Source organism: Colletotrichum chrysophilum (genome assembly GCF_026319265.1).
Source record: "Colletotrichum chrysophilum strain AFK26 chromosome Unknown scaffold_89, whole genome shotgun sequence".
Classification (NCBI taxonomy): domain Eukaryota; kingdom Fungi; phylum Ascomycota; class Sordariomycetes; order Glomerellales; family Glomerellaceae; genus Colletotrichum; species Colletotrichum chrysophilum.
The window spans coordinates 2,365-69,820 of NW_026517376.1; the positions used below are offsets into that span (position 1 = coordinate 2,365).

Consider the following 67,456-nt stretch of genomic DNA (forward strand, 5'->3'; position numbering starts at 1 on the left):
AATTACTTAATTACTATAGACTACTAAACTATCAACCTATCCTCTCTCTTATATATTACTTATACTGCTAATATTATCTCTATTACTACTTTACTATCTACTATAATAGCTTCTTTAGAAGTAAGTTATTACTATTATTGTCTTCTTATTTAATTAGGCTAGCTAATACCTTCATAGTAGCTATACTATTATTAGTCATACTCTCTCTATTCAGTATAAGCTATACTTATTAATCCTTAGAGGCCTACCTCTACCTTAGTATTATAGAGGGCCTATTTAAAGAAGGGCTACTCTATAAAGTGCACAAGTACTTTACCTACTTCTACTACTAAGTTTATATACTTACTATTAATTAAGTTATATGTTATAAGGTCTTCTATAGGGGTATTAATAAGAGCTCTCTTAAGCGTTATTCCAACTATATGCTCTCTATATATCTTAGATTATATAAGGAAAAAGTAAGTTTTATTAATTTAATTAATATTAAACTCTATAGTAAGCTTTTATACGTTATTTATATTAATAAGTATACTAAGCTTAAAGTATCTATATATAGGGTTAGGTACTAATATTATAAAGGTTTTTTATAAGTTATAAGAATAAGTTATTAATATAAGTTTAAAGGTGAAGAAGAAGAAGAGAGATAGGCGTAAAGCTTTATATATAGTAGTAGAGCTTTTTATACTTCTAGTTATAAAAACCTCTTATAATAACCTCTTTAGTTAAGAAGTTATCTCTATTTAGTAGTATTACTAAGCTATAAGAGCCTTAGTAACCTCTTTAGCCTTAATATAATTAGCCTTACTATATATAATGCTACTACTACTAGCTTTATGCTATATAGCTAGCGTTATTACTATTCTGCTAGTCTATTTAGCTAGGGCGTGCATTTAACTTTATATAAGGGTTTACCTACTAGTAGGAATATATAAGGTTTTTATACTGTTTTCCTTAATTAGTAGAGGGTATAAGTTAAAGTGCTTATATAGTGTTTCTAGAATTATGCCTATATATAAGGTGAATTTTGCTATAGTCTTTTTATAGAGGGGCTGTATTATAACTATATACTTAATAATACTTATTGTAATTTTTATCCTAAGAAGATAAAATCTTAATTAATAACTAATTCTCCTTATTAATAAGTTTATTAGCTTTATTATTTTAATAAACTTATTAAGTATTTTTAGTTTTGTAATATATTTATAACTACTTTATAATAGTTAAATAATTTATGTACCTAGAGCTTATTATTATATAAATATAATATTATAATATAAAAATTCAAAACTTAAGAAAAAGAAAAAAACTCATAAAAAAGTAAAAATAGAAAAAATACAAAGAGAATAAATTAGTATATAAGTAATAGAAAAGATCTTATAAGTAATAATAAAGTAATATTTCTAAAATATAAAAGTTAAGATATGTAAAGAAATAGAAATTCTATAAAAGAACTTATAGAAAATTATATTTTTATTTATATGAAGAGAATATTTACTTAGTTATAGCTAGTACTATTACTATTTTATTAGTCTATTTAGCTAAAGTATATATTTAACTTTATAATATTTAAAAGGTTTACTTATTAGTAAGAATATATTAGGTTTCTATACTATTTTTCTTCATTAGTAAAGAGTATAGGTTAAAATACTTATATAGTATTTCTAGAATTATACCTATATATAGAGTGAATTTTACTATAGTCTTTTTATAGGGGGGTTGCATTATAACTATAAACTTAAGAGCTAAGGTAATAAAAAGTATATATAAAACTTAAGAGAAAAGTTAAAAAGTTAGAAAAAGTTTATAGTAGTTAAACTAAATTAAAACTATAAAGTTACTATTAAAGCAATATTAAAAGTAATAGAATTATCCAATAGATAGTATATATAACTATATATATAGGTAAAAATGGAGCTAAAGAATTATATAACTTATAAGTTATTAGCTAAAAAGGTAAATAAGAAGTTATTATAATATAAGTTTTAAGTTAAACTTATAGTAAGCAGTTAGAAGCTATTAATAGCTAGTTATATTAATATTTTTTTTTTTATTAAACTAAATATAAGTTAAGATGCTATTATTAAGGTTAAAGTATAGTAAAGATAATATAGTATAAGCTATAATAGATACTTATATAAGTTAGCTAAACTATTAATATTAAATAAAGAGTTATTTATATTTAATATAAATATTAAGCTATGAAAGCTTAAAAATTTCTTAAGCTTTATAATTATTAAATTTATTATATCTATCTTAATATGTTGTATAGCTTTTTATTATATAGCTAACATTATTATTATTTTATTTATTTATTTAACTAAGGTATAATTTAACGTTATATAAGAGTTTCTTTATTAAGAATAAATAATAAAGTATTTATATTAAATTCTATAATCTATTAAATATATAAGTAAATATCTTTAAATAATAGTATCTATTATATAAAAGCTATATTATAAATATTAATATAATATTAAAGCTTATAAAAGCTACTATATAAAGCTAACTATAGCTATACTAATTAGTTATATTACGTATAGTTTACCTCTATACACCCCCTTTAGCGTCTATAGGGTCTAGTAATTTATCATATAAATCTAGCACGATCTAGGTTCCACGCCGGATAAGTATTTCCCTTCCCATCTACACCCAGGTCTAGTTTTAATTAGTCGGCTCTGATCGCCCACTGCCTGATGATATCCGTTGAGCATATATGAGTTCGAGACGCTGCAATGTTAAAATTGTCTACAGATTTGAAATGACGTTTCTTTGTTAGCTCTTATGGGCACCATCTCCGTTTTCGCACAATCCCGGTTGAATTGAGATAATCCCCTTCTCATAGCATACATCAGCGATTGAATAGTGCTTGAACGTTATTCTGCAATCCACACTATGGAAATCCTCCCAGGACTGACTTGGGCCTCCTGTACTGCCATCTCCATCGTAAGCAGTCATCTATCTCACGTTGTCGCCGACCCCTGATGTTGGCAGGTCATTTTGTATACTGCTTGGGCATGCATATACAATGTCTTCATCCACCCTCTTGCTAGATATCCCGGGCCCTTGTTGGCGAGAATCTCACCAGTAGGTAGTCTCAAACACAGTCTTGACACTTCAGATTGATCCGGATATAGGTATACAGCATCTGGGGCCTTTTCCGAGGACGGTGGCCATTTGATGTCCACCAGCTGCATCTGAAATATGGTCAGTTACCTGCATGATCATGGGAATCAGTCTTGACAATTGATAGGCCCAATCGTCCGAATTATGCCAAATGAGCTTTCCTTCACGGAGCCACAAGCATGGAAGGACATATATGGCCACCGCCAAGGGCACTCCCAATTCCATAAAGACCGTACGTCAAGTTGAGGCACCACATTCGTCCAGAACCTAGGAAATTGGAGAACTAACATTCGGTAGCTATCCAGTGAGATACCTGACGTTGACATATGCTGGAAAGGCTGACACCCGACGCGTGCGCTAATCAATTCCACAGCGTCGGATCCGTGCAGGACATACCGGGATCTACAACATTGACCATGGCTGATGATGCAAACCATACCCGCCAAAGGCGAGCGCTCTCGCACGCCTTTAGCCAGAAGGCATTACTGGAGCAAGAGAGCATCATCCGCGGCTATGTAAATCTCTTCGTTGATAAGCTGAGACCGTTCTCTGACAGCCACACGGCGATCAATATTTGCGACTGGTTCAGTGGGTTTTCATCGATTGATTCCATGGAAAAATCCGTCTAATCACCTGCGTTCAAGACTTCACAACGTTCGATATCATAGGTGACATGGCTTTCGGCGAACCGTTCGGGTGTCTCAAAGACGGTGTCTTCCATTCATGGGTATCCCTCATCACACAGACCATCAAGGCTGGGGCGTACGAGCAGGCTACGAGGCGAATGTTCAAGACCGGAAGTCTTCTGCAGAAGGTGCTTGTTAATCTCATTCCAAGTGATCTCAGAGAGAAAAGGTTCCGCCACTTGGAGCTGAGCAGAGAAAAGTGCCTCAAGTAAGGAATTTCCCAGACACCTGCCACTATAACTGCTGACAATAATGGCAGGCGAATTGACGAGGGCCTCCGGAGAGAGCACCGAGATTTTCTATATTACATTCTCCGCCAGAACGAAAAGGGCGGAGTCAGCCAGGACGAGATCATCCTCAACAGCGCCCTGTTCATAGTTGCTGGTTCCGAGACCACAGCTTCTCTTCTCTCGGGCCTGACGATGTGGCTTATGCGCACCCCACACGTGTATAAGAGACTCACGGAAGAGATACGATCCAGTTTTGCATCTGCCGAAGACATGAAGTTCCTGGATCTTCAGAAACTTCCTTACATGAATGCGTGTATTGACGAGGCGTTGCGCATCTTTCCACCTGTGCCGACGGGTCTCACGCGTACTGTGCCGGAGCACGGCGACACCGTTGCCAACCAGTTCCTTCCTGGCGGAACTACGGTATCTGTATACAGCTGGGCAGCGACTCACTCGCCCTACAACTTCTCCCGCCCCAATGACTTCGTTCCGGAGAGATGGATAGAGTCTGCTTTTGCTAGTGAGAACAAGGAATCCAGTCAGCCATTTTCTCTCGGCCCACGAGGATGCATAGGCAGACATCTGAGCTACCTGGAGCTCAGGCTGATACTCGCGAACTTGCTGTGGCACTACGATATCCAGCGTGCGCCTGTTCCCTTGGGAGAAGAAGACATGTGGGACGCAGATGGGGATTTAAAACATGTGAAGGCTTTCAACACATGGAATAAGCCCCCTCTTATGTGCACACTGACCCTTGCACAGAGGTAGTATAGCGTAACATATTCAATTGGAAGCCCACCGGTACCTATCGCGCAAACTCATAGTCTCCCAGCGCGCCCTCCCCGTTTCTGGTTTGACGCAGCACTGCGCTCATAGAGCAGTCGGGAGTATTCTAATGGATCACTACGAGTGTCTCTGATAGACTGCCATGTCATCCATGGTCAAACGCGTTGGAGCGATGGAACACCACCGTTAGATGTGTGCTGCCGGAACCTTGATATCTTCGCACGGATTATCTCCCCGGAATAGGAGGCCTTTGCCTCCCTCGCAAGCATAGTTTCGACGCCAAGGTTCCCGGACTACTCTCACCGGAAGATTCGTAGAAACGCATGTGATAGCGATGGGCCCAAGTACATGCAATGCTACAGTTCTGAGAGTCAAACTCACCGCACAATCCGGTGTGTTTGGGTGGTCACCCCGCTTCAAACCACAGTGATGTCCCTGGATCATGAGATACCTGCAATGACGAAGCTCGCTTTCTGGCAGGGAATATGGAGATAGAAACGAGCGAGATGGGAGAAGTTCATCGACATGAACCCAAGCCTGCTGGAGGGCAGGTCCGAGGCATGATCATCATCAGACAATTGTGTCAGCCCACGTTCTTCACGATACGCATGTTCCTTTGTGGAACGGCCATGATTCCGACCTGGAAGGGCCTCTGAGCCATGCTGTGAACGCCTGAGTGCAGATAGCCAGATTGATGCCACTCTCGACAATGGCACTATCCAGTCAAGACCATTCTCAAGATGACATAGATGGAGTTACGTCGTTAAATTCTCCGTACCGCTTGTATGTGACCAATGCCTTGACCGCGATGCGCCTCGTTTATGCCTACCACTTCCTATGCAAATGTACGTAATGTCTAGTGTCTGTTAAACTCCTCGTCAAAGAAAAAGGAAGACGACTTCATGGTAAGCCATCCCCAGAAACACGCACAGAATGTGCTGGCTGAGGGATCGAATATGAATGAAAGAAGTCGAAGCAAGTGCCTTGTAATAGTGCTGTACCAACACTTTTGGGTATATTGCACCGGTCTAAGTCTACTAGTTATGAAAAATGGTATCAAGACTGATGAATTTGAACAACAATGAAAGCCGCAGGAACCCCGAGCACGTAACCGTCAATCATCACCTTTCCATACGCTCGTCATGGACAAGGGTCACATTATACCGCTCCTCTCCTCTCCATACCCTACTCACTGAGTTGCACTTCGAGACCGCAACACGCATATCGGACATCAGGCCACCAGGGCCACTGGCAAATACGGCCGTTCTACCAGAGGCAGTATTATCCACGAAGTTCCGAACAATGGTGTCTAGCTGGGGATGCCCAGAGGCTTCGCCGCTCGTCGTCTCCGTCACAACGCGTGACAACACTTGAGCCTGCTTCTCATCGGAACCAGCTGCGTCCTCCGACGTAGATCCAGATTCAGAAGCCTCAATGGCCTTGCTAGATCGGCTCGGGGGTTGACTGCGAGCATCGCGCGTTGCAAAGATGCGGATAACCACCTTTGGACCATCACTGGTCTCCAGGGCATCAAGTTCGGGTTTGATCCAAGCAACGTCGCTCATGTGTCTTACGACCCAGACAAGCTCGAGCTTCCGAGAATTCCCCGAGTGCCTCTTGAGGCTTATCAAAGCCGGAAGAACGTACGTCACTCCAGTACCACCAGCGACGCAGAGAATGTTGACATCCGAGGTGATATTTCGAATGATTGGGTCTCCGTATGGCCCCGTCAGTATCACTGGCGTCGTGGGCGCAGCATGTTCCTTGTCGCCGGAGAGGGCGGCAAGCTTTCGTGCGGCGATCTCGGCCACCTTTCTGGTCTCGCCGCCCTTGGCACGGAAAATGTATGAATGCTTCGTCTTTCCGTTCACCGTCAGGGGCGCGTTAAGAGGAGTGAACGGGTGAGACTGCCAAATACTGCTTTCGGAGAAACACAGATAGAAGTGCTGGCCGATGTGCCATGCGTCATGAGGATGTTCGAAGTCGAGTCGGACGACATCGCCGTCCTCCGCGTCCGGGAAAATCGTCAAGGCAGCCTGGGCAGCAGAGAAGCCCATGCCCTTGCCCTCGATGAAGTTATGGTGTAGTAGAGCCGTTCTGATACCACGGGCAGCGCGATCCAGGAACCAAAGAACGAGAGATGGAATCATAAAGCACTCGAGATTCTTCCAGTGACCGATACAAGCTCCAATGTATAGCATTGCAAGAACATAGTGAGACTTCCGGAAGAACTCATATCCCGTCAGACGAATAACCGGAGGCAGACTTAGGACGTAGAGTGCCATGAGGAAGAACAGGGCGATACAGCCCCAGATCATGTATAGCTGGGAGATCCACTCATTTGCGACGGACGGTTGAGGCTGGTACAGTCGAACTTCGACCACTAACCACGCGATAGTGTGCAGACTTGACTGAATGACAATGATGTATCCTAGCCAGCGGTGAAGGAAGTTGAAGTTCTGGTAGGGGACTCCGGTGAGAAGAGAGAGGATCGACTCTCTGGTAGCAAAGAGAACGGTCAAGGGCGTGAGAGCGTAGGCAAGGATTCCGAGACGATCAGACCAGGGGCCGAGAGAAGTTCGAGTGTTGTAGACCCCTGGCATTTTCTTGACGGGCGTTACCCAAGTGGTGTAGATCATGCCGACGAAGGAGAAAACCAGAAGGTAACCAGCCAATACGGTCAGGATTAATACCTGAAGACGCGTGGTGCGTCCAAAGATGGGTCGGACACAGTCGGGAAGGAGATAGCGGTTGACCGCAGAAGAGGTGGCTTGGCGGAGGCGGTGGACGAAGCTCTTGCTCGCGCGTGTGTCTTCTAGGAGGGCAGCACGAAGGACGTCTTCCTCGGAGAGGGATGGAATGGCCCGTCTTCCAATGGTCCAGATCAAAAGAATGCCGCCAATGATGATCCATAGAATACCAACGTATAACATACCCCGGTCGTGGGAGCCGTAAACAAGATCAAGATATGCGCATGATCCAGCATCGTTGGTGCAGGGGACAGCTCGGTCTGCATAACCCCAATGAGGCTCTAAGGACGAGGCTTCGCTGAGGTTCTGGATATGGCGAGCTGCCAACTGGCTCCTAAGATGATAGTCCATTCTGTAAGAGATGCCCAGCTTGTCGGTAGGTCGGCGCCTGAAATGGGGGCAAGCTTGCGAGACGTCAGCGCTCAGCGCCGTCTACGTAGGTTGACTTGCAGCGCAATGTAGGGTTGCATAAAGAACGAGGCCGTTCGCGTGTCGTTCTGCCGTCGCGAAGTATTGCCGAGGAAAGGAGGCTTGATGGCGAGATAGTGAGGAAGTAGGATGACGATAATCGAGCGAGGACTGTGCTGTATTGCCGATGATGGTCGTGGCGTGGGAAAAACCTAATACGGGAGCTGTTGGTCGTTCTGGGACGAGAGACTTTGAGATGACGGTGGACTAGATAGCGACATCCGGCGACGCATTTCTCTTAAGGCCCAGGAGACGATGTGGCAACGGTACTAAGTAAGTACCGTCGCATTCTCTGCATGGGAAAAACGGGACGAGGCGGGATTTGAGAGAGTTTATGGGGTTGGTCAGTCAATGTTAGGGTCTTGGTATGTTTCCGGTTTGGGGCGGCTCCGCGGTGTTTCGATCCGGGATGAGAAGCGGAGTTATCTTGATAGTCATATGCCCCATACTAGGGCCGCTTCGGCGGTTGTTGACTTTCTTTTTGAGCAAGTTTGTGTGTCATCAAGAATGGGAGAGCTATGATGAGCCAGTTGGCTAAGGTCCAGACCCAGGCTGGAGCCCGCGGTGAAGGGAGAGACAGGGCCTGGCCATGGCGAGGTCCATGGATGAAAGCCGTGTGGTTCTGCCTTGACGCAGAGCAACAGCGGGGTTTATCCACGTCCTCGCTGAGCAAGGCTCGAGGCCATATCAATCACATCAGCGGAGGATGGACTGAGACATTGAAGAAGCAATATCCGGCTAGGGACTGACCGTAGTGAAGCAGGTGAATCCACAGGACGCACTGATATGTCGCTGTTGGTCTTAAGATGGGAGCCAAGAAGTTAGCTGACCCCATCCAGAAACACGGAACTTGAAGTGAAGGAAACGTGGAATGAGCAAGTCCGAAGTGAGCATCTTTGAGCAAGTTTCTGCCGGAAAGCGGGCCCGGGCCGGGGGCGTCGATCCACTAAGGAGGCCGCGGTGGGGTTGGCACGGACACTACACTACGGGAACACTGAACAGGTGCGATTCCAAGGCCCACTTGTTCTCCATAGAAGAAGTTGAGGCTCAGAGCGCATTCACATTTCTTCTTGCACCTTGATAGCATCAATAAGATGCGCCATGCCAGATTCCTGCCCCTACCACTCTGCTCTAATTATCTCATGGTGGTGTTTGAGCAAGTGCATCGCGCTACATTTTTCAATTGCAGTTTGAATTGTCAACTTTGAATAGGTTGCCCAGCGGGAAACGGTACCCACCCGCATCTGTCCACGGTTTTTCGTGGTACCTTTTCCGTACTATATGGAGGTACCTTACGCAGTTAACCTCCGAACCGGCTTAGCGTGAGCAAGTTAGAGGGTCCCCTCCGCGCTCACCTCACGATGGCCAGTGGCAACCCAACTTGGCAATTCGACTTGGCAAAGCACCTGTCACTGCCACCTCAACTCTGATTTCTTCTGCCACCAATCATAAAGTCACTTCTCTAAGGGCACGTCAACTCTCCAGTCCCAAATCTGGACCCTTGTTCCCGCCTGTCTTGAAACTTGCGCACCACTTAGCTTACCAGGATCGATTCCCCCGCGACCCAGAGCTTCTGCTGGTCGCGTTTCCCACTGTTCGGTTCACCCGAACCCACTGCATGTCTGCTTGCTGCCGAACTCGCCCGTGCATCTTTCCTCTCGTTGCGGGGCAATTTAATCCTCTCGCTCACCCTGCGCTCCAACCTTTCAGCCTTCCGTCTTCGCATAGATAATAAGCCACCCCGGCCCCGACTCCTCCCTGCGGCGCCGGTCGTATGAGCTGCCACCGTCCCCGATCGAATTGCGCTTTGCTACCACCACTCAGAAACCGAACATTGCAACCTTCTGGGGCTGAAGTTCCTGCAACTTCAGAATCGACACGCTACGGAAATAGAGCCACAGACCTCGCGGCATAATGGATCACAGCTCTATGAGCAGTTCCTCGGCGGACTGCAAGATGTCCATGCTGTGGAACTGGTACACAGTTGACGCTTGTGCGTATAACCAACCTACCTGATGGGCACTGACTGCCTAGCCTACCTTATACGAGCATGCTCGCAATTGTGTGACATCTCAACCTTGAACGAATTCTCGCTGACCTTTGCCCCTGACAGGCTTCCTTGCCGAATCGTGGCAGATCAAAAATGCCGGCATGTTCGCTGCCAGCTGTATCGGCGTCGGTCTCCTCACTGTTTTCCTCGAAGTCTTTCGCAGACTGGGCAAAGAATACGATGCCCTCATTCAACGCCAATTCCGAGCACGCGCTGCTGAGCTGCAAGCTCGCATCCCGAAAGAAACCAATTGCTGCGACCCTCCCGCCGTCGTGGCGCCTCAGACGCTCGTCTTCCGCGCATCCCCCCTGCAACAATTTATTCGCTCAATAATTCACGCCGCCACCTTCGGCCTGGCCTACATCGTCATGTTGCTGGCAATGTATTACAATGGATACCTCATCATCTCAATCATCATCGGAGCCGGCCTGGGCAAGTTCCTGTGCGACTGGCTTGTCTGCCGCATCACCCTCGACGCACCAACAGCACCAGGTCCAAAGGCTCCAGGCATTGAGGAGCCAAGTGTGTGCTGTGGCTGATAAATCCTGCTACCCTACATGTTGTATGCATCTTTTCAGCGGTCTTGTGGCGCATGATCATAAGTCACTGTCGCGTTGCGATCGGTCAGGCTCGGACGGGGGACTGGGAAATATTTTGCTGTCTAATGCTCAGCAGACACTTGGGTTGGCTACGAAGCAAATAATGAATATATACCCTTCATTTTATTGACAAATGCCTCAGCGCAACCTTGTTGTATCATAGGATTCTCACCCCATCAGATCCTCAGTAGGCAGTTCTCCAATACCCAGCATCCGCCCGCTCCATACTAGTAACACAACTTCAAACCGATCAAAAGCTTCGGCTTCAAATGCGTGTTCTTCGAATTTTCAACAGCTGTGGCTCAACAACTGTTGGACTGAGACCAGTCGCCCAGGGTCTGAGACAACCGTGAGATCCGTCATTATCATACACACATACTTGCATAGTCAACCCTTGATTGAGTCAACCCATCTTACCTACAAACACAAAACAGACAGGTATCGGGCTAATGCAAGAACTAAAATAATTACCTGGCCATGCGTTACGTTGCCAGAACAGCACTCAACCAGCAGCACGCTAATCGAAAACCACCCCCCTAATTCCAATGTTCGGGTGTGATTCATGTGAGAAATTTAGCTCCCTCCTGCTTAAAGAGCCAGTCGCTGTTCGCGTCCACCATAAAATTCGTAATGTTGAATTCGTTGCCCGGAGGAGCTGGTCCGCTGGAGCCGCCGTTCTCGCTGTTTGCATCAACCCCCGATGATGCTCCATTTTGCCCATTGGGCCCGCCAGCCGCATGCTGGATACCGGCGATGTTCTCATTGCCTACCGGCAAACGTGGCACATTGAAAAAGTCAAAGACATCCAAATACTCGAGCTCATTTGGCGCCGGTGTTCGTGCGGGCGTAACGCTTGGTAAGCGGCTGTGGTTGGGCACCCCATTCGCGCGAGGCTGCCGCGAAATCAGAAAGTCGAGGTCAAAAGCCGTCCGGCGCATGTCGGCTAGTATCTTGACTGAGCTCGGGGTGACGCCGTCTCCCTGTCGCTCGCTGTCGCGGTGTTCGTCCAAGACGCGTTGTAGAAGGCCGCAATAGCGCGCTGCCACTGGCCAATATCTCCCCATCTCGCGAAGGGTTTCCACGAAAAACTGGATTTGAGGTGAGAGTTTGTGTTCTACGGTTGACCCGTGGACTAAGAGCAAACGAGAGGCCACCCAGAGTGTAAATGCGAAAGGGGGACCCAGCTTCGCCAGCAGGCCATTGTTCACGACGAATTCGCCTAGTGCGGCTATGTTCTCGACTGCGCCGTGGCATCTCTGTGAAGCACTGTAAGAAGGGGTGAATATAGGAGACCGGGTCGTTGGATATGCCGCTGACGAGTGCAGTCTGATGACTGCTGTGTGGTACGTGGCGTGTAGCATGACCCAGCCACAGTTGAGCGTCTTATTGCCAGGCTGGAACAATTTCGCCATATTGCCGTATTCACCGGGGAGACCAAATTTCCACGATGTGAGCATGTTGTCCAACTCCTTGTACCGCATTTGCCACTGCTCAACATCGCTCAACGCACTGATATCCACAGGCTGCTTCAAGAACTTGTGGATCTTGGAGAGGATGGCCAAGATCTCAATGTAATACGAGAAAGCACCGAGATTCTCCGGCTTGTTGATGTCATACTCGGGGTTCGTATCCTCAGGATGGTCTTGCGTACGAAACCACCGCGTCTCGACCTTTTGGTTCTTGATCCACAAATCATCTCTGCAGGGCAATGTGCGGTCGATTTCTTTATCATCAAGTGCGAACTCGAAGGCGGTTGCCAATGTGGCATAGCGGTCCAGAAGATATATCATCCAGAATAGCCGCCGTCGTGACTCTTCTTCGATGAAGTCCTTTGGCTCCGGGAGAATCATGGCCCTCAATGTATAAATTGATGTAAAGTTGGGCGAGACTGAGAAGGATGTGCTCTCAACAGCCAAACCCAGTTGCACGACCGATCTTGTGATCAAAGCCATGATATTCCACCCTGGCGGGCCATTGCTGCTCCCTACTAGATCGAGGGCCAGAATCACCAACGCTTGGAGAGCCTTAACCGAAGAATTTTCCATGCCATACAGCAAGACTCTTTGTTTGGATATGGAATGATAGTGCTGCCGGCTGTCCTCCGTGAGTCTCGAATCGGTTGAGTAGCGCAGGGTGGTGGCTACGATGGCGTGGAGAAGGATGCGATCGGTCTCTTCAAGAGTGGAGGGTCCGAATAGAGAATCAAGGGTCGTTTTCCTGTGCAGAATCGGGCACCATGTGTTGATGTGCTTGAAATATAGGTCTACCAGGGCATAGAGCAAGTCGTAAGGTGGAAGCTCTTGATCTGGTGTAGTTGAGGTCTGACTCTGGGCCATTGGAACGTCAGGCGAGTGGAGTTGCGTCTGGTTCGTGCCGTAGTACTCTTGAGCCGCACTGCTTGGGTGGGACATGGCAGCCACATGGCTCGGAGGTGCGGGCATACTGCTCATGGGCATCTGCCCCTGAAATTCATGCATTGAAGGCGTCGGGGGAGGCATGCCAAACTCCATAGACTGCGTTGAGGGCGGATAAGTGGACGGCTTTTGCAAGAAGAGGGCAGTCTCAGCCTGTGGCGTCCTGATCGACTCTGACGGGCGAAACAAATTCGCGGCTTCTCGTGGAGTGCCGTGGTCACTGGGTAGACTTGGGTTGCTGTTTCGTATACTTGGCGCCGTGCCATTGTGTTGGCTGGAAGTCAGAGTTGCCTGAAGGATCTCGGCATGCGCTCTGAGTATTTCCTCGAGCTTATCCAGGCGTTGCTCAAGTTCCCGGCCGTAGCCTGCGCGAAGTCCAGGCTTCTTACGCTCCTTGTATTCGCAAAGAGCACCATTGCGACTACACCAGCCGCAGGAAGGCTGGCCACGGTCGCATTTTACCTGTAAAGCCGAGGTCGGTCAGCTGCAGCGCCCTTGCGTCTTCCAACGGATGCCTATAAGGCCGCAAATCAAAATGAACAACGCGGTGTACGCTTTGAGCTTGCCAACACTACCGTGGTAATGAAGGTACCACGACGGAGGATCGAGGAGAAACTGGGGACAGCAACTGTGGAGGTGGGTAAGGGGGAAATGGAGGGGAGCGGAAAAGGAAGCTGAAGTGGACGCAACGGTACCTTTCTTTGCTTACACAGCTCGCACCTTGGAATTGGGTTGTTAGCTTCGGTATTTTGCTCGGAAGGCACATGCTCTGGAGACGGTGACATGGGGAAGACGGGGACGGCAGAGCACAAGGGGCATATCAGAGACAAGCAGGCGGGTAAGAGCAGGAATGAGGCGGCGAGGTGTGGGGGGGGGGATATCAGACAGAGAGGCGAGGCAGGTATCCAGAAAACGGGCAAGGCTCTGACTTGGTTTAAACAAAGACAAAGCACAGTAAAGGTAGGGCAGGAAGGACGGAGCAGAGCGAGTACGGGACGGTCAACCTAAGCAAGGTTGTTGTTGGGCAGTGACGGGATTGGGATAGGGATAGAATGGAGACAGGACGGAAGGAGAAGTAAGTGGACGGGTAAGGGGAATGGAACGGAACAGAACAGTGAATGACTTACGAGACAGATATGGGTCTCTTGCGCTTCCCAAGACGGGTGACATCCTGATCGTCCTGGTCGAGATCGTTTTCATCAGCGCTATGCAGCTGGTTGCCGTCGTCAGAGTCCTGGTCGTTCAGGGACTGGGTCTGGAATTGGGTCTGCGACTGGTTCTGGTCCTGGTTCAGATTCTGGAGAGACTTGGTGGTGTTGGCTGCAGGCGGTGACCGGCTGCTGAGAGCGTGTCCGCCATTGTGCTGCATCCTCAGGTGCGCGGGTCGGATGGGCGACGCGACGCAGCGCAAGGCAGTCGTCGGGTGCGCGGGTGCAAGGCAAGGCAAGGCAAGGCAAGATGCGTGGTTGGGTATGACGCGCGCAGCGAGGGCGGCAAATTCGCTGAAGTTGCAGGCGTTTGTGCGATTCGCAACGCAAACTTCGGGAGAAGCTTGGGAAGCTCGGGGTAATGTTGAGCAGAGGGTGGGAAAAAAAGGGCACAGGAACAGGAGGCTGGGGCGGAGGGCAAGAGGAGGCTCGGGGTATTTTTGTTTTTCGTCCCACACGTGCCGCAGGCCGAACAGAAGAAAATGATGTGACAACCCCAGACGGCAGCAGTGGACAGACAGACAGGCAGACAAACGGACAGGACAGGACCGGGAATGGAATGGCGGCGAGGGGAAGGTGGATGAGGGGAGGGAATTCGGGGGAGGGGAAGCGAAGCGGAGAGGCCCGCGAGGGGTGCGGAGGTGAGTGTGGAGGCGGAGAAGAGACGGGCGCCTCGGATTGGACAGACTCCAACAGAGGGAATGCCAAAACTCCTGGGCACCTACGCGGTAAGCAAACTGTGGAGGCCACGCGGACAGAATGTGGAGGTGGCTTGAGATCCGTCATCTAGCGGCTGCGCCAGGCCGAGGCAAGGAAATTCCATTGCCTACCTTAGGTACGACCACACTGCAGTAGCATACCCGCAAATGGCAGGCTCCACGTGATCAATCACGAGATGACACAACTGTGGCCGCCATGTGCGATCCGCCGGCGCCGGGCAGACCTGGACGGGAGTCGTGGTGCGGAGACGGCTACCGCCGGCCTCCCAAGTCGGGCTGCGACCGGACCTGGAGTCCTCCGCAGTGGAGGAAAGCACCTGTTGATGCCTCAGGAGAAGCAGCCTACCTATCCAAAGGTCCCGGACTAGATCTCGGGCAGAGCTGTCCCATTCCCCGAATGCCAATTGTCACGAGACCATGGCCGGGATTCGTACGGAACAGAGCTCACCCGAATTGACTCTGAGAGACGCAGACTCATCCGCCATCGCCTTCCGCAAGCCCAGTCATACATTGAAATGTCCGATTGGCGAGCGCCTACAGGGCATTTAGTCGAGCCTTGTGCTACTTACTCGATTGAGTTCGTTGTTGGTCGAGCAGAGAAGCTTGTGTTCCATGCCGTGTTCCATGCCGTGTTCCATGCCGAACTCGGCGCGTCTTGCATCCGCCGGAACGACATCAACCTGGCTGGTCATATCCTTCGAGTTGCTGCCCACGCCAGCAGTTGATCGGAGCCCGGCCGACGCACGGAGAGGGAAGGACTTCATACCTACCTAAGCACACTGCAGTGGACCTGAGGTAAGGAGGGTCCTTCGTGCCCTGAGCGTACGCTGGAGCTTCCGAACCCCCATGCCGAGTATCAATGGATCCAATTCCGCCTGTCGGGACATCTGACACCGATCTCCAAAAACCCCCAGTCCACCGCTCACTACCTTACCTCAGTCAGTGAGGCAGCACGAGCTGAGTCCACAAGACTCTCGGCCCAGCCATGCCTTGTTTACCCCCACTGACCTGATCATGTTGCCGTTGCCGGTTTTGCCCAGTTGCTTCTTGCCTGGCCGCCTAGGTTCCGTCGTCTGATAAGCTGTCTCTTGTTTTTTTCATATCCCCTCCCTTCGTATCCAGCTCGGCTTGTCTGTTTCGTAAGCCCGCCCGCATACCGCATGGCGACTTCCTCCAATTATTCTTAAAAAGACGCTGGTGTATTTCTCTTCCCCTCACGTTTTCTTCCCCCCCCCCAATCGCTTTTTTTCAACCGCATCGTGGCTGTCGTAATTGTCCCGCAGCGCGTCACTCCCTCTTCACCACCACTTCCACCCCCTCAGCAAGAGCCATACAGTGAGTTACACAATGGCGTCCGTGAGGTCATTCCCCTCCATCAAGGAGATTCGGACCTTCGTTATTGGCGGCGTCGGCTCCGGAGGCGACTACCACAATGTGAAGGGCGGCCACTGGTAAGCTTCCCACCACGTCGCTCCGACTGCAGCGGTACGACGTGTCACAGAAGCGCGACTGACACTGATTTTCAACAGGTTGATTGACAGCCCCATCTCCACGCCTTGCTCGCGATGGGAGCAATACCGCAATTCCAGAACGAGCTGGGGCATCAACGTTCTGGGCTCGTTTCTCGTCGAGATTGAATCTTCAGATGGCACCGTTGGAATTGCTACTGGCTTCGGAGGTAAGATGGGTGTATCCGCGACGCCTTTCTTGGGCGAGACGACGGAGAAACTAATTTGCTAATACACGACGCACAGGTCCTCCGGCTTGCTGGCTCGTCCACCAGCACTTCGAGCGCTTCCTCATCGGTGCCGATCCACGCAACACGAACCTGCTGTTCGAGCAGATGTACCGAGGCTCCATGTTTTACGGCCGCAAGGGTCTGCCCCTCGCCGTCATTTCCGTCATTGACTTGGCCATTTGGGATTTGCTGGGCAAGTTGAGAAATGAGCCTGTCTATAGACTTATCGGTGGTGCCACCAAGGAGCGACTCGATTTTTACTGCACTGGCCCTGAGCCGGCTGCGGCCAAGGAGATGGGCTTCTGGGGCGGCAAGGTTCCTCTCCCCTACTGCCCAGACGAGGGACACGTTGGGCTGAAGAAGAACGTCGAGTTCCTGCGCAAGCACCGTGAGAGTGTCGGCCCCGACTTCCCCATCATGGTGGACTGTTACATGAGTCTGAACGTGCCCTACACAATCGAGATTGCGAAGGCATGCGAGGACCTTAACATCAACTGGTGGGAGGAGTGTCTGTCCCCCGACGATACGGACGGCTTCGAGCAGATCAAGCGGGCACACCCGACCATCAAGTTCACAACGGGCGAGCACGAGTACTCACGGTTTGGGTTCCGCAAGCTTATCGAGGGCCGCAACCTCGACATCATCCAGCCCGACGTCATGTGGCTGGGTGGCCTGACAGAGCTGCTCAAGGTTTCGGCGATGGCGTCCGCCTATGACATTCCTGTTGTTCCTCACGCCAGTGGCCCGTACAGTTACCATTTTGTCATCTCACAGCCCAACACGCCATTCCAAGAGTACCTGGCCAACTCCCCAGATGGCAAGAGCGTGCTTCCCGTGTTCGGTGATCTCTTCCTGGACGAGCCCATTCCCACCAAGGGATATCTTACAACGGCAGACTTGGATAAGCCTGGCTTTGGCTTGACGTTGAACCCCGCCGTGAGGTCAAAGTTGATTCCAGGCAAGGCGCTGCTCAGCACCAGCATCGTAAGAAACTAGCTACCCACCCACATGCGATTGTAGCAAGACTAACAGTAAGATAGGAGAGGCCTTTGAAGACGGAAGAGGAGCAGGCGGCTGCGAACGTCACCAATGGCGCTTGAAGTACAAGGAGAGAATAGAGGCGAACGGCATGCACGGTCATGAAATATAGAGGCGAACGGTGGTGGAGCGCTAAGTACTGTCCTAGGCGGGGAGCCATGACAAACGAGACCCTTGGGACAGTGCCGCAACCAGCGGCCATGAATACTCTCATAATGCTGTAGCAATGGAAATGAATTGGATGTTAATGTCGGCTCACTGTGTTCTTTGTTCCCTATGCCTTCGGTCTCTGCCGAATTTGACATCAGAAGTGTGCCTTGATCTGGACGGCCAGCAGCAGTCTAACCATGGCAGTGATTAAGTGGCTGAGAGAGATGATATCCATCGGGACACCCGAAGGGCATGACGCACCGGAAAATCCGAGACAGGCGATGAATAAATGGCGTCGTGTCGCCCAAGGTCGCGGAGCAAAGGCCGTCTCAGCGGCGTGGACGTTGTTAGGACGAGGGACTCCCGGCTGTGCTTGGTGGGGTTGGCTCGCTGTAATGAGGCCCGAGGACGCGGGGTGAGTGACACTAAGTAGAGAATGGACACAGCTCGTAGTGGGTCCATGGTGGGGGTTTTAAGGGGCTCACGGTGCAGTGAATGGAACCTGACACAAGGTACCCAAGGCAGCCCAGGCACCTTACGCTATGGAAGTGATCTGGAGGAGGGGACACTGAGGTGGAATAGACGGGCTGTGCCTGGGCACCTCAGACACCTTCTGGGGACGGCACTATCTTACCTACCTTACCTTAGGTTGAGTAGGTAAGGTAGGTAAGGTAGGTGAGGTAGGTAAAGTAGCCCGGTAGCCTCGATGATGCTTTCTGACAGAAAGACACGATGCCTGCGCATTCTTTGCTACCCACCTACCTACCTACCTTAAGGTGCATTCCTACTGGCAACAAAGATTACCAAAAGTACTGACCTGCCTCACCTAAGTTTAGGCACCTAATTAGTACCTACCTTACCTTGTATACCAACTTGGGCATCGTGACTCGGTTCGTCGGTGCTCCAGAGAACCGGCCTCGCTGCACATTAACCCCTCGTGCTCCTCACGCGTCTCCGCCTCCTCCACCGCCGTCACCCACACCACCACACGATCGTCCGCAGCTACAAATACTCTGCCGGCCAGCCACTCGACCACCCGTGTCAGAATGTACACGCTTCAATCGAGAGAAGACAGCCGGAAGAGAGTCAACGAACCATCTTGCACGCCATCAATCTGAAGTAGGCTACGATCGATCTTGTCTAACCCCTCCGGCTTCTCCTCACCCGTGTCGCCGTCCCCTCGCCGTCGAACCAACTAAATCCTCCGACACCCTTGCCGCCCAAGAACACCCCGCACCCGACATAAAATCAACCTCACCTCCTCCAGCTTCTGTGCGACGTCCCGAACTACTGCGCAGGCAATTGACATCAATATGGCTCCAACCAACCTTCTCGCCGGCAAGACCGCCATCATCACTGGGGGTACCACCGGTATAGGACGTGCCATCTGTCTTGAATACCTCAAACAAGGAGCCGATGTGGTCGTCAACCACCTGGGCCTTGGGAAGGACCAACCTCATCTCGATTCTCTCGAATCCGAGGCAGCTTCTTTGAGAACGGCGAACCCTAACGCCGGACGCTTCGCTCATCAAGTTGGTGACGTTCGCGAGCCCGAGACCGCCGCCCAGCTGGTGGCTCTCGCCGTTAAGCACTCGGGCAACGGCCGCCTCGACGTCTGTGTCTCTAACGCTGGCATCTGCACTTTTGCCGAGTTTCTCGACTTGACGCCAGACCTCTTTACCAAAACTGTCCGCACCAACCTCGACGGTGCTTTCTATGTCGTACAAGCTGCTGCTCGCCAGATGAGCCAGCAGTCGCCCCCGGGAGGCAGCATCATAGGCATTTCATCCATTTCTGCCCTCGTCGGTGGCGGTCTGCAAACACATTACACTCCCACCAAGGCCGGTGTCCTCAGTTTGATGCAGAGCACCGCTGTTGCTCTGGGCAAGCATAAAATTCGCTGCAACGCGTTGCTCCCTGGCACCATCAAGACCCAGCTCAACGATGAAGATCTCTCAGATGATGCCAAGCGCACATACATGGAGTCCCGCATTCCTCTGGGCCGCACCGGAGTGCCGTCCGACCTTGCCGGCCCGGCCGTCTTCTTGGCCTGTGAAGAGCTCAGCGGTTATGTTACCGGTGCACAGTTGCTCGTTGATGGCGGCCTCTTCGTCAACCTTCAATAAGCGCCATGACCCCTGACCTGTTCGGGTTTCCATTTTAGTGTTTGGTATCGGGGAATCCTGCCCGAAGGTATCGTAAAATAGGAATGAGGAATGAGGCATATTGCAAGACGAATGAGGGATAAAAGGGAGATGCACACGCACCTCGCACGCGAAGGCGCTTTGGTTACTACCTGCCGGCCTAGCCTGCGTTGCCCATCATCAAGGGTGAAACGCAGCTCCAAGGATGGATGGATGTATGATTGATTATTAGCAAGTGAGCGGCGTCTCCCAGAATCCACCTTCGTGCTCTGGCCATCCAGTCACGCCAGCCCATTGAAACCATGACCCTCCATTATTCCCTCGTGGAGCCCCTCAGCCTCCTTGGTGTCTGCAGAGTAGTAGTACCATGGGCTCCTGGTACTTGTTTCCCTCCTCTCATTCTCGCCTGTCGTTGTCCATGCTATTTTCTACCCAACAAGCTACAACAGGCGAATAGGATCTAGCTAAAACATGCAGCAGGTTTATGAGGAATGGCAAGGCCCGTATGTCCAAACTGTCTCTGGTGGACTTATGGCAGACAAAATTGGATGGCAAGGGGAGTTGCAAGGGGGGGCGTGCATATAAGTACAGAGACGGCGGACGGTGACGGCATCACAATGCGAATGGCGAGTAGCGCGCGTGGTGGCAGCGGGACGCGATAGCGATAGCGCCGGACCACGGCCTGTTTCTGTTCGGCCAACGTCCTGCCTCGTCTCGGCAAAGCTGACCGATGGCGTAGCTGCGCAGGAGAAGACGGCGAGGCGCAGGAAAACAGAGAGACCAAAGGCTATGGATGATAAAACGCGCATCAAGAGGTCGTCCCGAGCCTGTGAGAATGCCCACCATGCCCACCATGCCTTGCCTGCCTGCGGCCTGCCTGCCTGCCCACCCTACTTGACCTTACGTCGCGCAGTGAGCCTGCAATGCGTCGCACATGTCGCTGGGAACGCAGTGGATACTTGGGGAATGTGTCGAATTGACCAACACATACTGTACGAGTCGAACATTTGGCCATATGCTTCATTGTCCCGTTGCCTATGCTCCATTGTCCCTCGTGCCCTCCCACTCCTCGGACCCTAAGAGGAGATACTGTGCGCATTGCGCCCGTCCCTCAACAGGGAGGGTGGGAGCAGCCAGTTCACCCACAAATGTTGATGAGGGACAGACCGCGGAGCGACGTGCCCGTGGCGGCGGGTACAACGTATGTGGATGGCCTGGAGATGTTGTGGAATTGTGGTCCTGTCCGCAATGACATGGAGAAGCCGCAACGAGACGTCATTCGCCGAGTCAGTCGCTGTTAGCCCAGATATGTTGGCAGGAAAACGGCCTTCTGTGGGCAGTTGCCAAGGATCAGCATTGCTAGACTCTCGAATCGACTTTTTTCTTCAAGGCCATGCCAGCCGTGCTTAATTAGCAGGCAGTGAGACAAGCCCTGTCATGCGGAACCGGTGTCAGAAAAACCGTACCTTAGACACGCCCGAGGCCTTCCGGGCCCGACCCCTTTCCAAGCGCCCGGTTCATTGCCGCCACAAGCGCATTACCTAAGCCAGCCGATGCTGCGGAAGTTCCTTCGGCCCGTCTTGCGGAGCCCTCCTGGTCCAATCACCCGAGAATCCGGCCTGTCACATCGACTTCTGAACCCTTCACATTGTCTGTACACTAGTGTCTCGAGTGGGTATCCACCATCATGACGTCACTGCGGGCTCTCCGGACCCGCTCTGATGGAGCCCGCTTGGCCACCACACGGCCAGAAGTCTCACGTCGAGGCCTGCGCTACGTATACACTTTTCCAATCTTCCTGACACCGACGCCCTCGCTCTCACCTCATGGTGCGATTGCATTCTCGCATTTGTGGACCACAATCTGTGCTATCATGGCAGGTTGCTGGCACCATCCCTGTAACGTCTACCCGTATCGCAAGGAACGATCGATAAGGAGCAGCACCTGGATCCAATAGGAGTCATGGAAGGGGAAAGGATGGGAGGAGGGGGAGGGGCAGTGGAGGGGCATCCTCACAGTGTTCTCTGCCCTTTTCAGGTGAGAAGCATCACACAAAACAAAAGCACCGATGTACCATTTGTACTACCTAGAGACAAGGTGGCGCGGCATATACTTTGAAAGATACCGGATCAAACTCCTGGCTGTCTTTACCTTTCGTTGGCCCGAGGCGTCCTTCTCTCTAACTGCGTGTCGCTTCTTCTCTCGCTTGCCTTGTCCATCTTGGATGTCCCTCCCTCATCATTGCTGTTTTTGGCTGACCATGCCGCAAGCCGCAGCACCCGTCCGAAAGTCTTGAAAGTTTGCTTATTTCAGGGTCCAACGGGCGTGATGGCGGCTTGCATGTGCACTCGCCAAGGCCGCTTCGGAAAGGCGATCGCTGCCGCATCAGTCCAGTTATCATCATCCCTCTCGGGACATTTCGAGGGCCTCTCCTTGCTTCTCGGCGGAACCTTTCGCAGCCGCAACGAGGAACCAGAAAGCCAAGTCTCCACCATGACGGTTGGCAAACTGGGGCCGGATGGAGCCTCGTTCACCATGCTCTCTCTCAAACTGCCATCTTGCTGGGTGACTCGCTCATTTCTTTGCCCGGCCCAGCCTTTGCGCCGACCCCAATCTGAATCTCACCGCCGTCGCTCCGCTTTGTGCCCACGTTTCTTTGCTTTCAAACAGGCGCACACACACGCAGGATACTTTGGAGATTGGGCACTGAGCCTATCCTAAACATGTACTGCTGTATCCTGTAGGAATCAGAATTCTCACCACCAGGTAAGGTCCTTGTGTCTCCCTCAGTGGAGCACTCAGGTCTAGGATCCAAAAAAACTTCTCATGCTACTTCGCCTCCACGTATCCACGGACCATGCACGACTCAAGAAACTCATCCCAGGAGTATCAGTCAACAAGGGCCTGCGTTTGCCTGGTTTTTGCGGAGACATCCACACGTTGGAAAGAGAGTGCTCCAGAAAGAGAGGTCAGCTATTAGAGTGAGACGTCAGCGTCAAGTCAAGATGCTCTCATACCTGGACTATATAAGCCGGTGGTCCCCAGGAGGCATTTTCGAGATGGAGCTTATTGTTGCTTCATCATTTACTTTTCCGATTCATCAGCGCTTTTGACCGCTATTTATCTTTGAAAGATTTAGCTTGGGTGCATTCTACTACTCACCACTTCACTTGATTGCACACCAGGAAACTAGTCTGCTCCCTCCGTGTTCGACTCCCCTCATAACGGTTATAAAACATGGCTCCCAACCACCGAGCTTCGTCCACCGGCAGCTTCATTGAAAGCATTGTCGCAGCCCGCAAGGAACTGGACAATCTTGCTCTAAGCACTCCCGAATCCTCTCTGGATGGCTCCGCTGGCGGCTCTGCTGGATCATCAGCTCTGGGTAGCCCTGCCGGCGCGCTGTCACCAGTCACGCCCACAATCGACGCCCCTGTCGCTGACAGCTTTGCTTTCGCCTTCGACATCGACGGTGTCCTCATTAGAGGAGGTCGGGCAATCCCCGAAGCAGTTGAGGCGATGAAGGTCTTGAATGGCGACAACGAATACGGTATCCAGATGTAAGTTGTCACCCCGCCCACATCGCAAGGCCCCACTTGTATCCGCCGCATCGTGGCTTTTCTGCTCGCCAATGATGGATGCTAACATGCACGTCTAACAGTCCGTACATCTTCCTCACCAATGGCGGTGGTAAGACGGAAGAAGAGAGATGTGGTGATCTGTCTAAGCAGATGCAGATCGACATCTCACCAGCGCAGTTTATCTGCGGCCACACTCCCATGAGAGAAATGGCCGAGCGCTTCAACACTGTCCTTGTTGTTGGCGGTGAGGGCGAAAAGTGCCGCGAAGTTGCAGAGGGCTATGGCTTTAAGGATGTCATTACACCCGGAGACATTATCAAGCATAACTCCGCAACTACCCCCTTCCGCAAGCTCACCCAGGACGAACTTACAAATTCTCGCGAAAGAGATTTCACGGATGTCACCATTGAAGCCATTTTTGTCTTCGCTGATTCCCGAGACTGGGCTGGCGACATTCAAATTATGCTCGATCTCGCCATGTCCAAGGGAGGCCGTCTCGGTACTCTGAGCGAAACTTTCGACGAGGGCCCACCGATCTACTTCTCTCATAACGATATCGTCTGGTCTGCTGCCCACGATAATGTTCGTCTTGGCATGGGCGCTTTGCGCCGCATGTTGGAGGTCATTTTCCGTGACGTTACCAAGAAGAAGGGCAAATTACACACCCACGCTTTCGGCAAGCCCCAGGTCAGTACCTTCGAGTTTGCAACGAGATTGCTGCAGCAATGGCGTCGTCAGCAACACGGCTTGGACGCACCTCCCGACACCGTCTATTTTGTTGGGGATACACCGGAGAGTGATATTCGGGGCACCAACGCCTACGATGAGCATGCGGACAATGAGTGGCACAGCATCCTCGTCAAGACCGGTGTCTACCAAGATGGTACGGAGCCGGCTTACAAGCCCAAGGCGACTGTCGATAACGTTTTAGACGCTGTGCGCTACGGCATTCAGCGCGAGATCCGCAAGAGGGTTGTCACATCGCTGAGAAAGGACATTCTCGGTGAAGAGGAGTGTTTGAAGGCTCTTCAGTCGAAGGACAGCGCCGTTTTCACTCCTCTGGAGGAGCGTAACCAGCCAATTTTGGGCTAGCGTGGTCATGTGAACTTCGTGATCTAAGAGTTTGTTTGCTAGCGAGCCACTTCCTTCTTTTTCATAGTGTTGGGGTTAAGAGTTCAGGGTACTTGTTTAATTCGGGGGAAAATTGTGATACCACAGGCGTTTTCCAATCAACGAGGTATATGACCGCAATCTAGAGTTGCGACACTAGCTACAGCAGAATACACGATACACAGGCGCCATTTGACGCCGAGGGATTTGAAGCACTTGAACCTGTACCACCATTATGACACACTCGGCTTGATTTTCGCTCCCAACACCTGGCAATTATCGCCAAGCTTCGAAATGCTTCTTTATGGCACGATTAAGGAGGTCCCTGAAGCTAACTCGTCTCTTGGCCGGCTTCGTTACAATTTTTCACGCCGCTGCCGAACCATGTACATGGTGATTGATTGGCTTTGGGGGACTATGAAAGGTAATAAGACGGGATTGAGATGCCGAGAGGGATCTGGTCCTACCCGTTTGGGCCGATGCCTAGCCTGCGCATCTCCGTCATGCTGCGGCCTCGCGCGGCGCCGTGTTATTGTAATACATGCCAAGTCCGGCCGGTGTTGGCGTTGGTGCATGCCCCCCCCCCCCCCCCCCCCTTCGGTTACCTGGGCCGCCGATCCCTTTCCGCTCCGTGTTTTCCAAGTACACCAGCTCCGAGGTAACATGACTTGGAGTGCTGCAACGGCGGGTTGTTGTAGTAGGGTTTGTCTTCATATGCAAGTGGAACATGTGGGTATGGTAGGTTCAGAGATGTTGGTGAAGACACAGAAGGAGAGCATCCTGAGCATGTCCTTAAATGTGCAATGTAGCACGTAGCTGCAGATGTAGTTGCACTGGACATTACGAGAAGCATGCTCGCTCCACTCGCATCTCCTCTTTTGTCTCCTCCTCCGCATCCTCCACGGCCCCATCACTTTTAACTGTTTCCAGTCGTCATTGCATTGCTGTGGTGAGATTCGGGTGCATGAGGAACGGATTCCGTGAAGGTAAAGCTTCCCCACCTCGCAGAGGCAACCCACAGTGCCGCGTCAACGGCTTCTTGACGCCTTTGGCGATCGCTGATGGCCTCCTCTGCGCTGCACACGATGGAGAACCCGGGAACGTTGGCGCGTTCGACATCCAGCCAGCCTCTCCAAGCGGCCACTATGTCGCCGGCTCCGATGGCTCCGATGACCACAGTCCCCCACAACTCGCGTGCGCCGCTATTGTGCTTGCCGTAGAATATCCATTGCTCGGCCGCAGCGACTTGCTCCCTAAGTTGGTCTGGGGAAATGCGCTTTGGATCGGCAGGGCCATTGGTGCTGCCGGTGATACCACGGCGCGCCGGACGCTGAACGTACACGTGACGGATGTCGTCGACACCGCAGCAGAGGCGTGTTACGTCAAAGCGGCCTTCTGTGTCGAAGATGAGAACCGTCTTGCAGTGGGGCGCGGAAACGAGGCCCGACACAAGCCGGTAGATGAGCGGGAGTTGACGGCCGGTGACGGCGAGAGGAATAGATTGTGTAGCACGAAAGTTCTTGACGGCGAACGCATTCAGGAGTGGGATGGGAAAGAAATTAGGTCGATTCTTCCTTTTCGTGGGGTTGACGGGCTTGTGTTCTGCGCTGAAGACGTCCAAGACCTATCGAAACAAAGTCAGCTGTATGACGATGACAAATGGCGAAAAACAGATCTGCTGTGACATGCTGAACGGAGCCTGGTGATGGTTTGATGCCAGTAGTCTGGGGGGTTGAGGTGAGTGGTGAGCTGTCTGGCTCCTCCACGGACCAAAAGTTTGCGTCGGCCGACCCCCCAAAACACCGACCCCATCCACCGTCCACCATTTACTCAACCTCACCAGTCCAGACTACTTATCGCCTCTCATCTTGTGGCACACCAACCTGTTCTAGCGTGGTCTCTTTGGCGTCGCCCAAGAGCCTCCTGCCCCTCATCGAGAGCCGCGAATACTTTCTCTTGTCCAGATATTTCTTCATCCTCGCGGTTGGTTTCGACGCCGCCTCTGCAGTCGAGATGACCCCGCCCTGCCTTGTTTTCGATGCGTCGGATTTGCCGCGACATGTGCAGGCGGACCAGAGAGGCAAAAAGCGCAAGCTTGAGAGGGGTGCTGATGTCGATTTGTCCAAGTGCGCGTTGCGGGCGATGACGCAGTTTAGATGCACCGTCAAAAACCCCGACCGCAGAGACAGCCCCATTGGATGTTGGCCTATCATGCGGGTTTTCCGGCAGTAAGTCCGTTCCCAACTTTGTTCTACTTGGCGAATCTCATGCGGCACGAAATCGGCGATATGATTCATTCCCATGGCATGCCTAAGATTACTGAACATTACCTTCCATAGATGCCAGGATAAGAAGGGTACATTTACTGTTGAAACCACAGCATGGGAAGGGCTGAATGCTGGACCCAAAGATGGGCACGCCAATACTTTGGGGTTGCGCAGTACAGACGTCCGCCAGGACCATGGCACAGAGGGAAACGGTGACCAGCGGACGTATCATGAATGGCCAGAGTTGTGGGAGAAATAGAAATGTTCTGGTGCTGGAAAAAGGCAGGCGATCCAAAAGCTACGAACAGATTTCACGACCCCTTTAAGACATGAAGTAGATTGATGTGCAGTATAGTATAGAGAGACCCATCAGTTCCCTTGGGAGCTTTGTATGTTAGACGGACTTTTGAGTTTTTCGTCTTTTGAGGCACTGGTGACAGTATCATGTTCGCGACAAGCAGCACGTCTGACTGAGCGCCTCACACGCCTCGCAGTAATAATTTCTGCACGTCACACCATTGAACCGTTGCCCTCGACGTAAGAATGGTTTTCGACTCGATTTGCTGGTGTGTATGGTACAATCGGGGTCGGTTGACCAGCTGATGAAGCCCGTATCTTGTCTATAACCACGAATGCTTTCTCAATCCCATCGCTAATCGAAGCAAGTGCCCTCGTTTTCTGCCGCCACCGCAGTCAATCGTCGTCGTTGTGGTCATTTACTGCTTCTGGCCACGAGCCTCGGCCTTCTGCTGCTCCAACTTGGCGTAATAGGCATCGCGAGCGTTCGTGCGAGGCATGTGGAAGCCGTACCTGACATACGGTTAGTTCGAGCATGTTTGCGTGAAGCATCGGGCGAATCTATTCCGGTGTTCGCATACCAGTAGACATTGGCCATAGCAAAGCCGAGACCTGCGAGGAAGTTAGGGTACTGGTCTGAAGGGTGGGTGACTGCTGGGTAGCGAGCGCATCGATGCATATCCCGAGGATGGCCCATGACGGAGCGCAATGGGGCGGCGCAATTCCAGCTGCGGACCAAAAGAGGACTTCGGGGAGAACTCACCAAGAGCAATGCCAAGGTCGAGGACCAGGTTGCGTCGCAGCATCTGTTGTTCGCTGTTAGCCAACAACTGTTCATGCTCCGTAGGCCCGGCGACTGCGGCTCAAGGTGCTCAATTGATTCGGGAAACGTACGCCCGTGATGGGCTTGACAGCAGTAGTGCCGGCCATTGTGATGCGGAGTTGAGTGGGAGTTGTGAGGGTCGATTGAGCCGATATTTCGTGTATCCGAGGGTGATTTGGTGATGCTCAAGTCCTCGGGTAGCTCGAATGGTCTGATGAATTCGCGCGATGGAGTCATCACGTGATGTCAAATTCTCCCCATCCGTAGGTGACTTGTTCCTGACCTTCCCGCACTTCTCACATTACCTAAGCCAGGCAGGCCTGGGTCTTTGAATCCCCCTCCATCTGGTTGGCTGCTGGGCGTCATCGTATCCTTACATAAGCGTCCGTTGCAGTGTTCCTGGCTCGGTGCAAACGGGTCAACTCCGGCTAAGGACTAAGGTAGATCCACAGAACGACGGCCCGCATTGGCCCGGGCGCAACTCTCTGCATATCAGATGTTCTGATCTAGCAATTTTCTGCAGGAACGGGAATGGCGACGTAGGATTGCTGGTTTATCGTCCAGCAGACACAACAGCAGCCATGAACATCCATCTCCCTGCGAGGAGATTAACCTCTTCCGGTCAGTTTCGAGGATTATGTTTCCCGTTCGTGAAGTTGCTACTTCGACATGGCATTGGCGGATCGACCAGCTAATCTCTATCGTCCATTAGCTTCTTCAACCCTTCAATCCATCGCACGACCAACGAGGCCTCTTATTCTTCCCTTGCGCCCGGCCACTCAAGTTCGATGCAAATGGGGCTTCTCTGGCATGTTCGGCCGCAAGAAGAGCAATCCTGTTGAGGATTCCTTCAGCGGTGGCCAGAACCTCAACGACCCCAAGATCCGTGAGCAATTCGCCAAGAAGCAGCAGGCTTCGCTTTCCAATTCTATTTTCGAAGAAGAAGTTGAGGATGCTGTCGCCGAGGGCGGAAAAACTGCCCCCGGGATGCAAAGCTCTGTGAAGACGGCAGAAACTATGTCGTACCGGGTTGACCCCGACCCGCGAGCTCGTCTACGATGGGAGAGGAAGAAAGTCATCCAGATGGTTCGTCGCAACGGCCGCGTCAGCCGCTCTGAGCGCATCGCCCAGACAGAGAAGGAGCTCCAGCATAAGAGTCCCTTCCTGGAGACCAGCGTCAAGAAACTTGTGCACCTAGCTCGCCAAGTACAGGGCAAGAGTGTGGAAGAGGCGATTCTGCAGATGCGATACTCGAAGAAGAAGATGGCCCGGGAGGTCAAGTATCAGCTCGAAGAAGCTCGAGATCTGGCCATCGTCAGCCGCGGCATGGGTCTGGGTAAATCACATGATCCAATCAAGATCGAGACCAAGGACGGCAAAGCTTTGAGAGTCGACAACTCATCGAAGCTCTACGTCGCGGAGTCTTGGGTGGGAAGAGGACCCTGGAGATCCAAGTCGATGGACTACAAGGGACGAGGCAGATTTGGCATCATTCAATCACCGTCAACTAGTAAGTCCCGACCCGGTTCAGGCCCTTTATCGACGTGTATCTTCATGTGGGCTGACCAAGCCATTTTTAGGCATTTCTGTCGTGCTGAAGGAGGAGAAGACGAGAATACGCGAGCACAACGAGAGAGAGGCGAAACAAGCGCGGAGGAAGCCCTGGGTCCACTTGCCTGATAGGCCGGTGTCTGCGCAAAGGCCCTACTACTCTTGGTAGACACTTTTCACTGTGGCTACAAAACTCCCAGTTTTGATGTCTAAAGTCGATTGGTCGACAGAGCGTGGAACACCACTCTCTGGAATTGTAAGAATATGTACAATGAAAGATGCCATGGAAACCATTACGCCATATTTTTTCCCGGCTGTAGCCATGATGTCGCATGTGTATGCAAAGCAAATCGAACTCCTAACTGGTATAATCGCGAGCAAGCTAGGCACCACGCTCCACACCGCACCCTACCTACGCCGTACACCAAACAATCGTCAATCGTTAATCATAATGTGCTGCCGGCCGCAATCACCAAACGTCTTGTAGGCCAGACAGTGTTCTTGTCAAGGCATCTACCACAGCTTGGCCTGGCACAAGTCCAGCTACGATCTCCGTGCCATCCCGGTCATGTTGTGACGAGTACTGTTCGGACAAATGAACGAGTGGCGGTGGAGGGTAAAAGGATAAGCCACTCAGATCATCCGTCTCGGGGACTGGCGTGGAACCATATCTTCATATCTTCGAGACCGCATTTCCAGCTCCGAGTAATTCTTGCCAGTCATGCCCACAATGCCGTAGTCTCTCCCAGAGCCTGGCATCGGTCCTGAGATCTGCATGGAACGTGTCCTGTTCTGCGGCCTTCTCACTAAGAGGTAGAGAGCAAGGGCGATTGCAAGGACGCCCACGCCAGCGCCAACGCCAATTCCAATCTTCGCTGGTACTGAGAGGCCTGCAGTATCATTGGAGAGCTTTCCTGAATCGCTCTCTGAGGCGGATCCGGATTGCGAGCCCTGGGAGCCTGTCGAGGTCGAAGTAGTTGACTTGGTGGTTGATTTGGTAGATGTTGACTACAAAGATGTAATGTCAGTTGTGTCAGCCTTTCTGCGGCTTCAGGAGGGATTTTACCATAGTTGTGGGCGCAGGAGTTGAGATTTGCGTAGTCTGGGCAACCTCAGAGATCGCCTTGCTTGTTGCATCTGCCGGTGCCGAGTTGACGGGTTGGGACGAGGGTTTCTCTGCACTGTTTGTTGCGACAGTAGCCGCTGGTTGAGCTGGCTCGGATGATGCTTGGGCTGGTGCGGGCGTGGTAGGTTGTGGCGGCGGCGAGGAAGCCGGCTGGGATGCAGGCAGTTGTGTCGACGCAGGAGGAGCCTGGGTTGCAGCTACGCCGTCATGTTAGTGATCGCGTTGCTTCCGCTGTAGATCCAAGGGGCATCATACTTGCACAAAGAGATGTAACGTAATCGTTCACCTTGGTAGCGACGTCGGCGCCGCAAGACTGGGATGCACAGTCACGAACGCCAAACACAAAATCTTGTTGCTTGCAAAGGCAAGAGTTGTCCTGAGATGCGCAGCCAAATCCCTTTGCAATGACAGTGTTGACACATGAGATCTAATCACTTGAGTTAGCTGAAAGTACAAGCATAAGGAACGTGTCATTCCAGTCGACGAGTCTCAGCCACGATCATGCTGAAGAATTGAAGCAGCATTTTCAAGGCTGGGTATGACGTTAAAAAAGGACTTACACCACATGGCGGTAACGAGTCTAGCTGCGCGTGAGCAGCACCGAGAAGAACGACAGAAGCCGTGGCCTGAAGCCAGATACGACGCCTCATGATGGCACGGGGTAGCAGAGGTGAAGTCTGGCGAAGGGTATAGAGGAACGAGGGCGTGACGGAGTGTTTGAACGGCTGAGAAATACAGCCTGGCCTGTGGGAAGTGATGAGACACTGGTGTGTGTATGACCAGACCCGTCACAGCGTCACACAGCAGCTCATGGTCTGTCTTGAATCTGAAGTGGTAATCTCGGAGCTGAGCTGCCCAGAGTTGGAGGTGTTGGTGGCGTGTGAGGGCGTCAACGTGGCGAGGCAAGCCCCAAACACGCAGGGGCACGTTTCTAGGAGCAAAGAAAAGAAATAACGAGACAGCAGCTGGCAGTCCAAGTCGAGAGAAGGACGAGAGGACGAGCAGGGACAGACGATATCGACAGGTAAGGAGTAGACAGGTGTCTGGAATAATGAACGTCGGTTCAAGTGGTCAGTCGCAAGGCAGTTGTATGTCGAGGGCGGGCGGTCGAATGAGGGATAGACGAGTCAGACCGGGCGAGGAGAGAAGAAGTCTGAGAGAAGGTGGAAGGAGAAGGGCTGGCCAAGACAAGAAACAAAGGCCAAGGCCAGGCGGGAAGAATGGAAAGAGAGGAAAAAGAGGCGCCCGGTGGGGTGGAAGCGAACGTATGTGAAGAAGCACAAGAAGAAGCTAAGAAGAGAAGAACAGAGGCAAGGTTCCGAGAGGGAACAGGGCCAACCGCAGAAAGAGAAGGAGACAGAAGGGAAGAAGCCGGTAAATGAGGCCCAGGAATTGAGAAGGGAGGGCAGAATGGGGATGGAGGGAGGGATATCGACATGTTAAAAAGGAACACTGGAGGAAGGGACTAGACGAGGAGTGGACGGGGGCCGCCTGCGCCTGCGCCGTGCATTCAATTCTCCTTACTTCACCTTCCTTACCTTGCCCACCTCACCTCATCATAAGGTATGGTACTAGGTCAGGTAGGGTAAGGTAGAATGGTTCACATTTGGGGGCAGGACCTACGTTGGGTAAGGTAGGTATCCATAGGTAGGTAGGAAGAACAGACGAAGCCGGGGGCCAGGGGCCTGCCGTCTGGAAAGAGACAGATGGGATGGCAGGGGACACCCGAGCCGACGGGAAGGAAGTGGAGGGAAATCGGAGGTCAGGGGGCAGGGGCGGGGATCATGGACGTAAGGTAGGTACCTAGGTATGCACACGGCCACAACTTCGCGACCTTACCTACCTAGTAAGGTAGCTCACCTCACCTCACCTTGCGTTCAATACCTCACCTTACGGCCCAGTCAAGATATATTGGCGGAGGTGTCAAGTCGATTGATTCTCCTGCCCTGAACTTGGAGGTGCCCTGTGTGCAACTCCAAGCGCGTCTGCAACTGCCATTGGCACCCGCGTCGCGTCCACGGGCTGATCTTACTACCTACCTAGGTGTAGTTAGGTGTGGTGTTGCTAGGCTTGGTCTTGTCGCGTCAAACGTGTTCTTGAGCGGGCCATCGTCTGGCGGCGGACGGTTGTGTGCGAACCTAGCGAGGTGCCAAAGGGGCCGATAGAGGATCGTGCCGAACACTAGGTAGGTATCTTAAGTACTTAAGGTAGGTGAGGTAGACCTGCAGATAGTCTGTTTGAGGTGGGCTGGGTCGGCGTTTACCTTAGGAGGCAATAGGAGAGAACAAGTCCTTTTCCCGGAGGGCCAGCGAGTAAGTACTGTAGGTAGGTAGGTATCCAATTCAAATCGAGAAACGGCATGGAAACATTCGACGAGAAAGGAAGGGTCCAACGTGCATAATTTCACCCTGGGTTGGTTCATCCTGCAGCTGAATGTCGCTGCGGCCAGGGCCGAGGTTTCCCATCGCAGACGATCCCGTGACGGTCACGGTCACGGTCACGATGACTGTCATCGAAGACGATGGGACGGGAGTCCGAGCCCATCCAGAAAAGACTGGACCATGATGGTGTCCGAGCGATGGGCCAATGTGGACGTGAAGTGAAGGGAGGCAACTTTTAGGGCGACAGGTCAAATTCGGATGGAACACGAGTGTGCAAACCGGGTCTGGATCGGATCTGAAAGACTCAAAAGTCAAGACTACGCCGCACAGCAAACATACAGAAGATGTCGACAGCATACATTCATACCTAGTAGTACGAGGCCGCCGTAAGTGCATAATGTTGGCTCATTTTGCGCACCTTAAGCCGGGCCTCTATAGCACCAGCCGCCCTATCAACGCACGCAATGCCATCCCCAAAAAGCCAGCCGCGCAAGACGAGCCCCGATCTCTAAAACAGGACCCGGTCGACTGTTGAGTAGGGAAGAGTCGGGCCCAACCAGCGTGCCGCACTAACCTTGACCAGGGGGCTGGTCCCGTCCTGTTCGTCGCAGCAGCCGCGCCAAGGCACCTACCATAGGAGGCGCAGCCAAGGCCCGCTGCTTCCTGTCGATTACCTAAGCACCTAAGGTACCTCAACTAAGGTACCTATCTAACCTTACCTAGGCACCTTAGGTACTTAGGTTATCTTCCAACCTGCCTTTTGACGGCAACGGCGACAGCGACAGCCACGGCGGGGGCACGCTGCAACGGTGGAATGGAATTCTTATTCAGAATGGATGATCCGATCAGGTAGGTTGCTGGCTGGCTCAGCGGTGCCCTTGCGCTGCCGAAGATGATCTGCACCAGGAACTCGTGTCGTGCCGCCGTAAGCCACCTCTGACACCTATATACCTACCTACCTAGTAAGGTAGGTACGAAAGGTAAGGTAGTCCCTCACCAAAGGCACCTAAGAAGGGGGAAACGTCTCGACAGGCCATGGCCGAAATGCAACAAGTGCGGTCCATCCCATGATTCCCGCGTGTAAACGGCAGAAGTGTGCTCTCGTCATCTTCGTCGTCTACAATCGGATGGAAGAGGACAGCTTGTGGCTGGTTAAGGTACCTGAAATGGAAAGCTGGAACATGTTCCACCCGACGTTCCACTGGGCTGCATGAAGGGCGGAAACCCGGGGCAGGAACCCCGTTGCTTCGAATAGATAGGTACCTTGAGGCCAATCGCAAACCCCTTTTTGCCCTCTGCTCGGTGCGTGAATGCGCTGCACCTTGAGTCGACCTACACGCACTCGTCGTCCGATAAAGTTGGTGGTCTCGTATCTAAATGCAAAATGCTTCTCGTACTCCTGCAAGCCGACAGTGGTGTGCGTGTGTCTTCCCGACTAATCATTTCGAGCCTACTTCAACCTTTTGTCGCAGCGTTTGCTACCCGGATCCCTCTGTACCTGAGCATTTGAGCTGTCGAGTTTCCAACTGCCGCTTCTTAAGTAGACCACAGGCGGCTTCATGTATGTTCCCCCGTCGGTAGTCGGTAGCCATCATGGACTCGCTTCGGGCTTCCATCAATATCGTGCTTTGCTTGCGCGCAAGCTTGAAAACTCGACGCGAACGTATGCCTATGCCTGTACGGATACTGCAGTGCAGCATTGCGGACGCGCTGTCCGATGCCAGCATCCCCGGCGCATGAAGGTGCTGGAGCCAGTGCAACATCAGACTGGGGGCACCGAGGAGGTTGGCAGGGCTGATTAGCGACACCTGCAACGGTCGCCAGCCTTTGAGCCCTATACCATGTCCATCACCATGGGGCTGCCCCCATTTCTGTCTCGAGTTTGATGGCTAAGCCGCTCGGTCAATTTAATTCGTTATGCAACGCGTTTCCTGCTGATGACCGCGGAAAATTTTCTGAAGAACGAGCGCCTCACAACAAACAATTGCTTAAACCGAGAGTCCTTACTTGCAAGTTTGCGTCCGAGCTCGACGACTCACAGGCCACTGCGGTCTGTTGGAATAGGCACGAAGAGTCTTTCTTTTGCAAACCTCTGTCGGGCCGGGAGAACACAGAATTACAGGCACGCCGACCTGGCACATCTGCAATTCAAATGCTCTCCCAAGCAGTGGGTGACTTGGATCAGTCTAGACAAGGCAACATATGAAATGTGCTTCCCTTTAGGTTCCATTCCGTGTCAAGTCGATCCTGGGCCGGTGTAGATCCGAAGACCGGAGTCCATTGTTCGGAGCGGCGGGGCCAGCCGGATCGAAGAGCCGCACTTGCTCCGCAACGCCCGAGCTCTGGACGAAGCACGTCTGGAGACTTTCGATTTCCTACCTTATTCTATTTGCGTTATCGGAAACACTCTGGGAAAAATCACCTGGATGATTTTGCTCTCATGCAATAGACAGTCTTCATCACGCTGCAATGCACACCAAGATATCTAGCCTACTATAGGTGCCCAAGCATGCTGTCTCAGCCTCTTCTTTCACTGACTTTATAATTTTTGGTCTGAGCCAGAAGACTTTCCAGCTCATATCTTGGGGACGAATGTGTGCTTGTGCGCAACAAAAATGTATATAGTGAAATGAAAAAAATAGCCTTGAAGTCGTTGAAAGAGGAGAAACGTCTTGCGTCGGAAAGCTGGCAATGATGGACGACATTGTGAAGCATTCCTTCCATGCATCTTACCCCCCGTTAACTCAGTTAGGTTGAGGGTCCTGGTTTGGAGCCGGAGCTAGTTCCGGGGCATTCACTCAGGCGTATGGACACTTACCATCCGGGTAGGCAGCTTACATAAGGCAAACCGGTCAGAGGTAAGGTAGGTATGGCTTGCCAGTGTCAGTGAATGCGGAGGAGCATGACTAGCTTCATCAAGATACCTACCTACAAAACTACCTCTAGTGTAAGGTAGGTAGGCAAAGCAGGAGGAGATGCACAGTGCGGTCGGATGGTGCTGTGTTTTGAGAAGACGGTTCGGTTTTTTTTTTTTCCTTTTTTTTTCCCCGTCTCCTTTTCCCCCTCCTGGTATGCGGGCAACAAAAGAGGATGGATACGGCAGAGGGAGAAGCATCCATGCAATGGAGTGAGATGATTTCACGTGCGAATACATGAGGAACTGAGTTGTGTCTTGTTTTTATAGAATATACAACGAACATGCTGGTGGATACGTAGACGCGATGGTTGTCTTGCCCAATCTGAGGTATCAGCTAAGACAAACAAGATAGAGTTCAGCCACCAAGGCTTTTGAATGCCTACTTTAAGGTACGATGTCATCCGCCAGATTACCTCAGGGGTTCTGTACACTGCAAATGCTTTACAGCGCGCATGTTGAGACGGCGGGGAAGCATGTTGTCGGGGACGGATGCCCTTTAACGCAGAGACATTTATCGACTACCTGGCTAATTCCCCTTCTAGGTTCCTGGTGCAGTGGGCATACCATACTTCACCTGTAGGCGACATTTTACGTACGCATGAGGTAAGGAGAGTCAGTTGGTTGAGCTTCGCTTTGCGGAATACCGCTTGGGAAACCCCACAGGTAGGCTGTACTGCGTAGGTAGGTAGGTACAGAGTAGATACCTATCTTAGTAATGTACCTTGCCTTAAGGTTTTCTAAGGACTCAAATCCACCAACCAACCTACGCTGGACCCTCCAACGCCGAAAACGCGCACGTCTGGACCTAGGTAGGTAGGTATGGACCGTATCGGGCTTAAGGATACGCACCGTGCAAAGCCCGATGCCGCCTGAGGCCCCAATCCAATCCCTCTAGCATCGACAGTGGATTCAACCGCCTAGCCTCAAGCAGGTACCTATTACATCTTCTGAGCCTGTCCGCCCCACGAAGTCTGCTAGGTCGGCTCCAATCCTTACAGCTGCAGATGCCGTACGGTACCGCACCGAACGCCCAGATACTGGCACTGGCGTCGATAACCCGCCCCATACCTTCAGCTTACCTACAGGCCCGGTGCATCTGCTGAGACGGGAGCCTCGCACTACCTGCCTACCTCCTGACCTCACCGGGCGCCTGACGAGAATTGGAAAAAAAAAAAAAAAAAAAAAGGGAATCAGAGAGAAGGGGAGAATAAGGGCCTGAGGATCGACAAACGGATTGCTTCTTGGGGCCAAGAAGGCTGCCTTCCCAACCTTCACCACCTTTCCACTCACTGCCCCAAGCGCCTAAAGGGCTTCTTACTCCTGCAGTTCCGTCAGGTACCTTTCCTCCTTTGACCCCGTCACCTGCCGTGCAGCATCTACCGCGACCGGGCCCTGTGGTGTTTAGGTTGGTCCAAGTATCATCCGCCTTGCGTCCGTACCACTCTGGCGCAAACCAAATTTCTGCTGGCCACTTTCCCCCCCCGGCAATCCCTTCCCCCTGCCTTACCGCGAATCCATCAACGGTGCGTCTGGTCGAGTCAACAAGTCAATACCGCATCTGGTAGTGCTTCATTGACCTGTCGCATCGCCGTCACCATCTCCTGAACATTGTCGCCCTCGACGGAAACCTTCCGATCATCACTCCGCGTTGCACCCACCTACCCACCGACCCGATCGCGACTCTGTTCGGCGCCTGCCCTTCGTCACGCACGCAGCTTGCTTCAATTAAGCCCCCAAGCCGACGGGAAACAAGGAAGCAATAGGCAACAGACAAGTTCAGATTGCCATCGCCGCGTCTCCCATGGTTCGTCTGTTGACGGCCGCCCGATTGCAGCAAGATGGCGACCCTGCCGGTAGGGGAGGACAAATGGGTGGACTACGTCGCTGAGAACAGGAGACACGCCAACGACCTGGAAAAGCGCGTTCACGTAATCGAATTGTTCAAGCTCGCCATCGAGGCAGAGCCCAACAGCGTCAGGGTTTGGCGCGCATACTGCGAATACTTTTGGTCCCTGTACGTTGACAGTCAGACCCCCGAATCCGGATGGACCGACGAGGAACGCCTTATGGGCCGCGAGCTCTTCTCTCTCAACGCCGCCCTCAGCCTTTGGCAGCAAGGTTACGAATCCATCCAGTATCGCATCAACGACAGCCATGAGCTGTGGAATCAATGGATCTCTCTTGAACGCGCCATGCTTGCCGGCACACGCACCGCCGAGGGCATCCGGCGCATTACCTTCCTCTATACCGATCGCCTCCAAGTTCCTCACGTTACCCGCGACGATACTGCGCAAGCCTTTTCCGAGTTCCTTTCCACCTATAACAAAGCTGCCTGGGAGGAGACCATGCAAGCTGTTACCGCCAAGTCACAGGAGGCCAAGAAGCTCACCGAAGATCGCGACATGTTCGAGCTGAAGCTCAGACAGGCTCGCCAAGAGGGAAAGGAAGACGTCTACCGCGCTCTGATGAAAGAATATCTGGAATGGGAATGTAATCAGAGCAAGAGAAGCAACAAACACGCCGAGGCTACTGGTGACCTTTGCAGAGGCCTCTACGCAAGAGCTTTGACAGGGGTTTTCGCTTTTGACGACACCATCTGGAACGAGTACGTTCGATTTCTCTCCACATCTGGCACTTACGCTCAGTCGCCTCATGGCATGGTTGACGTCTTACGGCGAGCCGTGGACCATTGCCCTTGGTCTGGTACCATTTGGTCCCGGTACATTTTGACTGCAGAAGATGCCAGACTGCCTTTCAACGAGATCGAACAAATCAAGCACAAGGCCACCAGCAATCCCGAGCTCTATAAGAACGGCATGGCCGCTCTCCTTGACATGTATGCTGCGTGGTGTGGTTTCCTCAAACGAAAAGCCATGGATCTCAACGCAACCGACGAGGATGTTGATGTAGCTGACATGGGCTTGCGTGCCGCCCTCGAATTCGTCGACCAAGCCAAGAACCGATATGGCGATAGCTACAGAGGCGATCCCAACTTCCGTTTGGAGCGGATTTACATCCAATATCTGACTGAGAAGAAGCGCAATTTGGATGAGGCGAGAGGTCTCTGGCACAAGCTGGCTGAAAAGCAGCTGTACGCTGATAGCTACGACTTCTGGTTGAACTACTACCTCTGGGAAATGATGGTATTTGCTTCCAGTGGCAAGGATCGCAGCCCGACCCCTTCGACGGCTGCGATAGGTCTGCGAGTGCCATCTGTGGCTACGGCGGTGCTCGGCAGGGCAATAAAGAGAAAGACTCTGGACTGGCCCGAAAGAGTCATTGACGTGTATGTGCAGCATTGCAACGACTACGAGCTGCCTAGCACGGTACGCAACGCTATCGATACCGTCTACGAAACGCGCAAGGAGGTTGCGAAGCGGAGAGAGAGAGAGGCCGCGCAAGCGGCGGAATACTATGCGGCCTCCCAGGCGCAGGAACAACAGACTGCTCACGCAGCCCAATCGGCAGATGACGATTCGTCCTCTAGCTCCAAGAGAAAGCGAGACGACGAGACTGAGACAGTCGACGCGACGGCGAACAAGAGACCCAAGAACGATGCCGCCGAGGCAGAGGCTACGGCGCTGAAGCAGCAGCAGAGCCTGAAGAGAGATCGGGAGAACACGTCGGTCCTGGTTAGCAGACTTCCAAGTGAAACCACAAAAACCAAAATACGGCAGTATTTCAAAGAGTATGGCCACATCGTCGAAGTTACGGATCCCGCTATTGACCCTCAAGACAACACCCAGACCGTCATGGTAGAGTTCAGGACACCGGAGGAGGCGCAATCGGCACTTCTCAGAGACGGGAAGTACTTTGGCACAGCCCAGATCAGCGTCGAGCCTGGCACTGATTTGACGCTGTATGTCACGAACTACCCCCCTACCGCGGACAAAACGTATCTCAGCAAGCTCTTCCAGGACTGCGGCGAAGTCTTAAGCATCAGAATGCCCAGCCTAAAAGGCAACGTTCGCCGAAGATTCTGTTATGTGACGTTTCGCGACCGAGCCGCCTCTGCCAAAGCGACTGAAATGAATGGCACTCTTCTCGATGGCAGGTTCAAATTGGTGGCAATGTACTCTGATCCCTCGCGGGCAAAGAAGCGTGAAGGCGCTGTTGAAGAGGGTCGTGAGCTCCACATCACTGGCCTTGACCCGGCAGCAATCGAGGAGGACATTGAAAAAGTGTTTTCCAAGTATGGTACTGTCAAGCGCACCAACATCCCGAGGAACAAGGGTGGCAAGGCCCACGGAGTGGCTTACGTCGAGATGGAGACCAAGGCGCAGGCTGAGGCTGCTGCGTCCGAGTTGGACAAAGCCAAGCTACGCAATAGCATCATGTCCGTGCAAATTTCGACACCCAGCAACTTCAAGAGGACGGCAATTGCCTCAAAAGAGGACGCATCCCCCGCACCAAGCCGGGACAACGAAGGGGACGAGACTATGACGGATAGCAACGGCGACTCACGTCAAGTTGGCCCCAACCGAGCTGAGATTGCCTCGCGGACGATTGCCCTCCTCGACATCCCCGACACGGTCAATGACGCACGTATCAAGGAAATTATTGAGCAAAAAGTTGGGGGCTTTAAGAGTCTCGTTTTACAGCCCAGCCACGGCGGTGCGAAGATCGAGTTCGAGGACGCGGCCAGCGCGGGCCGCGCTGCCCTTCAACTTGACGGTTACATCCTGGATGGCCGTAGATTGCGAACGGGAACCGTCGAAGAGTTGAAGCAATCCAAAGGGGAGATTCGCACTGACAAGATCGTTTATGGTACAGGGGGGAAGAAGCAGAGCGACAAGCCTTCCACCTCTAAAACCACTGGAGCGACCTTGATTCCGCCGTCCACGACTGTCAGGCGTCCGGTTCTGGGCAGGGGTGGTGCCAAACGAGGATTGGGATTTCTTCCGAAAGCGGTGGCTGTGGGAGGCGCAGGTGGGAATGGAAAGCCGCAGCAGCAGTCTGATACCAAGGTGAACGGTGCTAGTGTTGGAGAGGGGGAGACACGGAAACCGATGAAGAGCAACGCCGACTTCAAGGCAATGATACTGGGATCTAATGCGACCAAAGAAGATGGTGAGGGGAGGAACGGTAACGGGCAGGCTGGGGAAGGCCAGCACTAATACTTACGGCGTCCGGCGGAATGGGAATGTAACTCTCTTGTTGCATTTGGGCGCACGGTACCCTCCCTGCCTTGCTCAATTCATGACACCGGGGGCTAGTGCCCGGTGTATACCAGCCATCTGCTGTCTTTAGCTTATATATTGCAGCTACCCACCCAGGGACGGCCAACGCAGAGTGTAATTGTTATGATTCTTGCATTGTATCTTTACCGGTTGGTCTATGAGGTCTACCGGCTGTGACATGATGCCAATCATGAGCCTCTCCTTTAAGAGGAAAAGAGCTTTATGGCAAGGGCCTTTCTACCTCGTGCGTGATTCTCATTCCTTGATCCCACGACACGTTTATAGCCAACAGTATCTAGCTGCCCATACATCATTTGGGGGCAGACACATGCCAGCACCTTCCAATCCTGGTGCCTCTCCAGCTATCCATCCCGTTAAGTAACCTCTCCTGTATCCACAGAGACTTCCTCACCGGCCTAGCGTTGTGGATTTTCTAGGCACCATCTACCAATGTGCATACTATGCCTTGGTCACGGGGGTGTTACCGTTGTTGTCCTTGTTCGCGTCTTGTGAGAATATATTTTGCCAAATGGCCAGCCAGCGCTCATGTTGGGCAGTTGGCAACTTTCCTGGTTGCTTAAATGAACGTGTGAGGAGCTCCCGAAGCCGTGTGCGCAGGACTTTGACGACAAGCATGGTCTTCCAGTCAGGAAGGGCAAATCTACAGCGATTGCCATCCAGGACAAGCACACCAGAAAACATCTACTCGGGTTAGATTGGCTATAATCACAGGAGGTACTGCAGGGAGGCGACTCACATCAGCTCTTACATCACCACAAAGGAGAGCAATGGCAAAGGGATCAGCTGCTGTGGTTTCATGCGCGTGGTAGACACTGTTTGAACTTGTTAGTCTATGCTCGTCGGGCTATTTGGAGAAAGGGGCCCTACCTCTTTGACTGCATTATGTGGTAGTATGACATCCACTTGATCTCATTATGGCCTTTGTTGACTGAGGATGGATGCAGACTGATGGATTGGTTGTTGCCAACATTTCGCAGGCCTCGGCTGCCTGGGTTGTCACGCACCAGAAGTTTGGGGTAGAAACTCCAAGCAATGACCGCTGTTGTGATAGCGTCGTTTTCGCTGTTGTTATTGACTCTGTGGGGGATATCAAAGAAGTTCTGATGGCGTCGGCCCCGCGAGTTTGCTCCGTACCGCAGTCGGTTCAGTGCCCTTCTCTCATCGTCTGTCAGCTGCAAGAAGCCAGAGTCTGCGACCGAAACCAGGAGTTGGCCTTTCAGATCTTCAATGTTTGCAAGTGTTTGCTGGCTAAGAAAATTTTTGCGACAAAACTGGAAGTCTTTGCCACCAGACGCACTCGTCGACTGGCAGACTCGCTTCCAGGCAAGGTAGGCGTTATATATGGTCAAGAGATCCGAGTCGCCTCTGCGAAATCCCATTCTCACAATATCTGCCTGCGCCCGCTGGCCAAATGGCGCCGAGAAAGGCGTCTTCGAGGATAGAATAGCCGCCACGGTGATGGCCATGTCCAGGCACTTGAAGATGGCGCCCATAAGAATTAGCTTTCCCAGAAACACGTCGAGAGGAAGTCGCGCGAGCTGGTGACCGAGCGGAGTCAGGTCCTCTGCGGGGGTCAAGGCTCGCACATCAATGAGTGCGTCCACAGCACGGCGGATGTTTTTGGCTGACGGAGGGTCCAGAGCCTCGCTCAGCGTCTCCTCGATGCCGCCGATCTTGCAAATCTTGACGCGGATGGCGAGGTCTTGGAGTGATAGTCGAAGCATTTCTGGTGTTTGCTGGTCGCTCATGAGCGAGTCGTGCCTGTGCTTCGTGAAAAGGTGGAAGCAGAGTCCCTCCTGGACACGACCGGCCCTGCCACGTCGCTGCTTGGCGTTCGCTCGGGAGATGAAGGTGTCGATGAGCCGCGAGAGCTGTCTTCTCTCGTCGAATCTCATCTCACGATGCTTGCCGGTATCGATGACGCAGGTAACGTCTGGGATTGTAATGCCAGTTTCAGCGATGTTGGTGGCGAGGACAATCTTGCGAAAACCAGGAGGAGGGACAAGAAAGGCAGCTTCTTGATCCTCGGTTGCAATGGTTGAATGAAGAGGGTAGATCAACCAGTTGGAGGCGAACGAGGGGTCGCCGGATAGGAGGTCGTTCAAAGTTCTAATCTCGGCGATACCGGGCAGGAAAACCAGAATAGCTTTGCTGTACGCTGTATACTCTGTGTCAGATGCTACTTTGGCGATGAGCTGCACGATAAGGTCGAAGTCGATCCGGTACTCGTCCATCTGGGCGAGAGTTGACCTTGTCTTTGCGGAATAGGCTGAGAGGTCGGCCCCAGACGTAGACTTGGGCGTGTCGGTGTCTACATCTACCATGTCGTCGTCTAGGTCGATCATCTTTTCCTGGTTGGTCTGCCCAACCATGTAGCCGGTCGTCTCGATGGCATCCTCTAAGTAGCGGACCTGCACGGGAAAAGTTCGCCCTGGCACAGTCAATACTGGTGCTCCACCGAGATATTTGGAGAAGCGCTCCGCGTCGACTGTAGCCGACATCAAAACCACCTTCAAGTCCTTTCGCCTCAACAGGAGCTTCTTGAGGATGATCAACAAGAAATCGCTATCGATAGACCTCTCGTGGACTTCATCGAGCACGAGGTGGGTAACCTCTCGCAAGTCATTTGAGCCTTCCAGCATACGCATGACTATGCCAGTGGTCGCATACACCAGGCGTGTCTCTCGAGACGTGTTCGCCTCCAGTCGAATGGAATAGCCAACCAGGGACCTGTTTGTTCCCACATCACCTCGGTTTTCTCCTAGCTCCTCGCTGACGCGCTTGGCCAACGAGATGGCCGAGATACGACGTGGCTCGGTGCAGTAAATCTTGCATGGTTTGCCCTGGGATAGTTGGTGCTCCAGCAGGAACGCTGGCGTCTGCGTACTTTTTCCACAGCCCGTCTCGCCGCAAATGATGACCACTTGCTCTCTATCGACGGCGTCGGTGACCTGTTGCTTGAAGTTCCACATGGGAAGCTGCATGCGAGACTGGAGCATGGCTTGATATCTGGGGGTGCTGCTCTTCCGAGACCAAATGTTCTGGTAGTACTCTGGGCCACCAGAGAGGCGCTTGGCTGCCTCCAGGCCAGCTTCATCTCTGTTGTCATTCCCACTTCTACCAGCGCCCCGGCCCTTGAAAGCACCTTGGATGATGACTCCGTCTTCAAGTTCCTGATCTTGCCTTTGGCGCACAAGACTTCTTAGCTCCCGGATGGCGTCTCGGTCCTTGGAGTCTAGGAGGCTCTTCCTGGTATCGGCGAGCTCATCCCATAGCTCACGCCAGACAGCAGGAAGTCTCATGCCGACCTTCTCCTCCTTGGCCGACGTGCCAAAAACGTGAAACAGTGCCCAGGTTGCAATGAAGGCCTCTGACTGCTTCTTGTCCGGTGTGGCAATTGATTTCATGCTGAAGTTGAAGCTGGTCGGGTAAGCGATGGTCTCTACGCTGTCGTCCTGAGATTGCGGGAGGGAGCCCTGGGGTTTGGCCCAGGACACGGAAACAGAGTGACGGTTGGCAAAAGGTACCTCCGAAATAAGTCGGTACGTAATCTTTACCAAGGCGTCCCTGTAATTCTGTTAGCTTGTTGTAGCCTTCGAAGCATGTCCCGGAATACACACCTAGCTCTGCAAGCTTCCTCGAGGGCCCTCATGGGGGTGACGCCAGTCCATTTTCCAAAATCCCGGATCGTAATCTTCAAGCCGTCTGCGCCGTTGACCACGGTACTTGACTTTCCAGTGGCATCGACCTCAGTCACAGGCAGGTTGGCAAAAAGATCAGCAAGGGCGCCGTCGCCGTCATCGTCGCTGCCTCCCTCGGCGAGAATTTCGGCTGCGATGCGGGTGGCCTCATCGTTGACGTCTCCGTCAGATGACACAGCAGGCTGCTCGGTGTCCGTTCCAGGCTCCTTCGCATCTTCTTCCTGTGCGTTTTGTTTTCTCGCCTCTGCAAGCTCTCTCTCCAGGACGATCTTTTGAGCCTTCCATTGCTGCTCAGCCGGAAATTTGTCAAACAATACGTCCTTTTCAATTCTGTCAAGTTTCGCACGAAGCTTGGCCTTCTTCTCATCGTCCTCGTTCCCGCTGCCCTTACTGTTCTTCTGCCTCTTTCTTCCTTGCTGGTTCCGTTCAATTTCGAACAGCTGGGCCTTTGTTTCGAGGTAGGCGGGTACTAGGTCGTCAGGTTCGATGTCGCTGTCGCACGTCACCGCAACCCTCTTCTTCTGAGCCACTTGAGCCCCTTTCTTGGATGTTAGGGCAGGTTTCTGGCGACTGTGGGGCTCCAATACTTTAGGTGTAGTTGCACCCGAAGGCAGAGGGCTTTCAGCAGGCGTATCTGAAAATTCCTGTTAGCTTGATTTCCATCGAGACTGTGAGCTTTGGGTTCCTCATTCACCCAAAGGCTTGTTGCCATGTCTTCCCCGACCATCGTAGTCGGGTAACTCGTCAGTTGGGCATTCTCTAGCCAGCCAGTCAAGGGCTTCTTCCAGTCCCCACAAACTGTCTTTGGCGATGGCAGGTATATTGGGAGCAATGTCCAAGATATAACGCATGACGGACTGGACGCGATCTTCTGGAAAGCCGACGCTGCCGAGGGTCTGCTGTAGGGTCCAGAGTTTGATGGTCATATCTTCCTCCGGCAGCATCTTGCCGCTGGCAGCACTTTCCGTGGATACGCTAGAAGAAGCAAAACGACTTTCGGCTTGGATGAGGTCCAAGATCTGATCCATAAGCTCTTGGGGCAACCACTTCCTAGAATTGATGGAGTCGGCCTGGCTTCTGAGAAGTCGCCGATCAGTTTCAAGCCTTGTGCGCTGACGCTGAGCATCCCTCTTGGTCTTCTGAGCGTATTTGTCAACAAGCAACTGCAATTCATCTTCTTCAAGCTGCTTTTCATATTCTTCCGGGCTCAAGGTCCTCTGGGCCGACTGGTCACCCGGGGTAGTAGACTGAGATGCAGCAGAAGCATCTTGGACTGTGGCAGCATTGGATGCGGCATTGGCGGCCCGGCCGCTGGCGGCATTATCAGAGCCCTCAGCGGGTTCGGTCCGAGCCTTGGATGAAGCAACGGAGGTAGTGGCGAAACCTCTAGCCGGGTTGGCAGCGGCCTTCTTCTTTTTCTTGGCGCCAGCCATGGCTGGTCGCGTGGAAGGGTAGACTTCAGGATTGAAAATAAAGACTGGATTCGCGCTCGATCGGAGTAGATGAGATCAGGGCGACGAGGACAGGCAGATAGGCAAGACGTGTTGCAGGGCAAGTCAGACTCGGGGGTTTTCCAAAAAGACCCAAGCCGGGCCTAAGTTGATCGGGAGCGACAGAATGAGGAGCCGAGCCGAGAAGCAAGAAGTGAGGACAGGCGTTGGGCAAACAGAAATGCCGCTTTTTGCTGTCCACGGACGAGATGTGCTGGTGGGCTCAGGGAGCCACGGCCTGAGCGAATTGGGTCAGTGAGTAAACGAGCAAACGAGTGGGTGAGAAGAGGCAGACGTTGGGTGGAATGAGGCAGTGGATGACAATGTTTTACCCTTTTTTTTCTTTTTTTCTTTTTTGAGCCAAGTGTGGTAGCCAGGCAAGGAAGATACCTTAACGATACAAGTGGACACGGAGGTGAGTTTGATGGCCACAAGCTTCAGGTGAAGTGCCTGAAGGCAAGGTAGGGTTGTATATCCGTAGAGTGCAGAGAGAAGTGCTGTGCGAGCATGAGGGTGAGATGTGTGGTGAGTTGTGATGATGAGGATGAGGGTGCGAGCGTGAGCGTGGCAGAGTGATGTCAGTAGTGGGCTCGGCTGCCAAGGGTAATGAATATTTTTGCTTCTGCGTTTGTGAAAACGGGCTCGATTACCTATGCCAGGTCATGGATGTTGTGCATGTTGGGCGACAGACAAATAGAAAGTATTTTTGCGGTGGAATGGGGGCGACAGGGTGCCTGTATGGCTGGCTCGAGGCAAGGGACGGAGGATGGACTCGAGGCAGGACCTGGACCTCAGCAACAGGCGGGTGGTATTGCCCGGCGTTTGAGTCTGACTGGACACTGTGGATGTGATTTTTAGAAGTGGATGTGGATGTGGACGACAAAATGCTGCTGAAGGTGCAATCGTCGTTCAAATTGGGTGTTGGCTACCTAGGTACCTTACCTCTGGCCCGAGGAATTAGCGCTAAGGTAGGAGAAGAGAAAGCTTAGAGCGAGAGGTCTTTGTCACCTCACGTCACCCAATTGGCACCTTCCCTCCCGTTAGGCATTGAGTCACCGGCGAAGCTCGCAGGTCGGGCCCCTTTTTTTTTCCTCTTTTTTTCCGGTTCCCCTTTGTGCCGGTCAATTGGCCTGCTATTCAACCAATGCTTAAACCTGGATCCTCATTCAAGGTACGAAGATATTAGCACAACTTCACCATGAGTTACACAATTCGTAGACACCTTAAATCAAGACATGTAAAGGAGTTTCTCCTTGCACACCTGCGCTTCGCCATAACTACGCAGTAATCCGTGCATCCACGCCCACCTGATGCCGACGAGTGCCCCGCGGTGGAAAAGTTGACCATGACTTGACCGCCTTCCTTATCAAGAAGCACAACCCCGCCAATCTACCGGGCTAAGGTACCTACCTACCTTAGGTGAGGGAAGGTACCTACCACCCTAATACCTCCCTACCTAAGGTGCCAGGCCCAGACCACACAACCCTAGAGCCGGATTCTGCCCACATCCGACTGGGGCATGGGTGCTGTGTGTCCACTGAGTTGGAGCTACTTACGCTGCCAAGACAGGAGGAGCGCGCTGTACTGAGGTGTATCTCAGGCTTTGCCTTGCCTTGCCGTGCGTGCCCACTGCCTCGAGCAGCCTCAACCACACCATCGAAATCTGCCTCGCAATTTGGCACCAACGGCGACAGCACTCAATTTCTTCTCCGTCCGTCATTCAACACCACTCACTGTATCTGCGCCTATCCTCACTTCTGTCGGTGCCACAAGTCTCCGAAACCTACCTGCCCGCCGACCATATCGCTGGCCGGCTTGCCCCCAATGATATCTTCTGTCCGCTCCCAATCCCGCCGAAATGACTGAAGTCGTCGTCAATGGCTCCGGCTCTGCCCCCGCCCCTCTCGATTTCCCTGCCACGAGAACGGCCCTGACCTCGTCTTCCACCAATATCAGGATAGCTCATCTGCGAACTGTCGAGGACAAGATATCAAATACAGGTGAACCGCCTCCTCGGCGCCCCCATTGATCCTTCCAGCTGACCCATTGCCATCTATTGCAGAACTTGACCCGCCATTGGTTCGCAGACTCGTCCAGTTGCTCTTCTGGACACATGCTTTCTACGCCGACCGACCCTCTCGACTCGCCGTACAGAGATGTCTCTCCGCTCTTCTTTCCAAAGGTCTCGACTTCGACGTACTCTTCGCTTTCGTTGCTGCTTTGCGCGCCGAGTCTCAAAAGCCTGGAATCGCCGCCAGTAATGCCTTCGTTCTCGTCGAGTGGTGCAGCTTGCTCATGCAGCATCTCGCCAAAACTTCCAACTGGGACAAGCTGGCTTCTCAGATCCTCCAAAGCTATGTCGACGTTTTGGACAAGTGTCTCCAGCCAGCTGCCAAAGGTGGCATGACCCATTCCGCCATCATCGTGACTCGGAGAGGCTTTCGCAAACTCTTCTCTGCCCATGAGAACCCAGACAAGGCTCTCAAGGACGCTGTTCAGCTCCTGACGACCAAGTCGGCGCAGCCTTCCATGAAAAATGCCCCGCTACTCGGCGTCATCGCCGGCGTGAGCTCTCGAATCCCCGCAGTCAAGTCGGTCCTAGAGGCCCAGAAGTCGCAGTACTTCACCTTTTATACCAGAGAAATCATTGGCTCACGGACTTCTGTTCCCCAGCATATCGCATCTGGGCTCAATGACTTCTTCCTTGACTTTGTAACCCTGGAAGATCTTGCCAAGGAGGTTATTCCATCTCTGGAAAAGGGATTGCTGCGTGCGCCTGAAATCGTTCTCAGCGATGTCATCATCCCCCTGATTCGCGCTTTTCACAAGGACTTCGACCTTTCGCAGATCCTTTTGGGAAACCTGCTGAAGCCTATCCTCTCCAATGTCAAATCCAGCAATGTCAACACTCGGAACGGCGCTGTTAAGGCCTTCAAGGCACTGGCTGCTGTAAGCCGGGATGATAAGGCCCTGGAGAAGGTCTCGGAAGAGATTGTTGGTCCCGTCAAAGGCGGGAAATTAGCATCCGCAGACCACAGAATTCTGCACTGTGAGATGCTCGAGGCCATTCCTCTCTCCAATACTATTGCGGACAAAATTGCCGCCGCTTTGGCAGTCGTCTCTGCAAAAGAGGGAAACGAGGCTGCTCTTGCCGTCGAGGCTTCTGCTCTGGCTAGATCTACAGGATTCTTGCTTGGAAATGACACAGAAGTTGCCAAACCAATCGTGGATGCGTGCATCAAAGGCATTTCTGACAAGAAGTTTACGTCTCGTCGCATTTGGCTACTTCGGGTCGGTGAGATCTTCAACGCTGCTACAAGCTCGGGTGATATTTCCCCTGCCGTCGTCAAGTTTGCTGAGGCTGTCCTACCGAAACTTTTGGACACCTACAATGAGGTAGTTGCTAATCCCCTCGTTGCCGCTCAAAACAATTTGACAGTGGGTGCCTTCATTGTCACCACCCTCACCTCCTGGTCTCAGCAAAGCAATGTGACTGCTACTGTCAAGTCATTATTGTCAAAGATTTCTATTGCGAATCAGGTTCTTGCTCTTGAGCCCAAACCTTCCTTCCTGCTCAATCCTCGCATCTATGGCAAGATTACTGTGGAGGACGAGCTTATCTGGTTCTCCCGTGCTTTGTCGGCCGCGTCAGAGCATTTGAGTGAGGAGACCACCAAACCTGTCTCGATTGCCTGGGCAGAGGCCTTCATTTTCGCCATCTCCTCATCCGGGGCAACTCCCAAGGCCAGACAGGTCGCCACGGACAGCTTGTCTCGCGTCTATGCCAGTCGTCCAGCTTTGGTCTCTCAGGCTGTCATACATGGCATCTGGCGCTGGATCGACAGCTTAGAGACGGCAGACAAGGACAGCGCAGCAGCATTGTCCAAGACCGAGAACAGCAGCCTACACCAAGTTTTACGCACCATTTGCATCAACCCAAAGAATGTGGAAGAAAGCCAACAAGAAGCTGTGCGAGCAACAATTGATCAACAGCTCTGCTCCCTACTCGTTCTTGCTCGGCAAGACCTCGTTCCTCGCTCTAGTTGGATTGACCTCTGCCTCCGCGTAGAACGGGATCCTGGAGACTTGGCACGTAGGTTTGAAGACAGCCTCATCAAGGAAATCACAGAAAGCACCTCGATCGAGCAAAAGTCCGATGTCGTCAAGAGGGCTGCCTGTAATGCCGCTGCTGAACTGGCTTTTGTTGCCCCAGAAACAATGACCAGCCGCATCGTTCAAATTATACAGCAAGACCTGGAGCCGGAAGAATTGCGAAACGTTGGGCCCGTGGAGGCGGCTATCTTCAGAACCCCCGAGGGCACCGCCTTCGTAGACGTTCTCGCAAAGAAGGCCCAGACAGCTGTTCCCGATAAGAACAACAAAGATTATGACATCCTAAAGTGGGAGGCGGAACTCAGGGCCCAGCTGGATCAGAAGAAGGGGCAGCAAAAGAAGCTCACAGCAGAGGAGACGGCCAAGGTGAAGGCTCAACTGCACAAGGAGGCAGAAATCCGCAAATCTGTTCGCCAACTCGAAGCCCGTTTGTTGCGCGGTATTGGTATCGTTCAAAGCCTCGCTACTGGTCCACCCACTGAAGCCAGCCACTGGATGGGCCCGGCAGTAAAGGCCCTCCTAGACGTAATCGACGCTGGGTCCAGTCTTCTCACCGGGGACGCTGCGTCTCTGGCTTACCTGGCCTGCTCTGAGCGAACCACCAGCCGTCTTGGTCCGATGAAACCTTTTGTTGGAGTTGCGACGTTGCGCGCCCGGGGCGTCACTTCGCTACCCGAAGATTACAAACAGGAGCCTGTGGATGAGCTCGTCACCAGGGTACTCTACCGTTTGCGATTTGCTGGTGAGCAACGACCCTTCGATACTGTCTCGCTTGTATACGCTCTATCGCTGGTCTTCACCGTCCTGGAAAGCGGAGGTTTCGGCCCATCGGCTGATGACCGTGATGCTCAGCTTGTCCTCGCCATTGAATTCCTCTCCTTCCACACCATCACCTGCGAGGACCCTGCAACTCCTCGTATCCAGGTCCTGTCTTCCCTCATATCTTCCATGCAACAGTACACGCAGCATTACAAGATTGTCAAAGACTGTTTTGCTGATATGTGCCGTTGCGTTGCACCCAACATGACCCCGGAAGAGATTGCGGTGCTGGCTAAGGGAACTATCGTCCCTCAGATAAGCGTCCGGACTACAGCATTGCAGGTAATTAGTGCAGAAGTCGACATGAGCGATCTTGACTTCTCCGACGAAATCTGGCTAGCATGTCATGATGATGTGGAGGAGAATGTCGAGCTTGGTCGGGAGATCTGGGAGGAAAGCAACTTCAGCCTGTCTCCTGAAGTTCCTGCCAAGATGCTACCCTACCTGTACAGCATTGATGGCCAACTGAGGAGGGCAGCTGCCCGCTCACTTGCGGAGGCCTGTAATTCACACAAGGCTACCCTCGAGTCGATCTTGGATGCTCTCAAATCTTCGTATGTTGAGCTCGCGAAACCACGAGTCCCCGAGCTGGATGTCTACGGCATGCCCAAGAAGACCAATCTCGCCGACCCCTGGGAATCACGACACGGTATAGGATCCGCTTTCAAGGAGCTTGCGCCACACATGGACAAACAACAACTGGACCCGTACTTCGAATTTCTCATTGAAAGGGGGCCACTAGGCGACCAGAACGCGAACGTCCGTAGTGAGATGCTCGACGCAGCCATCCGCGCCATTGACATTCATGGCAAGGGTATGGTTGAAAAATTGATGAAGGTGTTTGAGCGCACCTTGGAAGGCCCAGATAAGAACACGGAGGCTTCTGACCGTGTCAATGAAGCTGTCATCATCATGTACGGTGCTCTTGCTCGGCATTTGAAACTGGGAGACTCAAAGCTCCCCGTCGTCATCGAACGACTTCTGTCAACCCTCAGCACGCCATCGGAGACCGTTCAATACGCAATTGCGGAATGCTTGCCGCCACTGGTGCAGGCTTATGGCGACAAATCGTCGAAGTACTTCCAGCAGGTCCTTGAAACGTTGCTGACCTCCAAGAAGTACGCCGAGCAACGCGGCGCAGCATACGGTCTGGCCGGCCTGGTCCAGGGTCGTGGAATTTCATCTCTGAAGGAACAGCGCATAATGATGACGCTGAGAGGAGCCATCGAGAACAAGAAGGAGGCAAATCAAAGAGAAGCCGCCCTCCTCGCGTACGAGCTGCTCTCCACTATTCTCGGTCGCCTTTTCGAGCCCTATGTCATTCAGATCGTACCCCAGCTTCTCACTGGATTTGGCGATGCAAACGCCAACGTTCGCGACTCTTGTCTGGCTGCAGCCAAGGCATGCTTTGGCCAGCTCAGCTCCTATGGTGTGAAGAAGATCCTGCCTACACTTCTGGATGGCTTAGACGACCAGCAATGGCGTAGTAAGAAGGGTGCCTGCGACCTGCTGGGGGCTATGGCCTACCTTGACCCCCACCAGCTAGCCCAAAGTCTTCCCGATATCATTCCTCCTCTCACAGGAGTTCTCAATGACAGTCATAAGGAAGTCCGTTCCGCAGCTAACAAAAGCTTGAAGAGATTCGGCGAGGTTATCAACAACCCTGAGATCAAGAGCCTCGTCGACATTCTCCTGAAGGCGCTCAGTGACCCGACAAAGTACACTGACGAGGCTCTGGATTCTTTGATCAAGGTCCAATTTGTTCACTACCTTGACGCCCCTTCTCTTGCCCTGGTTACAAGAATTCTCCAACGCGGCCTTGGCGACCGTTCCAACACCAAACGCAAGGCTGCACAAGTCATTGGCAGTCTTGCCCATCTTACGGAGCGAAAGGATTTGGTCTCTCATTTGCCAGTCCTTGTTGCAGGACTTAAGCTTGCTATCGTCGATCCGGTGCCGACTACCCGTGCTACGGCTTCCCGAGCGCTGGGTTCCCTAGTTGAGAAGCTGGGTGAAGATGCTCTGCCGGATCTTATTCCTGGCCTTATGCAAACTCTCAAGGCAGACAATGGTGCTGGCGATCGTCTCGGCTCTGCCCAGGCTCTCAGCGAGGTTCTCGCCGGCTTGGGTACCACCAGATTGGAAGAGACACTCCCTACCATCTTGCAGAACGTCGAGTCTTCAAAATCAGCTGTTCGCGAAGGATTCATGTCCCTCTTCATCTTCCTTCCCGTCTGCTTCGGCAACAGCTTTGCAAACTACTTGGGCAGAATTATTCCTCCCATTCTGTCAGGTCTTGCCGATGATGTCGAGTCAATTCGTGAGACGGCTCTTCGGGCCGGCCGTCTGCTCGTCAAGAACTTCGCCGTACGTGCCGTCGACCTACTTCTTCCTGAGCTTGAACGTGGCTTGGCCGACGATAGTTACCGCATTCGTCTCAGCTCCGTCGAGCTTGTTGGTGACCTGCTCTTCAACCTGACAGGCATCAGTGGCAAGACTGAGGATGACGAGGAGGATGAGGAGAGTGCCAAGGAGGCTGGCGCTTCCCTCCGCGAGGCACTCGGAGAGGAGAAGAGAAACAAGATCCTTTCTGCTCTCTACGTGTGCCGATGCGATACGGCTAACGCTGTCCGTTCCGCCGCAATCAGCGTCTGGAAGGCCTTGGTGTCCAGCCCCCGCATCCTCAAGGAACTTGTGCCAACTCTTACCCAGCTCATTATCCGCCGCCTTGGAAGCTCCAATATGGAGCACAAGGTTATTGCCAGTAATGCTCTCGGCGAATTGATTCGCAAGGCGGGCGATGGCGTCCTCTCTACTTTACTGCCAACTCTGGAGGAGGGCCTGCAGACATCGACGGATACAGATGCGAAGCAAGGTATCTGTCTTGCCCTCAAGGAGCTTATCTCTTCAGCCTCCGAAGAGGCTCTGGAAGATCACGAAAAGACACTTATCTCCGTTGTCAGGACGGCCCTCACCGATTCGGATGGAGATGTCAGAGAAGCCGCCGCAGAGGCCTTCGACTCCCTGCAGCAGATCCTGGGCAAGAAGGCTGTGGACCAAGTTCTTCCATACCTGCTCAACCTGCTGCGCTCCGAGGAAAACGCCGACAACGCATTGCAGGCGCTGCTCACCCTCCTTACAGAAACCACCCGTTCCAATATCATTCTCCCGAACCTCATCCCTACCCTCATCACTCCTCCCATTTCAGCGTTCAACGCCAAGGCCCTTGCTTCTCTGTCTCGGGTCGCTGGTGCTGCCATGAACCGCCGTCTGCCGAACATTATCAACTCTTTGATGGACAACATTATCAACTGCCAAGACGAGGCTTTGAGAGAGGACCTCGAAAACTCTTTCGACACAGTGATTCTGTCCATTGACGAGTACGATGGTTTGAACACGGTAATGAACGTCCTGCTTCAGCTTACCAAGCACGACGATCATCGCAGACGTGCTACTACCACACGTCATTTGGCCAAGTTCTTCGCGTCCGCCGACGTGGACTATTCACGTTACAATCAAGATATTGTACGCTCCCTCCTCATCTCGTTCGATGACAGAGACCAAAATGTACTCAAGGGAGCTTGGGCTGCGCTCAGCGAGTTCACCAAGAAACTCAGGAAAGAGGAAATGGAGAGTCTCGTCACCTCAACCCGACAAGCTCTTCAACAAGTTGGCGTTGCTGGCGCCAACTTGCCAGGCTTTGAGCTTCCGAAGGGCATCAACGCCATCCTACCGATATTCTTGCAGGGTCTCATGAACGGCACCCCAGAGCAAAGGACACAGGCAGCTCTGGCCATTTCTGACATTGTGGACCGGACCAGCGAGGCTTCCCTTAAGCCGTTTGTCACGCAGATCACGGGGCCCCTGATTCGTGTCGTATCTGAGAGATCTACAGATGTCAAATCTGCGATCCTGTTGACCCTAAATAACCTTTTGGAGAAGATGCCTACAGCGCTGAAGCCATTCTTGCCCCAGCTGCAACGTACATTTGCCAAGTCGCTTGCAGACACTTCCAGCGAGGTTCTCCGAGCTCGCGCAGCCAAGGCTTTGGGTACGCTCATCAAATACACGCCACGAATCGATCCGCTCATTGCCGAATTGGTGACTGGGTCCAAGACTGCGGACCCAGGCGTCAGAACCGCCATGCTCAGCGCGCTCTACGAAGTCATCAGCAAGGCCGGTGCCAATATGGGCGAGACCTCGCGCGCTGCTGTCCTGGGTCTCATTGATATGGATACTGATGAGAGAGATGATGCGATGACAATCACCAATGCCAAGTTGCTCGGAGCACTTATCAAGAACGTGCCCGAGGAGGCTGCGAACGGGCTGCTGAAGAACCGGGTGGTTACCAGTCATTGGAGTCACTCTTCGGCTCTCGCCCTCAACGCGGTGTTGGTTGAATCACCGCAGAGCCTCCTGGAAAGCCCCTTGGCGGACGAACTGCCCGATCTCCTTTGCCAGGGCATGTCGAGCAAACACGTAAGTAAATGGTGCTTGCAGCACGGTCACAAAATGCTAACGCAAGCTATGCAGCCTTACATCGCGGACAACGTCATCTTGGCCACTGGTAAATACCTATTGTCAGAATCGGTCAAGACTTTTGATTCGAACAAGAAGATCTTTGAGGCCCTGGCAAAAATCATCCAGCCAGGTAATTCCGTGGACTCTCGGCGGCTGGCATTGGTTATCGTTCGCACAATGAGCCGTACCAACATGGATATGGTTCGCCCGCACGTGGGGTTGCTTGCTGGCCCCGTGTTTGCCAGCGTTAGAGACCCGGTTATTCCCGTCAAGCTGGCTGCGGAAGCCGCTTTCGTTGCTCTCTTTAACGTTGCGGACGACGAAAGCAAGGTCTTTGACAAATTTGTGGATGGTGCGAACCTGCCACCCAACACCAAGAGGAGCATGCAGGACTACTTCAAACGTGTCACCCTGAGGCTCGGAGCGCAAGTACGGGAAAGGAGGGAAGCAGAGGGAGGCCAGGGAGGCCTGGGCCTGTCCAATGACGAGGTTGAAGATGAAAAGGAGATATGGAGTGTGGGCAAGGTTGACGTTGGCGAGGATGTGTTTGGCAAGTAAGGTAGGCAGGGTTAGCATACAGGATGGATGGTAAATGTGGAAAAGTTACAATTCACTTCATGCCATGACAGTTGCTTGCAATTCTGGGAGTGAAAGGTGTGCGCAAAGCGCGATGCGAAGATGAGGTATGGAAGAATTGGGGAGGATTCCTGAGTTGGTATCGATAAGGCTGTTGTTGGCACTACAAAAAGATGTGGCCGTCCACCCCAGCCAGGCACAGGCACAGGCACAGTCTCCAGCGCTGCGAGGTGAGAGCGGTTGTTGCACACTGCGGTACGTACCTGCATTTTTGCTGTGTTGGCGTATCACGTGATGGCATGATTCATTCGGAGCCCTCGCTTAATCCTGAGTAGCTGGCTCAGTGGCCCCACTCGAATCCGCACCGCTTTCTGACTTTCCTCCAGAGAAATATTCGAGCGTCAACCCCTCTCAATTTTCCAACACCTCGACTCCCCCGGTAGGTACGACCATCGACTAGGACAACATTCAAGATGTAAGTTATCACGACCGCACCCAGCAACGCCCTGCAACACCGATTCCAGTGAGATTCCCGTCGTCCTGTGTCCCGGCAACGCCAATTCCCGGCCGTTGTGGCGTCGGGGATTGGCGGAGTCGAAACGAACCGAACACACGACGACCGGCACTTGGATGGAATCGAAGGAGGATGAACACTTTTTCCTCCCACAATGTCATGATGTATCGGGGACACGGGCTGATTGCGACTGCTTCTCTCCAGGGTCAACTTGCGAACTCAGAAGCGCCTCGCCGCGTCGGTCATCGGCTGCGGTGAGCGCAAGATCTGGCTCGACCCCAACGAGGTCAGCGAGATCTCCAACGCCAACTCCCGCCAGACCGTCCGCAAGCTCATCGCCGATGGCCTCATCATCCGCAAGCCCGTCACCATGCACTCGAGATCCCGTGCTCGTGAGCTGAACCTTGCCCGCCGCATCGGTCGCCACCGTGGCTTCGGTAAGCGCAAGGGTACCGCCGAGGCTCGTATGCCCAGGTTCGTCGACACCAATACTCCCGGCAAGCGATCTGTGGGATAGCCTGTTGCGAAGGAGTTTCCTCGTCACACGTTTGTCCTGGCGAGGAGACTCTCATCTCAGCTACACCACGGCTGTATGCCCTTACGTGGAGATTCTATACTGACTCTCGATGAAGCCAAGTCCTCTGGATGCGCCGCCTCCGTGTTCTCCGCCGTCTCCTCGTCAAGTACCGTGCCTCCGGCAAGATCGACAAGCACCTCTACCACGAGCTCTACCACGCCAGCAAGGGTAACACCTTCAAGCACAAGCGTGCTCTCGTTGAGCACGTAAGTTACAACACCCGGACCCTTCAGAAACGAGACCACGACTATGCGTGGACGGAAGGGATGTGTGCTAACATCTTTGTTTGCAATAGATCCACCGTGCCAAGGCCGAGAAGGCCCGCGAGAAGGCTCTCAAGGACGAGATGGATGCCAAGCGTGCGAAGACCAAGGCCGCCCGCGAGCGCAAGCAGGAGAGAGCGGCGGCGAAGAGGAACGCTCTGATGGGCGAGGAGGAGGAGACCAAGTAGACGACTACAATTCGATCTCGGTCCTTAGGCGGCTGCATTCGGAGTCATCGGGTTGGGTCTTCTTTTTTTACGTCCTACTGGTCCTAATGTCGCAGCAGGGCTTTGGCATGTAGCATTGAAAAATGGAAATCGATGACATGGCAAAAAAACGGGCATGAAAAATGAGCAGCAGCAATCTTTACACGGTTATAAACTTTCAACTTATTTGTGATTCCCACATGGGTGTGCGTATTTTGTGAAAGTTGTTGAGGTTCTTTAAGCGGCCTATCTCTAGGCGCTGTCTACCAGCCCAAGGCCACCAGATAGCATAGGAGCGCAACCAGAGATAGACAAGGTAATTGCACAGGGCACATACAATTCGTGTCATGGGATTGTCGGGAACTAAGATAGCCCCAGGGCTCGGCAGTTACGTTTCCTACCTACGAATACAGCGAATTCTCGATATTCTTGTGTTCGGCGGATCGGGTTCAGTCAAGGGTCCGAATGATACGATCCGTCATATGGTGTTGGCCCATCTCCATACGGCAGCGGTATACGAGGCAAGCTTGCTGGGTAGCTTTGGGCAGTATGCAGAACCAACATTGAGGTCATCCACGGACGCGAGGCACAAAACCAACCGTTGGGAATATTGATGGAAAATTCCATCACGTACTCAGCTTTGATCAGCAAGCAGTCGACAGGAACAGCCACAGTGCAGCAATACATTGTCGCAGACGTGGTTTCCCTATGGACAAACTACGTAACGCACTTGGACTACGTCAAGTTCCCAACACATATGCAGCATGTTTAGTTTTGAAGCCCTGAGCACACTTGTGCGTTGGGGAGAGGATGGCCGACCGGCGCAATGAAAAGAGTATGAAGAAAGAAGCACAACCATGGATTGGATCAGATTGTTTCAAATTGTCCCTGAAAAGGTGGTGATGGTGCCAGAACATTTCATCATGCACCCGCCGAAGCGGAAGAGCTGATGTGCGAAGAAAGCGTGCTCGTCATCTCCAATTTAGTTGTGTAAAGAAGAGAAGAAGAAAAAGAGTAAAATTTTCGGCCGCGATGCCGCGTAAAAAGGTAGGTCAGGACAGGGTCCACCATGAGGCGGGACCTTGCCGAGGGCCCGTGCACTGCTTACTGTTCCAACTGCCAACTTCTAGCGCGGACCTGCTCTCGAGCGGTGCCTGTAGCGACATGACGGGGCGAAAGGTGCTGGAGTCTGGAGCGCGGTCCCTACCTAAGCATCGGCGAACCACCATGCAGGCCGATAAAGCTGATAAGGTCGGTCATAGTGGGTAGCGCGGAGCCGAAGCCGGCGCCAACCGCTGAGCAGCTCGGTCGACTTACCGCTGGACGACGGATGAGATACCGAGCAATGGTCACTGGTTCAGCGTATCCGCCAGCTTGGCTGGTGCCATATGTACCGGCTCCCCCACCGACTGCACATCGCTACATCATCTCCTCGTGGTTTGTAGCTGGGGTACTAGCATCGGTAACTCGATCCCTCCCTCAGGTACTTGCCTGGCTGTTGCAGCTGTCCTAGCCTTACCTTACATCAAGCCTCCTCCTGCTCATCCTCCATCCCCCTCTTCACCTTTTCCCTCGTTGCTTTCCCTCCAATTCTCCTCGTTTGACACTGCTTCCACGACAGCCAGTCGTTATTGCTGTCATCATGTCTTTTTCCGTCTTCCGAGGTACTTCTCGTGCCCTGCGTTGCTTGCCGAGAGGGGCGGTCCCGGCGACTCGTCCGCGCGTGAGTGGCGTGAGATGCATCTCGACGTCCAACTCTGAGGGCCAACAACAGGTGCGCCGTTTGGCTTTCCGACCTTTTCCTGACTTTCGAATTCCGTTGCTGACTTGGGTTGCCCTTTAGCTGCTGTCTGCTCACCTCCAGCAAGCCGATCCCGCTGTCTTCGACATCATTGAAAAGGTACGACTTCATAGGACGACATCTAAGGTTGACACCGACATTTGCGACAACCTGCTTTCCCCGTCAACACAACGAGCAGTGCTGCGATGACACGAGGTCTTGGCGAAGGGAACCAGCCGCTGACTCGGGTATACCTCCAGGAGAAAAACAGACAGAAGCACTTTATTAACCTCATCCCCTCAGAGAACTTCACCTCCCAAGCTGTTCTCGATGCCTTGGGCAGTGTGATGCAGAGTATGAGCAGCTTGTCTCCAGTACTGAATTTATACTCATCAACTGGCTAGACAAGTACTCCGAGGGTTACCCGGGCGCGAGATATTACGGCGGAAACGAGTTCATCGACCAAGCGGAACGTCTCTGCCAGCAGCGAGCTCTCGAGGCTTTTGGCCTCGATGCCACGCAATGGGGTGTCAACGTGCAGGGTGCGTATTGTTTTCTTTCCCTTCTCGACAATCCAGCCAGCCAATAACTCATGGTGCAGCTCTGTCCGGTGCCCCCGCCAACTTGTATGTCTATTCTGCTTTAATGGACACCCACGATCGCCTCATGGGACTGGATCTGCCTCACGGCGGTCACCTTTCCCACGGCTACCAGACGCCGACCAAGAAGATTTCCGCCATCTCCAAGTACTTCGAAACCGTCCCCTACCGGCTTGACGAGACTACCGGTCAGATCGACTATAACAAGCTGGAGGAATTGGCCATGTTGTACCGCCCCAAGGTCATTGTTGCCGGTGCTAGTGCCTATAGCAGGTTGATCGACTACAAGCGCATGCGCGAGATCGCCGACAAGGCCAATGCCTATCTACTCGCTGACATGGCCCACATCTCTGGTCTGGTCGCGGCCAAGGTGATGCCCGGGCCCTTCGCCTACGCCGACATTGTTACCACCACTAGCCACAAGAGCTTGCGTGGACCCCGCGGTGCCATGATCTTCTTCCGCAAGGGTGTGCGCCGGCAGAACGCGAAGAAAGAGGATGAGATGTACAACCTCGAGGGCCCCATCAACAACTCCGTCTTCCCTGGTCACCAGGGAGGCCCCCATAACCATACAATCACCGCCCTGGCCGTTGCCTTGAAGCAGGCACAGGCTCCTGAGTTCCGCGCCTACCAGACGCAGGTTTTAGCAAACGCAAAGGCGTTTGCACACAGACTGGGCGCTCCTAAGGAGAAGGGAGGTTTGGGTTACAAGCTGGTGTCAGGCGGCACCGATAACCATCTCGTGCTTGCAGACCTGAAGCCGCAGGGTATCGACGGTGGTCGTGTTGAGCGTATTTTGGAGCTTGTTGGTGTCGCGGCGAACAAGAACACCGTTCCCGGTGACAGGTCAGCACTGGTGCCTGGCGGTCTGCGTATGGGCACACCGGCCATGACAACAAGGGGATTCAGCGAGGAAGACTTTAGCCGTGTCGCTGATGTCGTTGACCGGGCCGTCACCATTGCCGTCCGTATAGACAAGAGCGCAAAAAAGACTGCCGAGGAGAAGGGAGAGAAGAAGCCTGGTCTGCTGAGACACTTCATGCAGCATCTTGGCGATGGAGAAACCGACCCAGAGATTGTGCAGCTGAGATCTGAAGTGGCTGACTGGGTCGGCACATACCCGTTGCCGTGGGACGTCCGCTCTTGAGCAATTGGGGCCGCAGTTCATGAAGGAATGATGGGTGAGCACTTGGACTCGAGACATGAGGGGTGCTGATCCATTTCGGCGTTTTATTGGGGTCCTTGGCTGCTTTCAGGCTGTGCGAGAGCGGTCGCGCCTCCCCACGTTTTTATCATTTATGTGTTCTTTTTATATCAAGGGCTTTCCACCAGTCCTAACAGCATGTTGCGCTGACATGTTGCATGGAGCATGCGTCTCCATTTACACAAAATTTATCATCCTCAACGAGATACGGAAAAAAAAAATGATGTGTAAACATTTTCAAGATTTGCCGACCCAGATAGAGCCAAGCTTCGATGACTGTAACGTTGGCCTGCTTCACCAGCAAACCTCACAGCGCGCCCCTTTTCTGGTTTGCTTGTGTTATTCGAGGCATTTTTTGTTTCTTACAAAAAGGTATCAAGCAAACAATACGCTCCGAGGCTTTCCCGCGCATCATGGACCTATTCCTCAGATACCCAGGAGCTGTAAGATGAATCCGTCCCTGGGTATCTTCAATTACCAACGTGAAGTGAGGATAATTTCAAGGCGTGCTTGGGCCCTCCGGCCGGTCTGTTCCCAGCATTTTGGTAGTCGAGTCTCTGCTCTTGAACCTCTCGTAATACTCCTTCAACTTTCCAGTCGCGACGAGTGCCTCAGCACCATACTTCTCCACAATGGTGTGAAGCACTGGCCAAACGGCGAAGTCGGCCAAAGAAACCCTCTCTCCCGCAATAAACTCCGACTCTCCGGAGTAGCCTCCCCAGATAGCCAGCTCTTTGTTTAGGAGTTTCAGGTCACGCTTGCCTTCGTCGTCTCGCTCGAGTTGGCGCCATTTTTCGAGCAATGCGAGTCCTTGCTGGAAACGGGTCAGAATCCTCGCCAGGTCTGAGTGCGACTTGCCAGCGGCTTCTGCTCTTGCTGAGCCATAGATGCCGTCAAGGTACAACATGATTGCCAGCTCGCCCTGTACCGTGGACTTGACGGCGTCGTTGTCGATGAATCTGATCGGCGGGCTTTCAGGGATCGTAGAGGTGTTGTTTACACCTTCGCCATCTTTCCAGTTGAAGGACGAAGACATGCTGCCCTTTGCGTAAGAAATTCCATACTCGGCTAGCATCAGGGCGATGCGTGTATTGACGACGGAATCAGCTGAGACGCAGAGTCGAGGTGAATGGTTCATGTGAAGAACGTCGAACCCCTTACCGTAGTGCCGGTCCCAATCGAACGTGGTAGAATGGTTCTCCGTGCCAAAAGCGTGCAGCATTTCCACCGCCTCAGGGCTTTGCCCATTGATAACGGGCTTGGCCTCATCTCGGGCCTTGCATGTCGCTCCTTGGCCCCAGATCACTGTACTATCGCGATCCAAAAAGGTGCCAATCTGTCGGAAGGTGAGGGAGATGCGGCCGCCTGAGAAGGCCAGTTCAGCAGGAGTCTTGTCGCGCTCCATCCTCTTGTCCTGCCTGATGGCGTGCAACCAGCGCATGTTGGTCTTCAGGCCCATGCGGCACAGAGAGTTGTGTGGCAGCTTTGCGCGGGCGATTTGGCGCTTCTTTGAGTCTTCTCCGGATGGTGACTCAGTACTAGACGGGTCCTTGTCCCGTCTTTTAGTCCTGAACACCATCGTTCGTTCCGCCCCAAGGCTGACGTTGGCGATGTAAGATCCCTTGACAATATCCAGGGTCTTATCACTGTGCTCGGAGATGTAGTCGGTGCCACCACGATAGAACTGAATCAGGGCGTGGTTCAGCGGATGGCCGAGCTGTTTCTCGACCTCGGTCTTGATTTCGCGCACTGTTGGCGAAAAGAACAGAAGAGGGGGCGATTCGTCAGATGGATGACGGTAAACTGGCATGCTGCCATCGCCAGCCACTTCCCCCTGAACGGCGACTAGACGAGGGACTTCGCCGCCTTGGTGCGACATTCTCTGCCAGCTGACTTCATCTCTGACTTTCTCAAAGATGCCTTCAGCCAGAGGCTCGGGGATGATGTTGTGGATGACAGTGGTGTCTCCCTCACAGAGAGGTTCCGAGACCTTCAGGGCGTCTTCGTTGTCGACTTCTTCGCTGCTCATGGTTCCAGTCCCTGTGGAGGCTATTGTGGTATCTACTTCCAGTTCTGGGTCGGATGCATGTGTTTTTTCATCGTCAGAGGCAGCTTCAATTATTTGAGGGCCGTTTGTGGTATCTTCCTCCGGTTGAATAGCAGCATCCGGGTTGCGAGAAACCTCTATGACCGGTGACTCACTGATGATTGGTGCTGCTGATGATGGCTGTGCATCCGGGTCGACTTCCAACATATCGGAGATGGTTGCACACTCTGAGTCATCCGGGTACCGATACCTTGCGGACCTTGCAGGCCTCGAGGCTGGAGAAGGTCTACCGACGTCGTTTTCGAGTTTGAGCCCGGCCAGCTTTTCCTCGAGGGACTGGGATTTTGGAGTTGAAGCGTCACTGGCCACCAGAATTCCATCGTCGGCGGTTTCTATGAGCCTTCTTGGTACAACAGGCGAGGAAGAACTGGAAGCGGCCGAAGCCGGGCTTTTCTTGGCTTGCAGTTTCTCGACGACGGCTGTGCCTTCAAGTACATCACAGCCGGTTAGATCAACGAGACTTCGCATAGTATTACTTAGGCGAAGTTCGGATATGAAACCACAGCAATCCTCGACGAGAGTGATGGAATAGCCGTACTTGACAGCATCGACGGCAGTGGCATGCACACCAACGTTGGCGAGGGAACCACAGAGAAAGAGCTCGGTGACGAACTTGAAGCGCAGCATCTGCAACAGCTGGCCCGACTTGAAGGCAGAATAATGAGACTTGAGGAACTTGATATCGCGGGGTGCGATGGCGTCTTTGACGGCAGCTGGGAATTGGGCACCTGAGGTGGAAGGGCGAACGACGGGGGGGCCGGGCTGGCTGAGAAAAGCCTCGTGATCGCGGTCCGTATCTGGCTCTTCAGACTCTTGTTGGACGGCGGGTCGGCGGCGGTAGCGAGATGTCAAAATGGTGGGCTTGGGCATGACATCGGTAGCCAGGATCTGTTCCGCGGAAGAGGGACGGTGCTTTTCAAATTCGGTGTGTACCCAGATGATTTCGCCAGTCTTTCGAAAAGCCTTGACGAGGTCGAGGGTGCGCGAAACTAATGCATCAGGCTCAGCAACGGGGAGAGCGCCGTCGGCGGCAAGGAAGTCGTTCTGGAAGTCGATGACCAACAGGCCCTTGCGGGTAGGCAACGTTGGCATGACATTTGGGTCGAAGGGAAACATTGCGACAGTGGGAGCGGTCTCAAAGTATCCAATAAAAGTGCATGTTTGGTGGGTGTTGTTAAGTTTGAACCCGAGGAGTGACGTTGCTGCGGCAAGGTCACGATGATAGTGAGTGAGCGCAACCGAGGAGATGAGTCGTAGCAAGGATGCAAATTGACGATGAAAGAAGTCGGTCTGATGCTGTCTGTCTGTTCTTTAATGCCGTGTTTCGTTTCCTACTAGGACGAAGGGAAAGAAATATGGATGAGTCGGTGGGATGATGCCTGGCGGTCGGTTCGTGAAAGGCGGTGTTGGTGATGGTGGTATGTAATTATCAGTATTGAGGTTGTCGGCATTGGACCCTGCGTTGCGAGGGGAGTTTGAATGGAACGGAACGACTGGGGTTAGTGGTGAGGGGAGCGCAAAGCCCTTCTTTTCCCTGGCTCCCGCCCTGGTCGAATCGGACCTCGCCCGATCCGTGGGCCTCGCAGATACCTTACCTAGTACCTACCTCGGTAAGGTAAGGTAGGTAAGTACGAATAAGGTACTGTGGGCAGTGGAGGGCAGCCTCCCTCCAGGCAGCCTCCAGGAAGCAGCATACCTGGGCGGTGCAGGTGCCATCGGCCTCACGCAGCCCTACCAGGAAGAACATCCGCCGCCAACCAACCAACACTCGAACAACACCACCCACACGACCTCAACGCACACATCGTCACCCAACGCCGGCTAGATGTTCAGGCATCCCCAGTAAACTGACTTATGGACATATAATCTTTTGCAGATTACCCCAGCCCGCACTCATCCAAACGTCAACTCCTGAATTGACTCCGCATCGCCCAAGGTTTTTGAATGCCTAATCATTTCTGCCCATGTTTATAGGATGACATCTAGTCTATATGGATGCCTCTTGGTTTATTTCCATGTCTATCTATCCCTTCACGTTTGAGACTCGCCGTTTCGCACCCCCACGGCTGTGAGAATGTTGATATTTTCAATGCAAATCTTCAAGTATCTGCACAACCTCCACGAAACGCGGTCTGTCTCTGACCACAGGGGTCGAGCATCGAGCAAGCAGCTGCTGTAGTCCCTCGATCGTCCGCCGCTTCTTGTCCATCTCCAAATGGCCCGGGCCCGTTACTCCCAAGAGGTCCTCAACTAGATGACCGAAGGCTAGAATCTCCAACCTCTCAAAGTCGAGGCCGTTGAGATTTTCATATACCGTCGCCGCTCCAAAGTCACCGAGCAGGGCATGTCCCGCCTCGTTGAAGAGAATGTTGTGGGCATAAAAGTCGCAATGGGATACCTTACGACCGTGCAGGTGGAGAGCTGCCGCTGCAACGCCAGCAAGAATCTCCAAAACAGTGTCCAGCGGCAGCTTTCCCTCGTCTTCATAGCGGTCCCTCGTACAGGTCTGCAGGGAAGGAGGAAGCCCCAGAGTCTGGTAGTGGGGCGGTATGAGCTGCATAACGAGGCCATGCTTCTCTGGGTGCCCATCAATGCTTGCCAGTGTGCTGATTAGGTTCTTGTGCGATCCTGCTGCGAGACAAGCTGACATCTCATCGAGAGGTGTCCCGTCGCTTGTTACTTCGCCCTTGAACAGCTTGATGGCCACTTCCTCTACGACGGAGTCGGCCAACATCCATCTCGCTTTGAAGATGTCGCCCGAAGCTCCGTGACCGAGCAAACCTTCGACCTCTAGATCATGCCAAACCACTTTGCGAAGCTGAGCCACTTCGTGTTCGAGGGTGATGGCGCAGCATGGATTACCAGCCACCGAAAAGAACGCCAGCTCAGGCAGCTTGAAAAGCCAGGGTGGCAGATGGTTGAATTCGTTGGCGGAAAGACGAAGCAAGCCAAGCTTCTTGCACGCAGACATCTCGTCGGGCAGGTTTTTCAAGCGATTGCCTGCGAGCATGCATTTCTGAAGACGCGCGCATTTGCCAACACTTCTCGGGAGGTTTTCGATGCGGTTGTTGGTGAGGATAAGCCAGCGCAGGTTACGGGGCAAAGCATCCTCCGGGATGTTGCTCATGCCGTTGGAGCGGAAGGCCACCATTTCGAGTTTCGGGCATTGTGCCAGCTGCTTGGGAAAGGCTTTGAAGTTGCAGTCCGAGAAGAAGGCAATCTTGAGCTTACGCAGTTGACCGATGCTGTCAGGTAAAGTGGAAAGCCCCGTGCCAGAGAGATCCAGATGCTCAAGCGTATCGGCGAGTTGAAGAATCTCCGAGGGAAACTCGCTCAGGGGGCCTGCGAGTTTCAGCTTCTGTAGGCCAAGATCACGGTAGCCACCGCTACGCAAGGTTTCCAGGCTCTGCATGGTACCGCAACGATAGATAGTGGACTCGTTCTGTGTATAAGGTAGGGACTCGTGATCGAGGGCGTGGGGGATCAAATGATAAAGAGTGCGGCCCCCTGGCTCGAGATTCCGTTGAGACTCGGGCTGAGATAGGGACAACTGCTGGCGCTTGACTCAGACACGCGAGGATGGCAATGAGAACTGAGCGGAGGGCGGCGTTCTCTCCCGCTATCTCTCC

General features: G+C 52.8%; 17 protein-coding genes across 17 annotated transcripts; 10 read left to right on the forward strand and 7 right to left on the reverse strand.

Moving 5' to 3' along the window:
- Window positions 1–3,796: 3,796 nt before the first annotated feature.
- On the forward strand, window positions 3,797–4,807 carry COL26b_009320 (uncharacterized protein; the record flags this gene model as incomplete). Its single annotated transcript, XM_053182051.1, has 2 exons — window positions 3,797–4,017; window positions 4,069–4,807. The coding sequence occupies 2 exons, from the start codon at window positions 3,797–3,799 to the stop codon at window positions 4,805–4,807; spliced, it is 960 nt and encodes a 319-aa protein (XP_053033946.1).
- Window positions 4,808–5,946: 1,139 nt separating this feature from the next.
- COL26b_009321 (uncharacterized protein) lies at window positions 5,947–7,926 on the reverse strand (the record flags this gene model as incomplete). Its single annotated transcript, XM_053182052.1, has 1 exon — window positions 5,947–7,926. One exon carries the CDS (start codon window positions 7,924–7,926, stop codon window positions 5,947–5,949), a length of 1,980 nt encoding a protein of 659 aa, XP_053033947.1.
- A 2,031-nt stretch (window positions 7,927–9,957) lies between these two features.
- COL26b_009322 (uncharacterized protein) lies at window positions 9,958–10,632 on the forward strand (the record flags this gene model as incomplete). The annotated part of the gene is made up of 2 exons (XM_053182053.1): window positions 9,958–10,036; window positions 10,157–10,632. 2 exons carry the CDS (start codon window positions 9,958–9,960, stop codon window positions 10,630–10,632), a joined length of 555 nt encoding a protein of 184 aa, XP_053033948.1.
- A 620-nt stretch (window positions 10,633–11,252) lies between these two features.
- COL26b_009323 (uncharacterized protein) lies at window positions 11,253–14,475 on the reverse strand (the record flags this gene model as incomplete). Its single annotated transcript, XM_053182054.1, has 2 exons — window positions 11,253–13,527; window positions 14,234–14,475. The coding sequence occupies 2 exons, from the start codon at window positions 14,473–14,475 to the stop codon at window positions 11,253–11,255; spliced, it is 2,517 nt and encodes an 838-aa protein (XP_053033949.1).
- Window positions 14,476–16,380: 1,905 nt separating this feature from the next.
- On the forward strand, window positions 16,381–17,871 carry COL26b_009324 (uncharacterized protein; the record flags this gene model as incomplete). The annotated part of the gene is made up of 4 exons (XM_053182055.1): window positions 16,381–16,484; window positions 16,563–16,711; window positions 16,788–17,755; window positions 17,812–17,871. 4 exons carry the CDS (start codon window positions 16,381–16,383, stop codon window positions 17,869–17,871), a joined length of 1,281 nt encoding a protein of 426 aa, XP_053033950.1.
- A 1,401-nt stretch (window positions 17,872–19,272) lies between these two features.
- Window positions 19,273–20,085, forward strand: COL26b_009325 (uncharacterized protein; the record flags this gene model as incomplete). The annotated part of the gene is made up of 1 exon (XM_053182056.1): window positions 19,273–20,085. The coding sequence occupies one exon, from the start codon at window positions 19,273–19,275 to the stop codon at window positions 20,083–20,085; it is 813 nt and encodes a 270-aa protein (XP_053033951.1).
- A 3,255-nt stretch (window positions 20,086–23,340) lies between these two features.
- On the forward strand, window positions 23,341–24,776 carry COL26b_009326 (uncharacterized protein; the record flags this gene model as incomplete). The annotated part of the gene is made up of 2 exons (XM_053182057.1): window positions 23,341–23,663; window positions 23,765–24,776. The coding sequence occupies 2 exons, from the start codon at window positions 23,341–23,343 to the stop codon at window positions 24,774–24,776; spliced, it is 1,335 nt and encodes a 444-aa protein (XP_053033952.1).
- Window positions 24,777–25,710: 934 nt separating this feature from the next.
- Window positions 25,711–26,770, reverse strand: COL26b_009327 (uncharacterized protein; the record flags this gene model as incomplete). Its single annotated transcript, XM_053182058.1, has 2 exons — window positions 25,711–26,418; window positions 26,678–26,770. 2 exons carry the CDS (start codon window positions 26,768–26,770, stop codon window positions 25,711–25,713), a joined length of 801 nt encoding a protein of 266 aa, XP_053033953.1.
- Window positions 26,771–27,777: 1,007 nt separating this feature from the next.
- COL26b_009328 (uncharacterized protein) lies at window positions 27,778–28,288 on the reverse strand (the record flags this gene model as incomplete). The annotated part of the gene is made up of 4 exons (XM_053182059.1): window positions 27,778–27,871; window positions 27,940–27,970; window positions 28,122–28,164; window positions 28,253–28,288. The coding sequence occupies 4 exons, from the start codon at window positions 28,286–28,288 to the stop codon at window positions 27,778–27,780; spliced, it is 204 nt and encodes a 67-aa protein (XP_053033954.1).
- Window positions 28,289–28,991: 703 nt separating this feature from the next.
- Window positions 28,992–29,901, forward strand: COL26b_009329 (uncharacterized protein; the record flags this gene model as incomplete). Its single annotated transcript, XM_053182060.1, has 2 exons — window positions 28,992–29,691; window positions 29,762–29,901. 2 exons carry the CDS (start codon window positions 28,992–28,994, stop codon window positions 29,899–29,901), a joined length of 840 nt encoding a protein of 279 aa, XP_053033955.1.
- Window positions 29,902–37,994: 8,093 nt separating this feature from the next.
- On the forward strand, window positions 37,995–41,273 carry COL26b_009330 (uncharacterized protein; the record flags this gene model as incomplete). The annotated part of the gene is made up of 1 exon (XM_053182061.1): window positions 37,995–41,273. One exon carries the CDS (start codon window positions 37,995–37,997, stop codon window positions 41,271–41,273), a length of 3,279 nt encoding a protein of 1,092 aa, XP_053033956.1.
- A 522-nt stretch (window positions 41,274–41,795) lies between these two features.
- Window positions 41,796–46,491, reverse strand: COL26b_009331 (uncharacterized protein; the record flags this gene model as incomplete). The annotated part of the gene is made up of 4 exons (XM_053182062.1): window positions 41,796–41,997; window positions 42,225–44,924; window positions 44,978–45,692; window positions 45,753–46,491. The coding sequence occupies 4 exons, from the start codon at window positions 46,489–46,491 to the stop codon at window positions 41,796–41,798; spliced, it is 4,356 nt and encodes a 1,451-aa protein (XP_053033957.1).
- A 1,915-nt stretch (window positions 46,492–48,406) lies between these two features.
- Window positions 48,407–56,559, forward strand: COL26b_009332 (uncharacterized protein; the record flags this gene model as incomplete). The annotated part of the gene is made up of 3 exons (XM_053182063.1): window positions 48,407–48,548; window positions 48,611–55,959; window positions 56,014–56,559. 3 exons carry the CDS (start codon window positions 48,407–48,409, stop codon window positions 56,557–56,559), a joined length of 8,037 nt encoding a protein of 2,678 aa, XP_053033958.1.
- Window positions 56,560–57,250: 691 nt separating this feature from the next.
- On the forward strand, window positions 57,251–58,119 carry COL26b_009333 (uncharacterized protein; the record flags this gene model as incomplete). Its single annotated transcript, XM_053182064.1, has 4 exons — window positions 57,251–57,255; window positions 57,296–57,565; window positions 57,724–57,874; window positions 57,964–58,119. 4 exons carry the CDS (start codon window positions 57,251–57,253, stop codon window positions 58,117–58,119), a joined length of 582 nt encoding a protein of 193 aa, XP_053033959.1.
- A 1,245-nt stretch (window positions 58,120–59,364) lies between these two features.
- CBS2 (Cytochrome B translational activator protein cbs2) lies at window positions 59,365–61,663 on the forward strand (the record flags this gene model as incomplete). The annotated part of the gene is made up of 4 exons (XM_053182065.1): window positions 59,365–59,388; window positions 59,981–60,037; window positions 60,261–60,459; window positions 60,519–61,663. 4 exons carry the CDS (start codon window positions 59,365–59,367, stop codon window positions 61,661–61,663), a joined length of 1,425 nt encoding a protein of 474 aa, XP_053033960.1.
- A 556-nt stretch (window positions 61,664–62,219) lies between these two features.
- On the reverse strand, window positions 62,220–64,943 carry COL26b_009335 (uncharacterized protein; the record flags this gene model as incomplete). Its single annotated transcript, XM_053182066.1, has 2 exons — window positions 62,220–63,760; window positions 63,923–64,943. 2 exons carry the CDS (start codon window positions 64,941–64,943, stop codon window positions 62,220–62,222), a joined length of 2,562 nt encoding a protein of 853 aa, XP_053033961.1.
- A 970-nt stretch (window positions 64,944–65,913) lies between these two features.
- Window positions 65,914–67,239, reverse strand: COL26b_009336 (uncharacterized protein; the record flags this gene model as incomplete). Its single annotated transcript, XM_053182067.1, has 1 exon — window positions 65,914–67,239. One exon carries the CDS (start codon window positions 67,237–67,239, stop codon window positions 65,914–65,916), a length of 1,326 nt encoding a protein of 441 aa, XP_053033962.1.
- Window positions 67,240–67,456: the final 217 nt, after the last annotated feature.